Source organism: Lithobates pipiens, unplaced genomic scaffold (assembly GCF_037356315.1).
Source record: "Lithobates pipiens isolate NorthernLeopardFrog02 unplaced genomic scaffold, aLitPip1_a1.2 Scaffold_27, whole genome shotgun sequence".
In the NCBI taxonomy this organism is placed as follows: Eukaryota; Metazoa; Chordata; class Amphibia; order Anura; family Ranidae; genus Lithobates; species Lithobates pipiens.
Genome location: NW_027507788.1, coordinates 95,721,029 through 95,793,117, shown reverse-complemented (window position 1 = coordinate 95,793,117; position 72,089 = coordinate 95,721,029). Strand labels below are relative to the sequence as shown.

The window sequence follows — 72,089 nt, the reverse complement described above, 5'->3', positions numbered from 1 at the left end:
TAAACATATATATATATATATATATATATATATATGGAAATGACAGTTGCTAATGTTTAACCGTTCACTTGCTGATGTATATACAGCTGTACAACATGATCACAGCAAATTATACAGAAGTAATGGAACAACTACATTTGACTTGTTTTTCATGGGGATTATGGGAGGAATATCATGTTAACACCTAACAATGAACATATTTAACCCATTTCTGATAAGAATATGCATATAATTATTTTTATACAGGTGATTATGGACAGGATATTGTAGTTAAACATACCTAGGAACATATTTAACCTATTTCTGATGTGTAGATATGATATTCTGCCCATAATCCCCATGTAGAACAATATTTATACCCATATTCCTATGTAATACATTTGACCTGTTTCTCATAGGAATATGGGTATAGTTATTGTTTTTTAGGGGGCTTATGGGTGAAATATTATGTTTACACCTAACAATGAACATATTTAACCTATTTCTGATAAGAATACGCACATCTTTTTTTTTTCTTCTTTTCTTATGTCATGGTTAAATATACAGTATTTAGGAAAATAGTTATACCCATATTCTTATCAGAAATTGGTTGTTTTTCTACAAGGAGATTATGGGGAGAATATTATGATTACACAATTTTTAATTTGTCCCTCATTACAATTGAATGAATTTTTTTTACCAGGATGGAAAATATGAAGGGTTGATGTTTATTAGGTAGAGGTGCTTTTAGAAATGTCTGGGTCTTTTGAAAACAAAAGGAGTTTTATGGGAACCTATACAAAAAAAAATGTTAATTTATTTTTTTTGCTAGAAAGTTTCTTAGAAGAACCCTCCGGTTGGGTTCACATTGTTGTGAATTGGATGTGGAATTCCCCATCTAATTCACATAGCAGAAGACTGTGACTGACTCACTATGGGGCCAGTTCACATATCTCCGGAGCGGCTCCGGTGCGAATTGCACTGAGGTCCTGTGCGTCCTCTGGTCCATTTCAGGTCTGAATTCAGCCAAAAACTTGAGCTGAAATTGGACCTGAAGCGGTGAATAGGGGACGCACCGGACCCCTGCTGTGAGCCGCTATGGTGTGCAGTGTGAACCCAGCCTCAAACATTATATATTTTAGAAATTAAATTGTCAGGTGTTAAAATTTGTTATATCAGATGGTATTTTTGCACAGCAGTTATTCAAACACAATTTTTTGGGAACAAAAATACTTTTTTTTAATTTTAATTAAGAAAACACAATATATAACCATATTTGTGATAAAATATAAAGGATAATGTTACACAGAGTAAATAGATACCAAACATGTCATGCTTTAAAATTGCACATGCCGGTACAACGGCAACAGACAGCGTAAATGTTATTAGCCATAGGGAGTGCTTTAAAAGACTTTACAGGTTACCAGTTTAAATTTACACAAGAGGTCCAGTGCTAGAATTACTGTCCGTGATCCGACATTCGTAGTGATACCTCAGATGTGTAAGTTGATCGTTGCTTGCGTGCGAGCCCACGACTCTTGCATTTGCAATTGCGCATGAGCATGTGGGATGGGGGTGCTTCAACCACTTGACCACTGGGCACTTAAACCCCCTTAACCACTTAAGGACCGCCGCATGGCAGTGTACGTCGGCGCAATGGCACCGACAGGCACAAGCACGTACATGTACATGCTTGCCTTCCAGTGGGTGGGGGTCCGATCGGACCCCCTCCCGCTGGATGCAGTGGTCCCTTTTGCTTCAGGAGCGATCCGGGATGAGGGGATGGCCGTTGGTTTCTGGCCATCCCCCTCTCGATCGCTCCTGGCGAATGAGAAGCTTCCCCCGCTGTGTATTGTAAACACAGGCAGGGAGGAAGTGATGTCATTCTTCTCGGGGCGGTCTTTTTGACCGGACTGCGAGGAGAACACAGAAAGTAAGTGCACCAAACACTACACTGACATGTAGGTACACATAGGCACACAAATCCCCCCCCGATCACCCCCCTCCCAGTCACAGTGTCACTGATTGCAGTGATCATTTATTTACTGATCACTGCATTTAGTGTCAGCAAAAACTGTCAGGGCAGTTAGTGTTAGGTCCAGGGTAGCCCCCTACCCCCCAATAAAGGTTTAACCCCCTGATTGCCCCTAGAGTTAACCCTTTCACCCCCTTTTGCCAGTGTCACTAAGCGATCATTTTTCTGATCGCTGCATTAGTGTCACTGGTGCCGCTAAGTAGCTAGTTATTTTTTTAGGTTCACCGCCAGGTTTTTATAGCGCTAGGTACCCCGATATACTACCCAATGATGGTTTTAACCCCCTGATTGCTCCTAGTTAACCCTTTCGCCAGCGATCACCATATAAGTGCCACTGGTGACGCTGGTTAGCCAGTTAGTTATTTAGGTTCCCTGTCAGGTTTTTATATAGCGCCAGGGACACCCATATACTACCTAATAAAGATTTTAACCCCCTGATTGCCCTAGTTAACCCTTTCACCAGTGATCACCGTATAAGTGTTACGGGTGGTTCTGGTTAGTTAGTTTGCTTTTTATAGCATCAGGGCACCCACCATTTATTACCCAATAAAGGTTTAACCCCCTGATCACCCGGCGGGTGATATCAATTAGGTTTTAGGGTCAGGGTCTGCTTCGCCCCAGGGAGCACTAGGTTAGTGCCAGTACCACTAACACCCACACGCAAAGCATACACCTCCCGTAGTGGTATAGAATCTGAACAGATCGATATCTGATCTGATCAGATTTATACTAGCGTCCCCAGCAGTTTAGGGTTCCAAAAAAACGCATTGTTAGCGGGATCAGCCCAGATACCTGCTGGCACCTGCGTTTTGCCCCTCCGCCCAGCCCACCCAAGTGCAGTATCGATCGATCACTGTCACTTACAAAACACTAAACGCATAACTGCAGCATTAGCGATCGCAGGGATCAGGCCTGACTCTGCGAACAGTTTTTTTGGTAGCGTTTTATATTTAAATCCTGAAGGCAGTGATTGGTTTTCGGGGTCCCATACGTGGCTAGGCTCCCAAAAAGTCCCCCACATGTGGTATCCCTGTACTCGGGAGAAGTAGCAGAATTTATTTTGGGGTGTAATTTGACTTATGCCCATAGCATGTGTGAGCAATATATCATTTAGTGGCAACTTTGTGCAAAAAAAAAAAAAAATTGTAATACTCCTGCAACTTGTGGCAAAATATTAAATATTTCAATGGACTCAACATGCCTCTCAGTAAATAGCTTGGGGTGTCTACTTTCCAAAATGGGGTCATTTGAGGGGGTTTTGTGCTATTTTGACATTTTATGGCCTTCGAAACTGTGATAGGTAGTGAGGAGTGAAATCAAAAATTTGCACCCTTAGAAATCCTGAAGGCAGTGATTGGTTTTCGGGGTCCCGTACGCGGCTAGACTCCCAAAATGTGGTATCCCCGTACTCAGGAGAAGCAGCAGAATATATTTTGGGGTGCAATTCCACATATAACTATGGCATGTGTGAGCAATATATCATTTAGTGACAACTTTTTGTAAACTTTTTTTTTTTTTGTTTCATTATTCAATCACTTGGGGAAAAAAAATAAAAAATATTCAATGGGCTCAACATGCCCCTCAGCAATTTCCTTGGGGTGTCTACTTTCCAAAATGGGGTCATTTGGGGGGGGGGGGTTGTACTGCCCTGCCATTTTAGCACCTCAAGAAATGAGACAGGCAGTCATAAATGAAAAGATGTGTAAATTCCAGAAAATGTACTCTAGTTTGTAGATGCTATAACTTTTGCGCAAACCAATAAATATATGCTTATTGACATTTTTTTTTACTAAAGACATGTGGCTGAATAAATTTTGCCCTAAATGTATGACTAAAATTGAGTTTATTCGATTTTTCTTATAACAAAAAGTAGAAAATATCTTTTTTTCTCGAAATTTTTGGTCTTTTTCCATTTATATCGCAAAAAATAAAAATCGCAGAGGCAATCAAATACCATCAAAATAAAGCTCTATTTGTGGGAAGAAAAGGACGCAAATTTTGTTTGGGTACAACATTGCATGACCGCGCAATTACCAGTTAAATCAGTGCAGTGTGAAATTGTAAAAAGACCTCTGGTCCTTAGGCTGACAATTGGTCCGGGGCTGAAGTGGTTAATAACCAGACCAATTTTCAGCTTTCGGTGCTCTCACATTTTTAATAACAATTAGTCATGCAACACTGTACCTATATGAAATGATTGTCCTTTTTTTTAACACAAATAAAGAGCTTTCTTTTGGTGGTATTTAATCACCGCTGTGTTGTTTTTTTTGTGCTATAAAAGAAAAAAGGCTGAAAAGTCTCATTACTTGAGACCCTAGAAAAGTACAAATTCCCCCCAAATTACCCCTTTTTAGAAAGAAGACAATCCAATGCATTTAGTAAGAGGCATGATGAGTTTTTTGAAGTTGTTATTTTTTCCCCCAATTCTTTGCAAAATCAAGATTTTTTTTTCTTATTTTTTTTTATTTTTATTTTTCTTCACAAAATTGTCATATTATCAGGTTATTTCTCACACACTGCATATGCATACCACACATTACACCCCAAAACACATTCTGCTATTACTCCTGAGTACGGCGATACCACATGTGTGAGACTTTTACACAGCGTGGCCACATTCAGAGCACCAACACGCAGGGAGCACCATCAGGCGTTCTGGAGCACCCAGGACAATTCTGACAATTCTATTATTTGCTAGAAAATTAGATAGAACCCCAAACATTATATATGTTTTTTTTTTTTAGCAAAGACCCTAGAGAATACAATGGTGGTCATTGCAACTTTTTATCTCGCACGGTATTTGCACATTTAAAAAAAACCCACTAATGTTTTTGCATAATGTGAAAGTTGAAGTTACGCTGAGTAAATAGATACCTAACATGTCACCCTTCAAAATTGCACACACTTGTGGAATGGAGCCAAACGTCGCTACTTAAAAATCCCCATAGGTGACGCTTAATTTTTTTTTTTGCGTTACAGAGGAGGTCTAGAGCCAAAATTATTGCTCTCACTCTAACGTTCGCAGCGATACCTCACGTGTGGTTTGAACACCTTTTTCATATGTGGGCGGGACTTACGTATGCTTTTGCTTCTGCATGCGAGCACATTGGGACAGGGGCACCTTAAAATTATTATTTTTATTTTTTTATTGTTCATTTTACTTTATTTTAGTTTGACCCTTTTTTCCCAGAAAATATTTTTTTTAATCACGTTTATTCCTATTACAAGGAATGTAAACATCCCTTGTAATAGGAATATGGCATGACAGGTCCTTTTTACAGTGAGATATGGGGTCAATAAGACCCCATTAAAGTCTATGGGACTCGAACCTTCAAAATCAAAAGTACTAATTTTAAAGGCTAATATGCAAAATATGCAACAGACAACACCAGCAATAAAGTGGGTGTTGTGTGCCTCCAGCACAGTATACACCTGAAGATACCCCTTAACTCCTACAGATGCCTGAGAAAAGAACACACTGTCCCTGCCTATCTTGCTCTTTCCCTGCACGCCGGAACACACTACACAAGGCCGCCACGCTGGCAGCCTTATATAGTGTGTAGGGTGTATTAAACCCCCTGAGCTATAATTGGTCACAGGCATCCTGCCTGTGGCCAATTATGGCTCTCCTTGCTGCCAGCGCGGTGATTGGCCAAGCATGCGGGGTCACAGTGCATGCTTGGCAAATCATGAGCCAGCAATGTACTGCGATGGCGTAGTGCATTGTGGGCCGTTCGTGCCACACGAATTTGGTGTGAACGGTCCACAAGGTTCTGAATTGGCCGACCAGACAAATGTCTGATGTTTAGGGATGAGCTTCGTGTTTGAGTCGAACATACGTTCGACTCGAACATCGGCTGTTCGCCCGTTCAGCGAATTCTGAACGTTATGGGCCGTTCGCGCCAAATTCGTGTGGCGCTCACGGCCCACAATGCACTGCATTATAATAGAGCTTGCAGTCAGTAGTGTTAGGAGCTTGTGCGTGCTGTCTGCGTGCTCTGTACCCAGTACACACCGCTATATCCACCTACATAGCTCTTCTCTATTTGAGCCCACTTGCCATCTGCAGGAGTTATTGGAAGTTGTGTGTGCCTCCAGCACAGCACAGTATACATCTGTATATACCCCTTTATCTCTGGTGTTCTATAATAAAGGCATCTGCAGGAGTTAGTGGGTGTTTTGTGCCTCCAGCACAATATACACCTGTATCTACCCTTCATTGCTGTTCTCTAATAGAGCCATCTGCAGGGCTTAGTGGGTGTTGTGTGACTCCATTACAGTATACCCCTTTATCTCTGGTGTTCTATAATAAAGACATCTGCAGGAGTTAGTGGGTGTTGTGTGCCTCCAGCACAATATACACTACCCAACTGCTGTTTTACCCAACTACCTTCAGGCCATTACCATGTCTGGAAGGCCAGCAAGGAGAGGCAGACAGGCGCGAGCCGATAAAAGAGGGCAAGCAGGCTCTGTGTCTAGAGACAACAGTGCTGGTCGTGGACGCAGTGCATTGTCATCAGCACGTGGCCATGGGACACGCTTGTCCTTCTTTTTGGCAGCTGGACATGTGGAACCTGGGAACGGTCTGGGCACTCTGGAACAGGTGGAACCGCAACATGCCAATGACTTGGTAGCGTGGATGACCAAGCCCTCTTCATCCTCCTCATCCTCTCTCACCCAGTCTCAGGGTACTAGCAAAGCAGCTGCCAACGCATCGTCTTCCCTCGTCTCAATGTCATCATCAGTGACTCCTTCCCTAGACCCACCACGTCCTCCTGAGGAGTCTCCTGAACTCTTTGAGCTCAGTGTTGGGTACATGCTCCAGGAGGATGCCCAGTGTTTTGTAGGCTCTGATGATGACACTCAGCTAGAGGAAGGCAGTAGCGTGAATGCAGAGAGAGGGGATGCTCCAGAAGGACAGCAATCTGGCAGTCATGTTCCACAAGCTGCAGCATATTGCCAGGTTTGCTACAGCGATGAAGAGGGAGGGGATGATGAGGGCACTGACTCCACGTGGGTGCCTGGTAGGAGAGAGGAGGAGGAGGCACATGTCCAACGAGGCAGGATGCCCTCTGGGGGCCAGCTTAGGGGCAGCACACCGACTGAATCACACCGCAGAGCTCCGCCTGTGCAGGGCGCTGCCTCTGCGCGTTATTCTAAAAGTTCTTTGGTGTGGGCCTTTTTTGAGACGAGTGCATCAGATCGCACCGCTGCTATTTGCAACATATGTCTCAAGCGTATCTCGCGTGGCCAATACATCAGCCGCTTGGGCACCACATGCTTGACCAGACATATGTTGACCTGCCATGCAGCTCGTTGGCAAGCGTACCTCAAAGACCCACACCAAAGAACAAAGCGGACCTCTCCTTGCTCCTCATCAGCTGGCATCTCCAACCCCACTAGACCTTCAGTCCTCTCTGAAACCTGCTCCGAGAGGAATGAAGGTGTAGAATTAGGTGTGTCACAGCCAAGTGCTTCCGGGCACTCTGCTAGCAGTACACCCACGTCCGATTATAGCAGGCAAATGTCCCTGCCCCAGCTGCTGGACCGGCGAAAGAAGTTCACTCCCAGCCATCCACATGCCCAGCGGTTGAATGCTAGCTTGGCTAAATTGCTAGCACTTCAACTGCTGCCTTTTCAGTTGGTAGACTCGGCCCCCTTCCATGAGTTTGTACAATGTGCGGTTCCTCAGTGGCAGGTCCCCAAACGCCACTTTTTCTCACGGAAGGCGATTCCGGCTCTCTACCGGCATGTGGAAGGCAATGTCCTTGCCTCGCTGGACAGGGCGGTCAGCGGTAAGGTGCATATTACCGCTGACTCATGGTCCAGCAGGCATGGACAGGGACGTTACCTGTCTTTCACGGCCCATTGGGTCACTCTTCTGGCAGCTGGGAAGGATGCAGGACAAGGTGCAGTAGTGTTGGAGGTTGTTCCGCCACCACGCCTCCAAAATGCTACTATTGGTTGTGACACACCTCTCTCCTCCACCCCCTCCTCTTCTTCTTCCTCCATGGCCTCTTCCAGTGCTCTGTCCTCAGAACCAGCGGTGCTCTGTAGGCGTTCCAGGGGCAAGTACGCAGGCAAAACGATGCCATGCCGTGCTTGCACTGGTTTGTTTGGGGGACAGGAGCCACACTGGGGCGGATGTTTTGTCAGCTCTGCAGGGGCAGGCCGAGAGGTGGTTGACGCCACGCCAGCTTAAGCCAGGAATGGTGGTTTGCGACAATGGCACCAACCTCCTCTCCGCCCTCCGACAGGGACAACTGACCCATGTGCCCTGTGTAGCTCACGTCCTTAACCTGGTGGTGCAGCGGTTCTTGGGCAGGTACCCCAGCTTACAGGATGTCCTGAAGCAGGCCAGGAAAGTCTGTGTGCATTTCCGCCGATCATTTAATGCCTGTGCTCGGCTGGCTGAGCTCCAAAAGGAGTTGAACCTGCCCAAGAACCGCCTTATATGTGACATGCCCACCAGGTGGAACTCAACGTTGGCCATGCTGCAGCGGCTGCACACGCAGCAGAGGGCCATCAATGAGTACCTGTGTGACTACGGCACCAGGACAGGGTCAGGGGAGCTCGGTTTTTTCTCACCACGCCAGTGGGGCATGATCAGGGATGCATGCACTGTCCTGTCACCGTTTGAGGAGGCCACAAGGATGGTGAGCAGTGACAGTGCATGCATCAGTGACACTGTACCTCTTGTCCACCTCTTGGAGCATACGCTGCGTGGAATAATGGACAGGGCACTTGAGGCAGAACAGAGGCAGGAAGAGCTCTCAAGGCCCCCTTTATCCAGACAGTGTTCCTGCTGTGCCACCCATCACACAGGAAGAGAATGAGGAGGAGGGAGAGGAGGAGGAGGATGATTGTGTCAGCATGGAGGTGGAGGCTGGCACTCAGCATCAGCAGCAGCAGTCTTATAGGGATGATTTACAGTCCCAAGAAACACATGGACTTGTACGTGGCTGGGAGGAGGTAGCTGCGGACCCAGAGGTCTCCGGACCGAATGCCTCAGCTAACCTACGCTGCATGGCCTCCCTGATCCTGCAAAGCCTGAGGAAGGATCCTCGTATTCTTCGGATCAAGAAGAGGGACCATTACTGGCTGGCCACTCTCCTTGATCCACGGTACAAGGGTAAGGTTGCCGACCTTATCTTGCCATCGAAGAGGGAGCAGAGGATGAGACATCTCCGGGAGGCCTTGCAGAAAGGTCTGTGCAACGCGTTCCCAGAGACTGGGAGGTTACAAACTCCTGGTCCTGGACAACGTGTTGCTGAGGCATCGGTCAGAAGGAGCGGTGGAGAAGGTGGCCGTCTGACTGATGCTTTCAGACAATTTTTTAGTCCGCAGCCCCAAGGTATGATCGGTTCCAGCAACCATCGCCAGCGTCTGATTTACATGGTGCAGGAATACCTAGGGGCAAGGTCAGACTTGGACACCTTTCCCACCGAAAATCCTCTGGCTTACTGGGTCTTGAGGATGGATCACTGGCCAGAGCTTGCACAGTATGCAATTGAGCTACTGGCCTGTCCTGCATCCAGCGTTCTTTCGGAACGCACCTTCAGTGCTGCTGGTGGCTTTGTTACCGAACACAGGGTGCGCCTGTCCACCGAATCAGTTGATCGACTGACCTTCATCAAGATGAATCAGTCTTGGATCACCCACAACTACCAAGCACCTAAAGCTGATGTAACCGAATTATTTTTTTTTAAATATCACATCCCTTCAAGACTGCCTATGCTGATGCTGAGTGACTGTCCTGTTATGTTGATTGTCTATCCTCTTCCTCCTCCGCTGATATGTTGGAAGAACATTTCTGGTTCTGGGTGATGCCATCAGCCCAATTTTTCTGCCCCTGTTTAACAGGGGCGTTTAATTACAATTTTTGATGCAATGCTTTGCAGCAGGGCTAATTCCTGCAATAAAACTAGAGTATATGGGAGAGGTTGCACCAGCACCAGTGCCTAAGGCCCAATTTTTCTGCCCCTGTTTAAATGGGACATGTAATTACAATTCTTGATATAATATTTCACAGGAGGGCCCGTTCCTGTGCCCACCCAGAGTAACTGTGAGGACTTATAGTGTTGTGGCACCAGCACCACAACCACCAAAGGTCAATTTTTCTACCACTGTTCAACAATGGCATGCAATTACAATTCTTGATAAAATCGTTCATAGCAGGGCGCTCCAGCGCCCACCAAGAGTCACTTTGAGGGCTTACAATGTTGTGGCAAAACCAACACCTTGTTCTGCCATTTCTGCAGAGCATATAGGGCAGGCCCCTACTTTCAAACATCCAACTTACAAACATCTCCTCCTTGCAAACGGAAGGAGACAACAGCAAGTGAGATGAAAAAAGATGGACGACAAAACAAATTATACAGGGGTGATAACCCTTCCCTATGTTTTCCAAAAAGCTTAAAAATATTTTTTTTGACTAGAGCTACACTTTAAAAATGTACCGGTTGAAAATTACAAACAGGTTGGAATTGCTAATGGGTGCACTGCGGTCAGGGGTTGTCTCTGAGCCAGCCTGTCGGCTTGAGGCCTATTTACACATTTTGGGAGGTACCGCAGTGCAGTATTGTTTCCGCAGATGGTGATGAAAGTTCCTGCAAAGACCAACGCTAAGTAGATTATTAACAGATATTTTGATGTTGATATTAATTTGAATATACAATTGTTTCAATAAATGAGGCTGCTACGGCATGTTTTACTCCAATCTTGGTGTGGTCTCAATTAATATAGTTAAGATTAAGAGGTTGGGGTAAGCAAGTGGTTTAGTAGAGGTACATCTGTTATACAATAGTCATGTATTGGATGGAAGTGGTGATTTAGTTATTACAACACAACTACATCTCTGGTTTAAAGGCTACACCCACCCGAAACAGATTGGTAAATGCTGAACCACCCACATACATTTTATCTCATGAAGATAAAGCCATGACATCACCCCTCCTGATGCTTTATGCCCCAATCTCAAATATCCAGCATGAGCTCCTTGAGATAGTCATGAGCGGATGAGCCTGGAAACTCTCATATAGAAGTTTTTGCCCTGAGATTCTCCTGCAGAAGCAGATAATTTTCAGAAATGTGTTCACAAATATATATATATATATATATATATACACACTAAACATTTTGTACTGCATCTAACTGCCCCATGGAGCTTGTATTGGTTGCTTCCTTTGCTGCTCTTTTTGCAGAACTACTGCTGTGAATAGGCTGTAATGCTTGTGCTACACAAATATCTTTCTCACTGCACAACCACCAACGACAATTTGACTCGCTGGACAATTGTTAGGGGTCCCTCAAAAGATGCAGAACTGGAGATTGGCTTGCAAGTGCCTTAAACCATTGCAAGTTCTTGTGACCCATTTAGACAATGAAAATATACAATTACAGAGTGTAGAAATGAGTATAATATTCCATGCTAAGTCAATGTAATGATGGCTTCTGCCCACCCTAAACAAATCCCACAGGTGTGGGATAAGTAAGTATGTAGTAGGGAAAGAAGGCTGTTTACTGTGGAAGGCTGTGGTTGCGGAATATTCCTAAGGGTCAATTCTTACGTATACACAGAAATTGCTCCTGAGATTCTGATTACTTTATTCAAGCTGAACAGATCAGGAGTAGGTTTATTGAAAAAGGGATACAACCCTGAACATCTGGATCAGGTAATTAACGAAGGATGTCTGTCTCCAACCAAAAGTGAAAAATACATGATACAAAGCATGAATCGGGATTCATTAGCACCTTTCATGAACAGTATAAGGATGTAGAGCAGCCGTCATTAAATGGCGGCCCGCGGTCCGAGTACAGACTGAACGGCGCTTCGGCCCAGACCGCCATGCCGCCAGTGTAGTAAACTACAGAAATCACTGGTTTGCTGGGACCGTGGGTTTCCCCAGCAACCAGTGACGCTGCGCGCATGCGCCCGCCCCCTGCTCCTGGCCGCGTCTCTCAGAGCTGAAGAGACACTCACGCTCACGGGCAGTAGGGGTGTGACGTCACGTGCGCGCCCCGCCCCCCTGCTGCCCGCAGTTCTCGATTCCCAGGTCCTGGATCTCATTGCGAGGCAGTTTCAGTTGTGCCCACCCTCCTGTAGTTAAGGTATGTGGGCACATTAGTGATCTATAAATAAGAATGTTTTTATTGTGCACACTGTTGGGCATATTTTAAGGGGCACACTGGTATACTGTTGGGCATATTTTAAGGGGCACACTGGTATATTTTTAATATGCACAATGCTGGGCTTTTTTTTGTGAGGGGCACGCTGATGGGTATATTTTTTATGTGCACACTGATGGGCATGTTTTGTTAAGGTGCCCCTTAACAAAATATGCCCATCAGTGTGCACATTAAAAATATACCCATCAGCGTGGCCCTTAAAATAAAATGTGCCCATCAGAGTGCCCTTTAACATAAAATTTTCCCATCAGCGTCTCCCTTAACATAAAATAAAGGTCACGCTGATGGGCACCTTTTATGTTAAGGGGTACTCCGATGGACACATTTTATTTTACGGGGCACGCTGATGGGCATATTTTTAATGTGCACATCAATGGGCATATTTTGTTAAGGGGCACGCTGATGGGTATATTTTTAATGTGCACATCAATGGGTATATTATGTTAAGGGGCATGCTGATGGGTACAACAAAATGTGCCCTACAAAATATGCCCATCAATATGCACATTAAAAATATACCCATCAGCATGCCCCTTAAAATAAAATTTGTCCATCAGACTGCCTCCTAACATAATAGGTGCCCATCAGTGTGACCCTTATTTCATGTTAAGGGGCACGCTGATGGGCAGATTTTATTTTAAGAGCAACACTGATGGGTACATTTTATATTAAAAGGGGCACTTTGATGGGCAAATTTTAAGCTAAGGGGCACATTTTGTTGTGTCCATCAGAGTGCCCCTTAATATAAAATGTGCCCATCAGCATGACACTTATTTTATGTTAAGGGAAATCCTTATGTGCACATTTTATGTTAAGGGGCACTGTGGTGGGGACACCTGATGTAAAGGGGCACTGTGGTGGGGACACCCGATGTAAAGGGGCACTGTGGTGGGGACACCCGATGTAAAGGGGCACTGTGGTGGGGACACCCGATGTAAAGGGGCACTGTGGTGGGGACACCCGATGTAAAGGGGCACTGTGGTGGGGACACCCGATGTAAAGGGGCACTGTGGTGGGGACACCCGATGTAAAGGGGCACTGTGGTGGGGACACCCGATGTAAAGGGGCACTGTGTTGGGGACACCCGATGTAAAGGGGCACTCTGGTGGGGGCACGCTGATGGGCATATTTTATTTTAAAAGCAAAACTGATGGGTACATTTTATATTAAAGGGGCACTCTGATGGGCAAATTTTAAGTTAAGAGGCACATTTTGTTGTGTCCATCAGAGTGCCCCTTAATATAAAATGTGCCCATCAGCGTGACCCTGATTGTATGTTAAGGGACACACTGATGTGCACATTTTATGTTAAGGGGGACTCTGATGGGGACATCTGACAAGAATGTCTGATGTAAAGGGGCACTGTGATGGGGACACCCAATGTAAAGGGGCACTGTGATGGGGACACCCAATGTAAAGGGGCACTGTGATGGGGACACCCGATGTAAAGGGGCACTGTGATGGGGACACCCAATTTAAAGGGGCAATGTGATGGAGACACCTGATGTAAAGGGGCACTGTGATGGGGACACCTGATGTAAAGGGGCACTGTGATGGGGACACCAGATTTAAAGAAGCACTGTGATGGGGACACCTGATGTAAAGGGGCACTGTGATGGGCACACCTGACGTAAAGGGGAACTGTGATGGGGACACCTGACATAAAGGGGCACTGTGATGGGGACAATTGATGTAAAAGGGCACTGTGAAGAACACACCTAATTTAAAGTGCACTATGATGGGCACACCTGATCTGGTGGGAACACCTGATGTAAGGAGGCACACTTATGGTGACACCTAATGTAAGGGGACACCTTTATATAATGGGGCACTCTGATGGTGACAAATTATATAAGGGGCACACTGATGGGAAACACCAGCTGTAAGGGGGCTTTCAGAAACCTGATGTAAGTACTCTGCCTTTGGCAACTGATTTTTGGGGGTAGTCTTATGGGGCACCCAATGTAATGCATTACTTTAATAGGGGCAACTGATGTAAGGGGGAAAACGAATGGGGACATTTACATTTACAGAATATTAACAAAGTGTGTGGAGGAAACCGTAGCAAAAGCGACAGAGCATGGCTTGTGCCAAGAAAAGGAAGGTAGACACTGAAAACCGAGTCTTCAAAGATGAATGGACAGACCAATATATGTTCATTCTTCCTGTGGGAAATTTAAAACCAGTTTGTCTCATTTGTTGCAAAACCGTTGTGTTAATAAAAAGTAGCAATGTGAAGCGTCACTACGAAACAAAACCCAGTTCGTTTGCGCAAACATATCCACAGCATTCCGAGGTGAGGGCACGTAAAATAACAGAACTGAAAGCCCAGTATGACAGATCTACCAAAGTCCTCTCACATTCATTTACAGCCCGGCAGCGTGCAAATCAATGTTCACTTAAAGTAGCATGGATTTTGGGGCAACACAAAAGACCATTTACCAATGGTACATTTGTAAAGGAGTGTTTGAATGCTGTTGCTGAAACTTTACTTGAGGGTAAACAAAAAGATGAGCTGTGGGGAAAAATCAACCAGATCCCACTGTCAGCATTAACAGCAACAAAAAAAGACTGAAATATTAACAGAGGATGTATTGGGACAACTTGATGCAGCGATTCAGAGTGCAGTATGCATTTCTTTAGCCATTGATGAATCAACGGATATAACTGATAATGCCCAGCTTTTGGTGTATGTAAGATTTTTTCACAAAGAAACAAAAGAACTTTGTGAGGACCTGTTAAGCCGCGTACACACGGGCGGACTGTCTGGCCAACTTAGTCCGTCGAAACACATTTCAGCGGACAGTCCGCTCGTGTGTGGGCTTCAGCTGACTTTTTCAGCGTGCAGTCTGGCGGACTAAGTATTTCAGAATTTCCGTAATATTGTCCGTCAGACTTTGGTTTCAGCGGACAATCCGCTCGTGTAGGCTAGTTCGACGGACTAAGTATGGCGCATGCTCAGAAAGGATTTACACGGCGAAAGGTTGCATTGCTGTGTATTGGACTTCCTATTTCTAGTCCCGTCGTACGTGCTGTACACATCATCGCGCAAACTTTCGATGGACTGTTTTGCATCCATGTGTGGTCAAGTCCGTTCATTCGAAAGTAGGACGGACTGTGCGTTGGATTGTCTGACGGACTAAGTTGGCCATACAGTCTGCCCGTGTGTACGCGGCTTTAGGCGTAACACCACTTGAGACACACACAAGAGGACAAGACATATATGAGGCCATTAAGGAGATTCTGAAAAAGAGGAAGATAGATCTGAAAAAAGTGGTCTCGGTTACCACAGATGGTGCCCCTGCCATGGTAGGAAAGGAGAGAGGAGGTGTGGCACGACTGAAAGAGGACCACCCTGACCTTATTTCTTACCACTGCATTATTCACCAGACTGTCCTGTGTGCCATTCTATCGGACAAGTTTGCAGAAATCATGGACACAATGATGAAACTCATCAACTTCCTCAGGGTATCCTCATCCCATCAACATCGTTTACTAAGAGAGTTTCTTAAAGAAGTGGAGGCAAATGCAAATGACCTTTTACTTCACAATAAATGTTAGATGGCTAAGTAAAGGCAATGTATTGGAAAGCTTTTGGTCCATTCGAACTGAAGTAGCAGCTTTCTTAGTGCAACTCAAAAGTCAGAAAGCAAGACAGTTTTCACAGTTTTTACAAGATGAGAGCACAATGGATAATATCGCTTTCCTAGTGGACATAACATCACACCTTAACTAACTCAATTTAAAGCTCCAGGGCAAGAACAATTCCATCTGTGATTTGATGACCGCTGTCCGCTCCTTCCAGAGAAAACTGGATTTGTTCAAGGAAGATCTGCAAGAAGAGTGCTTGCGTTTCACAAAGGTGAAAGAACAGATTCAAGGAAAGAGAGATGTTTCTCCTTTTGTTGACTTCATAAATAAACTCATTGGAAACTTCAGTAAAAGGTTTGATAGCTTCAATCTTGGACATCAGATCCTCCTGTTCATTCACAATCCATTCCTCATTAAGGATGTCAGAGTGTTTTCAAAGGAGGTGATGCAGACCTTCAAGTGGGCACATGAGGGATCTCTACAGACAGAAATGATTGACCTGCAAACAAATGTCGCACTAAAGGCCCGTACACACGGTCTGACTTTTTGACAACAAACATGCAAATTAGCTGTTTTGGAGCAACATCCGACTGTGTGTACGCTCCATCGGACAAACTTTTTCGGTTTTCATCGGACTTTTGTTGGCTGTGCGAACGGACAAACTTTCTGGCAACAAAAGTCCGATGGAGCAAAGTCCGACCCTGTGTACGCAAAAGCATCGGGCTTTTGTACAAGGTACAAACACGCATGCTCAGAACCAATGCAAAAGATCAGACTACAATACAGAAGTTCACCAAAGGTGGCGCTGGAGTCATTGAACCTCCTCTTTTGAAGCGGCGTCAGTACGTTGTGACGTCATTACGTTCGTGTTTGTTGTCAAAAAGTCCGACCGTGTGTATGCAATACAAACTTGTGGACCACGCCCTTTGTACAAAAGTCCACGGAAAAGTTTGTACAAAGTCCGACCGTGTGTATGAGGCTTAAGAGAGCACTTTGGAGGAACTGATCCGGCTAACTTCTGGCTACAGACTGTGCCTGAGACTGATTTCCCTTGTCTAATCAAGGTAGCACTACACACCTTGACCATGTTTGGATCTACGTACAGCTGTGAGTCAGCTTTCTCTACTATGAACATTATTAAAACAAAGCATCGTTCCAGGCTCACCAATGAGCATCTACATATGTACATGAGAATGGCAGTAACTCAATTTAAGCCAAGATTCAAACTACTGGCAGGACAATCAAAAGCCCATTTTTCTCACTAGACAGGAAAGGTTTTTGGGTGGTAAAAAATTGAAATAAAACTGAGAATAATTTGTGCACTTTTTCAAACTGACACCTTTTAGTTGTTTAAGTCAGAAGGTGCTTATTTCTTTTACTTGAAAAATGGATGTGCTTTTTATGTTTTATTAAAGAGTTATTGATTTGTTTCCATATTGTTTTTGTTAAAAATAGTGGTTTGTTTTCCATACAAAGAAAAGAGCAAATGTAAAGCTATCCTAGTTCCAACTGTCCACATGTTTAATATAGTAACTTAAACTGGACAATAAATATTGTTGAAATGCTAAGGAAATTGTACATTTCTCATGTTTTTGATAGATCTACAGTTACTACAATATTTCTGAGTCATAGCACAGACTTGAGGTTCGGACCTCGGCCCAAAGAAAATTTTGGCGACCGGACCTCCTTGAATTTTAATTCATTACCCCTGATGTAGAGGCTAGTTTTAAAAAAACATTGGGGTATTCTTATGCTTGATCGTGCATTGAAGGGAGTTATTCCAGATATCCCTCCTTTTATTTATAAAAGAACTCCATCGTTTGGAGATAGGGTGATAAAAAAAGTATTGAATCCCCCTTCTCGTCCTCAGATGTTTTGGGACCAAGCCGGTTTCTTTGCATGTCGGCAATGCAAATCGTGCCGGCAGGTCCACACTAACCTGAGAGGCCTGAATCGTTTTAGATCAACAGCTAATGGGAGAGAATTTGAGATTAAAGAGTTTATCTCTTGTATGTCGACCCACGTGGTGTATGCGTTGGAGTGCCCATGTTGGCTGATGTACATTGGCAGAACTAAAAGAACACTCACTAAGAGGGTTTCTGCACATATCTACAATATCACGATAGGCTTTAAGGACCACAGTGTGTCCCTCCATTTTAGACAAAAGCATGGTAGGGACCAGAGTGGCCTGAAATTTTGGGGGATCGATAAGATCCATCCCTCATGGAGGGGTAGCAATATAGGAGAGCTCTCGAAATGAGAAACTGAGTGGATATTTTTAACTAATACTTTAAGCCCAAATGGGATGAATATAGACCTTGATTTAAATTGTTTCATTAGTGATTAATACATTTTTTCATTACGATTTGGAATTTGGTTGAATCACCTGCGATCCGTATATTCCCTATGGATTGTGAGGATGCGATTCACATTCATTTTTCATTATGAAAAATAGAGGCTTTTAGATCAATTTTGTTATTGATTTAATTATAGGATTATAGTGTGCGAATCGCTGGTTGATTCACTTATCTCCTTTGCATATTGAGGTGAAGTGCCTGAGATCCTCTGGGTTTGATTTGATGAGGAGTTTGTGAATTGCATTCTCTTGTATTTCAGTTTATACCCTTATGATTAAGGGAAATATAGTTGGTTATGCAGAGACTTTGGTTTTGATTTAATCATCATTATGGAGGATGCACATGGCATGTGGATTTGTCCGGTAGATGGATATCCTGTGGATCAGATTGCCCTTTACCTTTAATGTTAACGAAAATATAGCTGGTTTCTGACTTATTATGGTATGAGTTGGCATACAGCAGACAAATTGCATGTGGATATATATGCTTATTATAATTTTTTTTTTTTATATTTCTCATGCTGAGGGTTCTTTTTTCCTATGAAATATAGATATTGTGTATACTATTTACTTAAATGAAGAGTATGCAAATCCTTTTAAGATTCTTTTATTTTTGATAGCACGGATATGCAGAAGTAACATAATAATTATGATTTTATAACTGTGTGTTTTTGATGGAGACAGTATATAAGAGTGTCCTTATTAGGGTGTTTTTAGCTGATATATATAGATATGGGGTAAGCGATTATAATGATTTGTAACCCTTCATATGTATATGTTGAAATGTGTATAATGACACAGTTCTATTCTGAAACAGATAGAAGATGTATTTTGTGTGCCTTGGTTACAAATGATTTATTATGTTTTATGTGTATGTCTGCATTGATGTATGGTTACCAAGGTCATTATATTTTGGTGACTGAATCACTGCGGAATATAAACACTCTCCTCTTACTGTATGCTGGTATTAGGCAATACATACGGCATGAACGCAGCCTCTGGGATCAGGAGCTGTGGCTAAGGGGGCTGGAGTCAGGCGGTGTAATGGGAGCAATCCCCTATGCCGCGCAGTTTCTATTTAATGGATGAGCTGTTCTGCATAGACACATAGCTCGCTGAAGAAGACGTGATTACGAAACGCGTATGGGCTTGTCTATGCAGCTGTCCAGTATCCGAGCATCAGCGGTGGTTATCCCAGGTCTCATCGTCCTCTGACTTCAGTGAGAGAGCAGTGAGCAATTAGTTATGTGTTTACAATCTAAGCAGATTTTATAGCGTGTGGAGTTTGAGTTTTAAAATAAACAGGTTTACACTATGGATTTTTTCCCTGTTTATTTCTTTTGATTATGGGGATAAACTGAGTGTCAAGTGGAATCCTGGTGTGAGCAAAGTTCTGGGTGGACATACCTCTAACGGGCGGATGATTTCAGTGTAGGAGCAACCCTCACTGAAACCTTTACAACGCCTACGATTAACCCCTTAGGGGTAAGTGCATAAGCAATGGGGGGATGACACAGAGCATGAGGTTTTCTTTTACATGCATGGTGTGATGTGTGTTCTCTATGAGGATTCTCCTATCAACCTAAGGGCTTTTGGATCACTACACTCCTGTTTATGAACTTTTCATCCTTCAGATTGCACTTAAGTTTAGTGTATATGTGTTTTATGATACACACTTATTTCTAAAGGGCTGTTAATGCACGAGTACTGTGCATAACGTGATTTGAGACTGTATTTGTGCATATTTTTATTTGATCCTTGATTTATAACAGCTCTTTGTGTGTATAAAGTATATGTCCTTTTTGTGCGCTGGGATCAGTATTACAATTCTATTGTGCTACTGATAATTAGTTTTCTTTGTTTACAGAGTGTTGTTAAAATCAAGAGGGGATGCTACACCATGGTAAACATGACCTTGTCCCAACTGCAACTGGGGTTTTACTTTGCCAGCTTTTTGTTGGCCTGTGCCAACTGTTTTGAAATGTGTCGCAGCCATCAACTTAAACTTATTTTTTTCTTAACCACTTTCCGACCGGTGCACGCCGATGTATGTTGGCAGAATGGCACGGGCGGGCATATTGGTGTACAGGTACGTCCATTTTTAAATGCCACCCTGCCATCGGGTGCGCACCGCTGCCGGCGTGCTCGCTTGCCAGTCGGGAATACCCCCGATCGTCTCACGGGGCGGCTGAACGGGGAGATGCCGTTGTAAACAGCATCTCCCCGTTCTGCCTAGCAACAAGTGACGCTCATCTCTGCTCCATGTGATTGGAGCAGAGATCAGTGTTCACTAACACAAAGCGCAGCCCCCCACAGTTAGTAACACGCCCCTAGGAACACTTAACCCCTACACTGCCACCCCCTGGCTAAACCCTTCACTGCCAGTGTCATTTACACAGGAATCAATGCATTTGTATAGCATTGACTGCTGTATAAATGACAATGGTCTCAAAAATGTGTCAAAAATGTCCGATGTGTCCGCCATAATGTCGCAGTCACGATAAAAATTGCTGATTGCCGCCATTACTAGTAAAAAAAAAAAAAAATTATTAATAAAAATGCCATAAAACTATCCCCTATTTTGTATACGCTATAACTTTTGCGCAAACCAATCAATATACACTTATTGCGATTTTTTTTGTTTTACCAAAAATATGTAGAAGAAGAATATGTATCGGCCTAAACTGAGGGAAAAAAAAAGTTTTTTTTAGATATTTTTGGGGCATATTTATTATAACAAAAAGTAAAAAATATGCGTTTTTTTTCAAAATTGTCGCTCTATTTTTGTTTATATCACAAAAAATAAAAACCGCAGAGGTGATCACATACCACCAAAAGAAAGCTCTATTTGTGGGGAAAAAAAGGACATCAATTTTGTTTGGGAGCCACGTCGCATGACCGCGCAATTGTCAGTTAAAGCGACGCAGTGCCGAATCGCAAAAAGTGGTCTAGTCTTAAAGTGGTTGTAAACTCAATTTTTTAACTTTTACCTACAGGAAAGCCTATAATAAGGCTTACCTGTAGGTTAAAAAAATATCTCCTAAACCTGTACGGTTTAGGAGATATTCCCCTCGGTATGCGCCGCTGACTGCAGCGGCGCATGCGCACAAGGGGATTCTCGGCCTGAAAATCCGGCAGTGGCCGACCGGCCGGAATGAAATCTCCCGCGCGCATGCGCCACTCACAGCGCCGGAGGGACGATACCCGGAAGAAACGCAGAGGGAGCATGTCAGCTCCCTCGGCGTGGATCGGGCCAGATGTCGGGGCCTCGTTCGAAGGTAAGTATTTCATAATGAGCTAGTATGCGGTGCATACTAGCTCATTATGCCTTTTGCTTTGCAGGTTTAAAAAATAAAATAAAAAAATTTGCGGGTTTACTACCGCTTTAAGCCAGCAAAATGGTCCGGTCTGAAAGTGGTTAAAATAGTACATTTTCTCAGTTTAATCATTTAATATGTTTTCTATCTCAATTGTGAATAAAATATGGGAATATGAGATTTTCAAATCATTACATTCTGTTTCCATGTAGATTTTGTACAGGGTCCCATTTTTTTATTTTGAAATGTGGTTGTATATTCCTTTTGGTACAATGTTGACTACCAGACATGGAAAAGCAATTATTGGGTATACTGCACTACAGTTACAGTAATAAACCAGCTGCAGAGCATAGTGCATTGCTAATGTTCAGCTTAGGGATTGCTTTACTAAAACTGGAAAGTGAAAAATATGGTGTAGCTCTGCATAAAAACCAATCAGCTTCCAGGATTTTTTGATTTTTTTTGTCAAAGCTTATTTGAACAGGCTGACGTTAGAAGCCGATTGGCTACAAATGCAAAGCTGCACCCAATTTTGCACTTCCCAGTTTTAGTAAATCAACCCCTATATAGAGTCAATGTTCTTGAGTGAACAAAGGCGTCTCAGTGCAGCTGGCTCAGGGTAATTTGTTATTGGCACTATGTTTATTTTAAAAACAGAAGCGCACACATTGTGTTGGCAATACAGCGATTGCCATCTACATCTCTTTACCCACAGATTACAAGTGGAGGGAGGAGTACAGGTGAGGTGAGGACAGGAGCTATAAATGGAATATGTAAACAACCTACGAAAGAATTGTTGGAACCGTGCAGCGTGGCAGGGGGCAGAACAGAAGCAGACGGTGCTAGCAAATAAAAGGTTCACCCACCTGTGTCTGATGAACTGCCAGTGCTATTGTGCTTTGCATTTCAAAAGTGTACCAAAGAGCATGCATATAAATAGACAATAATGTTGATATGACAAACACACCTCCAAGGCTCCCAACTGTTCCTCATATGGAGCAATTGTCTTCATATGGATCCAAACCCCTATGTCCCTTGTTCCTGCTCAGTTTTCCCTCATTTTGGTCTTATTAAACTTCGATAAAATGTATTATTTAACTATTAAAATGTTGCACTACACCAAACCTGTCTTCTGACCTCTTAATGATTGCACTGGATATCTTAAAAACCAGGATTAATACTCAAAGCGATCTTCAGGCTGGTAACGTGACTCACAGCTGGTCTCCAGGGCTACTGCAGGAGGGGTTGAGCAGCCATGTGACCTCCCCTGCTGACATCAGATCTCGGCCCCTCCTGTTATGATTCATGTGACCGGCCTAAAGATAGCTCTAAAAAGTTATTTACATGCCTCATTTTTATAAAAGACTTATACAGTGTGGCATGCCTATCTATGATAGAGGGGCTGCCAGTGATTACTTTTAGGTTAACAACCACTTTACCAGTCCAGATAACTGGAGACATAGTAGGAGTGCATCATGTGTCTACATACTGAGTGCATACATGTATTTAAAAATGTGGGATATAATTAGCTCCTCTACATAGGAGGAGGATCTGCAGATGGTTCAATGAGGACAAAAGGGAAAGATGTCTTTTGTTTATATTTTTTGTCCTACCATTTTTTGAGACATAATTAAAATTATTGAACAAGAAAAAAACAGACATCCCAAGTCTCCCGCGATGTGCGGGAGCCTCACACATTGTGGCTGTGGCTCCCGCACACCCATGAGTGCCCCATGATATCCCGGCTGCCAGCCTCAGCCGCAACAAGAAGAACAGCCGCGGCCACAGTCAAAGATTAATAGATGCCGATGAAACCAATTCCACTTCCTACTTTCTCCCCTCTCTGTGTATGATCAGCGCTCTCTTATTGGGGACTCACTCCTATCGAGTACACCCCCGAGGAGGAGCCTGCTCCTAGGCTCACATTTTGATTGGGTGGGACTCAGAAGAGGTGTGGCTGGCCTCAGAGGTGGTCACACCCAGCCCACCTTCTCTGGTGCCAGGAAAGAGCAACACAGAGAGAGGTAAGTGTGCTCTGACAGCAACTTTATCTGACTGTACTAAGAACACATCTTACACCATAGATTATATCGCAGTACAGGTCATATACCCTGACAACAGGAGAGTGTTCTATGTCATAAGGAAAGAGGGGAGCTACAGGGATGAATACGATGGTGGGGATGAGGATGATGGGTAATTATGGTGAGAAGGGAAGGATAGAGGCTGCTTGAGGCATGAGGATGAAGATGGATCATGTGTAAATACAGGAAAGAGCGCATAGAGAATACAAAGATGAGGATGATGGGTTACAAAGCAGGGAGGGATGGGGATGATTATGGAGAGTGAAGTCGGGGATGAACATGGTTATGGAGAAAGATGAGAATGATGGAGTTACCTATTGTGGTGAGAGATGAGGATCATTCTGAAGAGGGATGAAGATTATGGGGACGATTATAAGAGGAATGAGGAAGATCAATAAGGATGACTATGGAGATTGAAGTGGATGATGAGGTTACAATGTGGAGAGGAATGAGGACAGATATTTATTAAGTATTCAGGGATGAGGAAGACTTGGATACAGTGTGAAATAGAATGAGGATGATACTGGAGATGGAAGTTAGGGATGAAGATGGTCGTGGTGGTTAGTGTTCATTTAATATCTCTCAGAAGAAGTAAACTTTTGAGAGCGCCACCTCCCTGAAATGAGTTTTTGCAGGTTGAGATGTCTGAAAATACATAACAAACTTCAGCATAACAGCAAAAGTAAAAGGGCTGATGGGCAGGCCCAGACTGGCTATAGGACACACAGGGCATTTGCCTGGTGGACTTGAACCGCCAGTCCCCATGCACATCTCCTATCTATCCCATCTGTTTTTGCGATCCAGTGTCTGCATTGCAGCTGGCATCTCACCACTGGCTGCTTGTCACATTAACCCACTAATCAGACTGAAGCCTTCTACTCCTCCCTGGCTCTATTTTCCTGTACACAGGAGGAGGAGCCGGGAAAGAGGAACACCATTCTGCTTTTGGTACGCTGATCAGAGGTCTACAGCAGGTTTAACAGATATTTGCATAAGATTAGGGACACAGTGACCAGGAAGGGGGTGGAGGGGGGCAGGTAACAAGGGTGAAAGAGGATAAGTTCTAAAGGGGGGCTTTGGAAGGAGAGAAAACATGTGCTGGAGGGGGAATGGATATGAAATACCCCCTCCCCACCTTCTAGCACGTGTCTGCTCCCTCCCAAAGCACACTCCGGTATGTATCTGACTCCCCCAGCACAAGTCGGCTCCCCTCCCAAAGCACCCCCAATATGTATCTAAACCCCCCCCCCATACGTCCTCTACCCTCCCATAGCAACTCCCCAGGACATCTCTGAAGCCTGGGTTTTATTTAACCATGCACCTTAAGACACTTCCTCTTTAAAGCTTGACTGCACCCAGTTTTTGCGGCAGTGCGCATAGCACTGCAAGTAAGTTGGTAGGTCTGCCTATATCCTAACATAAGCTAGCTAATGTGACTGAGAGCTCCAAAGGGTGAGAACCACAACATAAAATGTGCAATCCTGTTGCATATATCATGCACCTGGCTCTCACCCATGGATTTCTGTCTTCCGCAAACCATGTGGGCCTCTAGGGAGTGATACTGAGCAAGCAGAACTTTTTGAGTCCTTCTGAACCAGCCCTCCCTTCGGCTTTACCACGGAACATAATGCCAGCTCTCAGTGGTAGCTAGCTGCCTGTAAAACCCGGCAGAAAAAGACAGAAAATAGAATCTGGCTACACACATCCCATAACAGATTATGTTTTCTACTTCCATATCGGGAATGGGCCGCTCAGTTTAAAAAGCCCAGGCCTATTATTTGTCACTGTCTGGGCCTTTTGATGTGCATACAAGTGTTTGAGACATTTAGTTCAAATATCAGCAGAGATATATTAGTACACACACGCCATACTGATGATACGTTGGAGACATAAGGCATATGTTTGTTTCAGTATTGGGTGGCCTACATTGGTAGCTCACATGTCTAAATGATGGGAAGAGTAGAGTAAAAAGAAAAGGTAAGAGAGGGGATTTGACAGAGGATGGGGGAGGGTAGCAAAAGAGTTATAATTTAGGGGGAGCGGGAAGTTTGGGGGAGGGGGAAGGGAAAGTCAGCTGGAGGAATGTTTGGCAATAAGTACTTTTGGTTGCTCTAAGGCCGCGTACACACGGGCGGACTGTATGGCCTACTTAGTCCGTCGAAACACATTTCAGCGGACAGTCCGCTCGTGTGTGGGCTTCAGCGGACTTTTTCAGCGTGCAGTCTGGCGTACTAAGTATTTCGGAATTTCCGTAATTCTGTCCGTCATACTTTGGTTTCAGCGGACAATCCGCTCGTGAGTAGGCTAGTTCGACGGACAAAGAATGGCGCATGCTCAGAAAGGATTTACACGGCGGAAGGTTGCATTGCTGTGTATTGGACTTCCTATTTCTAGTCCCGTCGTACGTGCTGTACACGTCATCGCGCAAGCTTTCAACGGACTGTTTGTGCATCCGTGTGTGGTCAAGTCCGTTCATTCGAAAGTATGACGGACTGTCCGTCGGATTGTATGACGGACTAAGTAGGCCATACAATCCGCCCGTGTGTACGCAGCTTAGGGTAGACCGTTATAGGTCCAAAAGGCTGTGATCAAAGTTCATCAGGAAGAATCTAATGCCCCGTACACACGAGCGGACTTATGTCCGACAGACTTCCGAAGGAGTTCTGCCGGAGTTCCGACAGAGTTCTGACGGACTTTTCGAATGAGCGGACTTGGCCACACACAATCACACCAAACTCCGACGGATTCGAACGTGATGACGTACGACTGGACTCGAATAAGGAAGTTCATAGCCAGTAGCCAATAGCTGCCCTAGCGTCGGTTTTAGTCCGTCGGAATAGCATACACACGAGCAAATTTTTCGGTAGGAACTGGGTCCGGCGGAGTTCCGTCGGAAAAATTTGAAGCATGTTCCATTTTCTAAAGTCTGTCAGACTTTTGCGAATCAAAAGTCCGTTGCAGCCCACACACGATCAAAAAGTCTGACGGAATCATTCCGTCGGACTTTGGATGTTGAAAAGTCCGCTCGTGTGTACGGGGCTTTAGGTTCACAGAGTCAATGAAATTTGGGCATAGCCTTTTGGAGACACATTGTTAACTTATTGTTGATTATAGTCCAATGGACTCTGGCCACGCCTTTGCTATGACTTGTTTTGCAGGGCAAATTGAATTTTGGAGATCCCTCTAAGGTTTGCGATTGAATAGAGCTTCTCATAGGTTCATTGTAAGGGCTTTTTGGAAAAGGGTATGTAGAAGCTGGTAAACCTACCGCCAAAAGAATTGAGCCACTAGGTAAGTCCACCAGGTATGCAGAAAGGAGCCAATATCAGGGAAGCTACAGAAACACTGTGAAGAAGAATCTATGGAGATATGCTCATGTACCACCATAGCAATTGGGAGAACATGATTTTGTGGTGGGTGTCTTTGGCTTTTTTACAGTATCTTTCAGATGATTCTTGTGTAAAATTGGCTATTAATGCCACCAGAGCCCAGCATTTGATTTGTGGTTGTAGTGTAGCTCTACTTGAATGAGGAAAAATTATTTTGCTCCATCACAAAGCATCACGGCTACTGTACACGCACAACCCCGTCTGGCTGTCTTTGCAGTTTAAAGTCCCATACACACTATAAGATTTTCAGCTGACTTTTTCCTTCAGAATTACCAAAACCATATAATATGAGGTCAAACCTTAGGAGTTTCAATTTGTATGCAATCAGGCAGGCCCTTGCCCTACATGGTTTTGGTAAATCTGAAGACAAAAATCAGCAGAAAATCTGATAGTGTGTAAGGGGCTTAAGGGGAACAGTTGGGCGATGATAAAACATGGCTCAACCATCTATTTTTATGGTCCTCCAACTGCAAGTCTAAACTAAAGCCGGGTATACACTAGTAAAATGTTGAACGAAAGTTTGTGTGAAATTTTTTTAGGAAAATCCAGATGAAAATTCTAAGTACATTAAAATGTAGTCCAAAAGTAGTTCAAGATTTCCTCTGCATTTAACATTCAATTTCGGCATGAATGGATTTTACCAACAAATAAACTGTTAGAAATTCATACAATAGAGAAACATTTTCCATCCCGCTCCTTCAAATCTTCTGGCCACTGTGGTCAAAAAGAAACCTCGATTTGACCCCTCTAATGATTAGAAAAATAAACAAGCATTCTTAAAGTGGTTGTAAACCCTTACAAACCACTTTGACCTACAGGTAAGCCTAGATTAAGGCTTACCTGTAGGTCCAAGCAATATCTCCTAAACCTATATGGTTTAGGAGATATTTGCCCGAAAACGGGCACCGCTGACCACGGCGCATGCGCCGTAGACAGCGGCGCGCAGGCGCACTGAACGCGGCAGTTCCAAGAATGGAGCTGCCGCATTTGTCGACTCCCGTGCGCATGCGCGGGAGTGACGTCATCGCGGCTTCGCCGAATGACAGCAGCGGAGCTGCGAGACGCCACCAGCAAGATGGATGCGGCGGACTACAGGGGACAGCGGCGACTTCGCTGGCTCCTGTGTCAGGTAAGTGACACATAATGGGCTACTATGCGATGCATAGTAGTCCATTATGCTTTACCTTTGCAGGGAAAAAAAGAGGAAGTAAACTCATCAGGGTTTACTTCCTCTTTAAAACAAAAATTTTTTAACATAATTCTACTAGTCTATACCCAGTTTAAGGCTAAAAGGCAACTTTAAAGAAACCCTCATACCACTGTGCAAAATATAAATCAGACCTGTAAAATCCTTCCCAGACCCTTTTAATCATATGAAGCACTGTCCTCGTAGGGTTTGCCGAGTGCTGACTTCTAAGGCCTCTTTCTGATTACCTGCAGCAAGTTGTCACGATTCCCACATAATTTCTGAAGGTTCCCATGCTAGGGGTTTCTTGCTTGTTTCACCCCTACTCTCAAATGCTCGTTACTCAAAGACCAGTCCAGGGCATTTGTGTTTTTGTATTTTATTCAGAACTTGGATGGGAGAAATGATTAATGGGATACTCCAACTATAATTATTCACGATAGGTAAGGAGAACTCTCACTTGACCTTGCTGGATTACTTGAAGAACCAGTCACACTGTTCTTAACTATACAGCCAGTATGGAAGGGTTAAGTCTTCTTGCTCTCACTAGCAGCAGAATTAGTGCACTATCTTATCTTCAGGACACTCTCTACCACTCTACTTTCTAGCTGAAGGGGGCGGCCCCCACTCGACGCCCTAAAGACACAGATCTGTACTCAAAGTAGGCAGAATCAGATCCTTCCTAGTGTCTCCCTTCCAGTCAGCTCTGCAGGACCTCTGGGTTCAGCTTCACTCTCTCTAGGCCCCTGGATCGATCACCCAGGACTGCAATACCACCTCCACAGAGTTCTGTTCCCCGGCTTAACTAACTCTGAGCACATGTACTCTGGCTTTTATACAGTATCCCAGCATGCAATGCAGCACTTTTCCTCTGCCAATTGCTAGGGCTGTAACAAAGCCTGTACACTCACTTGCCAGGTCCCCTCCCACTCTCCAATATGCCTCCCTACTGCACCAGTGGGGGACAGTCAGAACAAGCTGAGCTGCACCTGAGTACAATGAGCAGACCTAACCAATAGATCCTGCTCTCTGGTAGGCAGAGAGCACGCTAAGTTTTACCTGACCATTTTCCTGGTAAGCCGAAAGATCAAAAACTATACTCTCTTCTAGCACCTACCTAGGAGGGAGCTACACATACAGGGAGCTACAGGATAATTTTGGCTGGGTATATATCCCTATTTCACCACTTTATATACTCTGTAGCTGGGATCGCTAACCTTTCTAAACAAAGGGCCAATTTACTGTTCTACAGACTTTAGTGCCCCATCATTGGTGTTAGTGGGAGCTTCCTGAAGAAGCATCTAGCATAACTGTAGTGGCAATGATGCATGTGCCATATCCATAAAAGCATAGTATGGTCCTGAGTGGTGACGTAATTTCCAGTTCCAATAATTGGAACAGCGGAGTGATTACATGCTGATTGTATTGGTGCCAAGAGACTGGGAAGCAGGAAATGTGAGTGTATAAATGTTAGCTTTTTAATGTCTGAGTACTTTTTATTTAAAAAGTTCTACACATAGTGTAGCATTTATTCTTTTGGGGTTTATGGCTATTCTATGAGATAAAGTAGCAGTACTTCGGGGGGAAAATATATTGTCAGATCTGCCAGGAGATTCCAACCATCACTCCGGTTTCCTGACCGTTAGTCTTGTTATACCAGCATCAGGTGGAGGGACGGTTGAGATCCTGCAGCCAGTATTAAGCTGTTTGCACCATTTATTGTAGTCCCCTAACAAGGAACCACCAGCAAATAACTTGGGGTTAGAATAGGCCGAAGATAGGAACCAGGTGGGAGAAAGGACAATCCTAAATGGTCTAAGTCAATGGACCAAGACAGAAGTACACGGGGGTCAACTAGAGGTGGCGTCAGGAACAGGCAGGGTCGGCAACAAGATCAGCATAAATCCAAGGGGTAATCCAAGAAGCAGAGTCAGGAACAAGCAAAGCCAGCAACCAGAAAAACAGGCACCTATAGTAGGGCAAAGAAAGTAAGGGGAAGCAATGATTTATAGGTCATTAAATCATGTGACTGCATACAGTTGGACACTGGGTGGGGTCAGGGTCCAAGATCAAGGAGCAGAGCATAACAAGGTCTCTACACAGAAGGAAGTTCCCTAGTGGCTCAGGCAGTAGGAAACCATCCACTACCACCAGGTCCCAGGATCAAATCCTGGACACGGTGTGACATTTGTGATGATTATTATCACACCATCCACCAGCTGGAATGTGGATGTAAACCCTGGAATTAAATGACCTATTAAAAAGCAGGTTATAAGTGGCTGGTGATCAAAATTTTATGGGGGGCGCAAACAAGGTAAAAAATTCTGAAAAAAAACCATCAATTGCAGCCTCACTGTGCCCATCAATTGTTACCACTGTCCCATATCAAATGCTGCCAGTGTGCCCCCCGCTGGCCTGCTGTCTGCACTTACTTGGCTCGGTGGGATAGTTCCTCGATGTCTTCTTCCGTCTTCTGCTATGATTGGACGTCTGGCGTCCAATCAGGTGGCGGGTAACAGATCCGAGCACCTGATTGGTGGAGAGGCGGTTTAGTGTTAGGAAAGCAAATATTCATTTGCTTTTCTAACACACTGCTGAGTGACCTGAGAGGGCCCAGAATGGCGCTTGCAGGTCACCTTTTTTGACACCTATTAGAGCCTAGGGCTCTAATCAGGTGCCTCAAAACCACCCCACTGTAACCTCCACTGTAATTCAGGCGCCCTGCACCAGAACAGGGGCCTAACACATAAATAAGGGGTGGTAGTGGCGGCCATAGATTCATGCAATGCATGAATCTATTGGTGCTAAAGGGGAGGCAGGAGCGAGGGAGCAGCACCCATGCGCCTTTATGGATGCACCACCACTGGGGCTCTGTATGGGGGCTGCAGGAGCAGAAGATTGCTTCTGTTTTATCATATCCAGAACATAGCTTCCCACAGGACTCATCCCCCTGCTCCTGCAGACCCCCCACTCTGTATTGTTCAATTATATAGTTTTGATGAGATCGCTATTTATTTCTGCCTCTAGATCATCACTAATGTTCAGGTAGACCCTTTGTTGTATCAACTGCTAAGATAAAACCAATATAGAATATTGGAATGATTATTAATTAGGATAAGCAGAATGATAGGATTGCAATGAGAGTAAGGAAGAGTAAATCACAGGCATACTAAGCAGGAAGCACAGCCTGCATATGTAATGTAGCCAATGATATTCATTTAGATATGTAAAATTAAAAGCATTTAAATGTCCATAGATTCTGTGTAACATCAATAAATTAAGTGTAAATAGCAGGAATTAAAAATAATTTGTTGTATGGAATATCTTACAGCTTCCCTAAATAACACGCTTGACAAACATAACAAGGTATGGGATCTTTGGGATAAGATGGAGGCTTCCGCCTTATGAGGGTGGAGGGGGAGGGGGCGCGGGGTCGGTGGGTCGTAGGGGCGTCCTTTGCTTTACTTTTCTTTCTTTTACTTCCCTTTTCATTTCTTTCTTCTTCTTTATCTACTCTACACCTTTTCTCTCCCATTCTAGGGCTGTTCGCACGATTCTTCGTGTTCTTGTTCACCTTTCCTATTTTCCTTCTTTCTCTTTAAGCTCCCTTCCTTTTTCTTTTTTGGTCACAGAAAGGTGTGTTAACTTGACCGGTAGCAGGCTGCAGGAATCTAACTCTCCCGGTAACTGAGTGTCATTGTACTGTAATGCATGAGTTGATGCAATGTTGTATTCTTTGCCTTTGCTTACTGTGGTCTGAGACCGCTTACTTTTATTGCCTGTGCCTTATTATTCCTTTTTTGATTTCTTAGTTTCACTTGAAATTTCAATAAAATGTTAGTTTTCAAAAAAAAAAAAAAAAATTTGTTTTTTATATTATCTTTTTGCATGAAAAAATAATGGCAAGAACTAGGAAACAAAGAAGAAATGTCCACCGGTTCCAGCCAGCAGTGCCATGGAGGAAGAATTATACAGACGATTGATGAAAAGATTAACTTTCCATGCAGTACTCGCCTTCGGGAAGGTGGTTTTGGGCTCTCATAAGGCCCTTCAACAAAATCTGGCCGTTAAAAATGATGATTAAAAATACTGCAATGTGATCCCAAGGAAATTACTACAGAGCGTAAGATACTGCAAAGATTCAGGAACAACCTCTATATCACTAGGCTGTATGGAACATTCCAGACAGATGTAAGTCTTTATCTTCCGATGTCTTTATCCTATTCCTGTACTGTGCCCCCTACTGCTCCAGACCCTCTAAAATAATTATTGAAATTACGACTTTATTGGGAGTCAAAACATATGGAAGGATAAGCCCCCCCCCTCACCCAATGGAGGTCTTTGGGCCAAACTGTGAGAGGCAGAGGGGAGCGCCACTTGTATCCCACACCAGCTTTTTCTGAGGGCTACGGCCATAGTCAGGGAAGCAGTATAGGTAAGAGCAGAACTCTAGAGTGCCTCATACAATAGGGTGACCAGACATCCCAGTCCCTGGATTGAGGACTCTGTCCCTGGATCAAGTCTGTCCCCGGTTTTGTCCCCGGATTGTATTTGAACAGGGGCTGGGGCAATTTCAAAGACAGTTAGTGCAGAATAAAAAAAAAAAAAATCACACCTCCGCTCTATCGCTCCTACTAGCTTAGGGGAGTGTATTTTTTCCATTATCCATGCCCCTTTCTTATTATCATGTGCTGGTCGGAGCGGAGGGAATATTTCTTCAGTTTCAGGTGCATGCCCATCCAGCTCCGCTCACATGTTCTGCCTTAGCTGAAGACCCAGCCATCCGCCTGCCTGCTTACCTCCTTGCCTTCCCTGGCAGAGTGATCTTCCTCCCCACCCAGTAGTACAGAGGGCCCGAAGAGTAAGACTTGACAGGCTGTGAGGTGGGCAGCGAGTGGCGAGATGGGCAGAGAGTCGCTGATTGCCGCCATTGCTAGTAAAAAAAAAATATGTCCCCGGATTTCATTTTAAAAATCTGGTCACCTTATCATACAAGGCTGGAGGTCGGTGGAGTAATCTGTACAGAGTAGAGGTTTCCTTTTGGAATCTGTTTATTGAGAGGCTGCCATTGCTGACCTACTTCTGAAATTGCTAGTTGCCTGGCTATATATCTAATTCAAAAACTCTTGCTGGAGAGTTAACTCAAATAGTGAAATATGAATGAACAAAAATGTATAAAAATTTATAGGAAGACCACAGCTGCTGCACAAAGGTGCTACAACCTTAAAACAATGAAAAATATATAAAACAGTGCTAGCGGCCTATATCAAGCAATATATATCCTAATAAACAGTGCCTTATTGTATCAATGTTTAGAGAAAACAAAAAACATAAAATCTAAAATTGCTCAGATGCTTCAGTGAAAAGTGCAACGGTGCTCCAAAACGTTTGAAGCTGAGGATCCAATAATTTTGGTGAGTAGGGACACCAAAGGGGGAACCACTTCACTGATTCAAAGTCTGCGATCAAAAAGGCATTGATTAAATGATCAGGGGATATGCTGGATGGTTGCTCAGTAAAATCTTGCAGGGAGACATTTTAAGACAGGAAGGATATACAGCACTCCATAGATGGGGAAACAGAGAGAAGACTCATAATAAAGATGTCCATGATGACGCCCTGGAGGAGTGGCAAAATGTGTTGACGTATTTACGGTTCGTGTTAAACCATTGATGCGAATTTCCATCTCCGTAGAACACACGCCATTCAGCGACGAACTCGGGTGATTTTCTTACCGATGCCTGTTTTTGCCAAAAATCCTGTAAGTTGCGCATTGAATGCACTTGCTAAGCCTGGCTGCCTCTGGCCTCAAACACTGAAGTCACTGAGCCAGAACCAGCCTGCAGCTAGAAGGATTGGAGAAGGCAGGCCTCCTCATCTACATGAGACTTCCAGAATGGTGACCAAAGTAATGAAGTGACTGGATCATCCTAACAGCCAGAAAAGACCAGTATTGTGATCAGGATAGTCCAGCCATGGCGGCCTATGGATTTTCTCTTCTCTTGAGGGAAGATTCCACATTGCACGGTCTGCCGGTGTGTGCGCCTTCCTATATTCCTCCACAAAGGGAAATCTTACTTGTCTCTAACGTAACCTTTATCTCTTATTTTCCCACAGAATCATTTGTTCCTTGCCATGGAATTCCTGAGTGGCGGAGATCTTGGGAAACTGATAAGGACTCACTTGAAGTCAACACCATAAGATAAGTCCAATGATAGGATTGTGATGGAGTCGGGGGTGGCTGACCACTGAAAACAGTCAGTGACACAGCCAGGCCCCTCCCACTGAGCCCTGTCCATCCACACCCTTATGTACTATAGGGGGAAGTCTATTCATCTTTACCTGTTATTGGTCTGTGATGATTTTGATTGCTAATTCATATTTTTCTCTCTCTTTCAGACGTCCATAGGTTAGTATTGAATTAGCTGACTAACAATCACCCCTTGGCTTCTGGTATTTCTTGATGAATCAGGAAGACTTATCAGTTGTGTTGCCTTCTGTAAAGTCTCCTTCCATCTGCTGCAGAAGTCTCCCTGCTCCTGTCATATTCTGCTTAAAGTACAATTTATACAAAATCCAGCAAGAGGAGTGAGACCTCATCATGATGAATATAGCAGGTGGGCAGAGCTGGACAACCCAGAACAGAGATCTTCCTGTAGTCAGATATAAAAGAAGCCAATATACACTTACCAATCTTCATTCTTCTTTGTATAGATGTATATTTGTATCTTTTCTCTCTTTAATATAATGTGGGATATGCAGAGCTAACAGTTCACTTCTTTTCTTCACAGAGATCTCAAACTAGAGAAAATTGTATTGGACAGCGAGGGTCACATAAGGATTGCAGACTTCGGCTTGTCACAGAGCAGTGTCTATAAGTACAAAAAGATACGTGGATTTGTGGGTACAAAATTTTAGATGGCCCCAGAGGTAAGATTCCTGATATGCTTATATTATACTGAACTGTAATGTTTATTATGGGATATAGTGAAGACAAAGGGGCTCGCCTTTCATTTAAGTGATTATAAACCCATTTAGAAATTTCCAAAAAAAACAAAAACAAACCTGTAAGACAAAGGCATAATGAGCTAGTATGCATAGCATACTAGCTCATGCATTATTTACCTGAGAACGAAGCCCCCACAGCAGTCCTCATTCATCGCTCCAGTGGTCGACATCTCCCCGGGGGGTTACTCCCAGTTATCGCAGCTCCAGCGCTGTGATTGGCCGGGGCCACGATGACATCACTCCCACCAGTAATGGCACAGTACAATTGAAACAATGGCACATGCTGTTGCTTCAGTGCCAATGATGGCACATGCAAATACAGGGATATCTCCTAAACTGTGCAGGTTTAGGAGATATCCAGTGTAGCTACAGGTAAGCCCAATTATAGGCTTGCCTGTAGTATAAAGTGGTTGTAAAGGGTTAACAACCACTTTAACTTCAAAATGCGGCTTTATTGAGCATAAGAGACAAGTTAATGACAGCATCGCCTGGCGCAACAGGCGCCACAAACACAAAAAAGTGCATTTCACATACAAGGGTTGGAAACATACAGGCAGTTGCAAAAGTAATTCATGAGACACAAGGCAGCGAGATAACTGTACAATAAAGGTTGGCATGAAGGAGAGAGATATAGACCCTGCGGGAAATCCGCTGACGCAGCAAAGGAGGAGCACCTAGTCCTCGACGCTACAAGTGGATGGGTCTTCCAACCACCCATCCCAAATTTTATTAAATTTATAGGGGCAACCTCTGTGAGAGTATAGCATTTTCTTATGGGGGAGAGTAACATTGATCGCTCTTATCCATTGTTGTATAGTAGGGGGGTTACCCCTCAACCATGTTCTGGCTATCTGCATTCTGGCCTGAAATAAGGTTTCTTGTAGAAAGATGTTAAGGTATTTATCGCTATCAGATAGAGAGAGGAGCCCCAGAAGGCATTGTCTAGGGCATAACGACAGCGGGGAGCCCATGCGATCATGGAGGAACTGGACAACTTGTGCCCAGTATCCCTGTATGATCGGGCATGCCCAAATTAGATGGTAGAAGGAGGCGTCCAAGGAAGTACAGCGGGGGCAGCGGGGATCATAATCAGGCCTGTACTTGGCTATACGATGGGGTGTGAGGTAGGACCTGTGTAGGACATATAGGTGGGTGAGGCGGTCCGAGAGCCTAGGCGACACCATTTTATGGTTCGCCAAAGCCTCGTCCCAATCCTCAGCCGACACTGCTCCAAGATCACCCTCCCACCGAGAACGGACCTGAGAGGCGACAGTCAAGGCAGTGGGAGTCAGCAGGTAGGTATACAGCCGTGAAATCAACTGTGCGTGTTCCAGACCCAATACTATATCAACCAAAACCGGAGTTCCAAGTCTCGGGACGTGATTGGCGAATTGGGTGTGGAGCGCGTGTCGGAGTTGGAGATAGCGGAATAACATATAATTGGGGAGATCAAATTCGTCTTTAAGGGCCTGGAACAATTTAACCATCCCATTGGACACCACCTGAGAGAGATAAATGACCCCCCTACTTGCCCACAGCCCAGAACCCGGGATGAGGGCAAGTTCTGGCATATCAGGATTATCCCATAGGGGAGTGTGAGAGTGGGGGGAGGGGGCCTGACTCAGCTGTGTTGCGAGGTGCCAGACCTTGCGGTGGTGCAAAAGCATAGAGTGCCCGTGTCCTGAAGTGAGGGGAAGAGGGGGGCCGCAAAATAAGAGTTGAAAAGGGTGGGTCAGCGGGCCAGGGACCTGCGAACATACCAGGGCGGTGTATCGGGACCTGTCAGTGTGATGAAAGTGAAAAAAGTGGGAGAGCTGTGATGCAAGGTAATAAAGGAACAGGTCCGGAAGGGCAGTCCCGCCAGAGTCTGGGGGGCATTTCAAAACCCGCCATGGCAGTTTGTGTCGGGACGAGCCCCAGACGAACGTGTTAAGGATCGATTCTAGAGATTTAAATATACGAGGGGGGATGCGTAGTGGTGCCTGCCAGAAAACGTATAAAAGCTTGGGGAGGAGTATCATCTTAACTAAATTTATTCGGCCCATCACCCCCAGGGGAAGACGGGACCACACCTGCGTTTTGGATTTTAGGGTATCAAATAGGGGCTCAACATTAAGGACGAGGAAATCTGAGAGGGACCTGGAGACGTGCACTCCAAGATATTTGATGGTGCTTGCCCTAGCAAGCGGGAAAGCCGCCTGCTCGGCGGTGGGAGGCCCCAGGTCAAGTGGCAAAATTTGGGATTTGGTCCAATTGATCTGGAGCCCAGAAAAGGCTCCAAAGGCCGTGATGGTTCGCAGTGCAGCCTGCAATGAGGGGCCAGCGTCCGCTAAATAAAGGAGCATATCGTCCGCGTACAGACTGACCACCTCATGCAGACCGCCACAGCGAAGACCACGGATGTCAGGGTGAATCCTGAGGGCCGTGGCCAGGGGCTCCACCGCCAGAGCATATAGGAGCGGCGAGATGGGGCAGCCCTGACGAGTCCCCCTGGAGAGCGAGAAGGGAGGGGAGATCCTGCCGTTTACCAGAATACGTGCCATGGGAGCATAATAAAGTAGTTGGAGCCATTTAATAAAATTGGGACCTATACCAAATCTGCGCAGGCATTCCCACAAGTAACCCCACTCGACAGTGTCAAACGCCTTGGCGGCGTCCAGGCTGACAACCACCCTTGAGCCAATGTCAGAGTGTTGGGCTTGTATATTCATGTGAAGCCTCCGAAGATTAAATGCTGTGTTTCTCTGGGGCATGAACCCGGTCTGATCGGGGTGTATCAAGGAGTGAATAACTTTATTCAGGCGTAGGGCAAGAATTTTGGCCAGGATCTTAACGTCTAGTTGGAGCAGGGAAATGGGTCGGTAAGACTCGGGAAGCAGCGGGTCCTTGCCTGGTTTGGGGATAAGGACTATTAGGGCCTCGCCCATGGACCTAGGAAGGGTGGCGGAGTCGAATATGTGTGAATATAGTTTAGTCAATTGGGGGATCAGAGTCTCGCCAAACTGGGTATAGAACTCCAGGGGTAGGCCGTCAGACCCCGGGGCCTTGGAGGTAGGAAGCGATGACATGGCCTCTGCCACACAGTCGGATGTGATGGGCGCTTCAAGTTGTAATCTCTGCTCAGGCGTGAGGGTCGGGAAGGGAACATTGTCGAGGAGCGCTTCGAGCTCAACCTGGGTGTACTGAGCAGTGGAGGAGTACAGGTCCGAATAAAAAGACCCAAACTCCTCCGCCACCAAGTCGGGATCAGTAATAATTCTCCCACCGGCGTCCCTAAGGGACACCACCACCGGGGGCCTATGATCCAGATGGGCCATATATGCGAGTAATTTGCCGGCGCGCTCCCCGAATTCAAACAGGCGCTGTTTAGCGTAGAAGATGCCCTTCCTGGCCTTTTCATGATGGAGGTGGTCTGTAACCCTAGTTTGTAGCTTCAACAGGGAGGCATTAGCCTCCGACGGGTCAGCCCGAAAGGCCCGCTCAAGTGCATGCAGACTGTCCTCCGCTTGTTCGAGTAGACGCTTGGAGGAAGCCTTATGTCTGGAGATGCGTGAGGAGAGAATCATACGGGCATGCACCTTAAAGGCCTCCCAGACGGAGCCGTACGAGGCGGAGCCCTCGTTGGTGTGGAAAAAAAGGTCCCATTCACGCTGGACAGAATCCAGGTCCGGCAGAACGGTTAGCCAGAAAGGATTAAGTTTCCAGCCACAGGGTCCAGGAGGACCCGGCAGACGCAGCCGGACCCAGTAAGGGGAGTGATCGGAGAGCACCCGGGCCCCAAACCCCGCGTCCAGGAGATGGGGAAGGAGGGGGGGCGAGATGAGGATCAGGTCTATGCGGGACATGGCTGAACGGGATGGAGTAAAGCAGGAGTAGTGTGCTAGTGAAGGATGTCTGTGTCTCCATGTGTCCGTGAGGGCGAACTCCCCCAGGAACCTCCCAAACCTAGTAACAACCGGGGACGGAGGTGACGAGGCCAGCGAGCTCAGCCTATCAAGCAGGGGATTTATAACCATATTGAAATCACCCGCCCAAACAGCGGGCACCAGGGGGTGCTGGGCCATAAATGTGACACCCTGCTGCAACGCAGCAAAGGTGAATGGTGGGGGAATGTAAAAAGCAAGGATAAGGAGTTCCAAGCCACCAATAGTGGCATGGAGAAATAGGAAGCGGCCCTGAGGGTCCGATTGCAAGCTATGTAGCTGAAACTGAGCTGTTTTTGCAATCAGAACCGCCACACCCCTAGAATTCGAGGTGTGGGGGGCCTGATAGAGCCAGCCCACCCAAGGTTTCTTAAGGCATAACTGTGTTTGGCCTACCAGGTGAGTTTCAACCAGGATCGTAACCTCCGCCCGCTGTGACTTAACATGAGACAAAACCGCAGCCCGCTTAGCCCGGTCACCCAAACCCCTCACATTCCATGTCAAGATCTTAAGGGAGGCCATGTGGCATGCAATAAGTGTATAGTCCCGCAGATTTTCCCACCTCCAATAGCAGTTGTAAACACATTAAGAGTCCCAAAAAGAAATGCACAGCGGATAATATAGCATAAGTCCCCTTGCAGCAAAAAGAAAAATACTGTAAAATGCACATAACAAGAAAAAGGTAACAAAAGTACTGCTTTAACGCTGGACCGGCTAAGCAGGTTCAACTCTCCTGCCACCTCCGAAGGCGGGGGGGTGGAGGCCGGCCAGGGAAACATAGGCTTATGAGCAGCTGTAGCGAGCTGCAGAAACAGCAATGTCACAGAGTGAGCCTCGGTGGGGGGGCGAACAAACTGCAGAGCACACATCAGTTTCTGAGGAAGTTCAAATCCGTACCAAACAGGACGGGTCAGCAAGGGCCGCCCGAGACTAAGTGGCATAAATGCGGGCATGTGGTGCAGGATGTGAGCACGCCGTGCCAAGGTCCGGGGACGGCAGATGATCCGCAAGGGGACCAAGGAGAGAAGGGGAGATGGCATGGGGGGGGGGCGAAGAAGACTCACATGTCCAGAACTGCGCTTTGTCCGTAGGCCGGGTAGGTGGTGTCCATCACGGGAACCGGACCTTAGGGATCTGGGCGGCCGGCTTCTCCGCGGCGCTCCAGCCAAGCAAAAACGGCCTGTGGGTCCTCAAAGAAATGTGACCTGCCATCTCTGGTCACTCGGAGGCGAGCAGGGAAGAGCATCGCGTAGGGCAAGTGGAGTACACGTAGCTGGCGCTTCGCCTCAGCAAACTTAGCTCTCTTCTTCTGTACCTCCGAGGAGAAGTCCGGGTACACCGCGACTGTTACGTTGTCAATCGGTATGTTGCCTCGCTCCCGCGTAAGCCTCAGGATGGTGTCGCGGTCGCGAAAATTAAGGAACTTGGTGATGAGGGTTCTCGACGGGGCCCCCGCCGGGGGCGGCTTTGCAGCAAGGCGATGGGCGCGTTCCACCACGAAGGTCGTGGAGAACGCCTAGCGGCCATAGGTGGTGACCAGTAAGTTCTCCAAGAATGTGGGGGGGTCAGCTCCTTCACTACGCTCAGGTAGACCCACAAACCGGAGGTTACACCTCCGGAGATGGTTCTCCATATCGTCTTGCTTGGAGAGGATGGAGGTCAGCTGGAATTGCATCTGTTCAGTGGCAACTTGAAGGGGGTGCAGGCCGTCCTCCACATGGCCGACCCAGCGCTCGGCCTCCGTTACCCGCTCCCGGAGTCTGTGGATATCCTGCCGGATTAAGGATATGTCCACCTTCACCTCTTCGATCCTGGAGGTGAGGGTCGATTGGCAGAGCGCTATGGCCTCGAGCACGCGGGCAGTGTCATTGGCAGGCTGTGTGCTGCACTCGGAGGGCTGAGCGGCGCCATCTTCCTCGGCAGGGTCGCGGTCCTCCCGACGGTATTTGTCAAGCTTGGAAGCCGTACCGGAGCGTTTAGGGGGAGACATCCCAAGCAGGGGAGTCCCAGGGTCCGGCAGCGCGAGGATTTCCAAAAGAAAAGGCCCAAAGGATCAGTAAAAGGATATGTCTCGAGCGGAGCTCCTACACCGCACGTCCTATTCCATGTAGCTCCAGACCACGCCCCCTTAACAACCACTTTAAATGGAGAATTCCTCCACTGGGGCCCTGAATGCTTTCAGTGGGTCTCCAGGCCAGAATTATATCCAACAAAAGGGGGGAAGTTCTGAGAATTGCAGCAGTGTTGGAGCTTCTTTGTGGAGGACATTGAGGCCTGGTGCAAATGGAAGGATCTGTCCAGCCCCATTTCACAGATACAAATGGGATAAAAGTTTCAGGCTCACCTACTGTACTCCTTCTCTATGCCATAGTGAGAGCTTGTGAGTAGGGATGGCCGTACGGTTCGCCCGGCGGTCATTTTGCGGCGAATTTCGGCTGTTCGCCACCCGCCCGATCAGCGGGCTTTTGCCGCCGTTCGTCCAGTGAACTTCCGTGTTTACTGTGTAAAAGAACTTTGACCTATTATGACACATCCATCATGGGGTACAGGACAGCCAATTGAGACATTACAGCACATGGCCACTTGGACATTCCCCCTAACTTATAAATAGACCCGATCCGGCGGCCATTTTACATTCTCTTCAGTCACTATAGGGAGAGTTTGCTGTGTGGAGCAGGGAGAGACTGCAGTGACCCAAATCGCTAGCTATTTGGTCCACAAAAGTTCTTTTCAGGACTGGTATAGGTGTTAGGTGTAGTTCAGGATATAGGTTTGAGGCACTGCTGTGCTACTGATTTTTGCAGCAGCCTGTCTTTTGTCAGTGTAGAGAGAGGGACAGGACGCTGTGTGCTGCAGGGACAGTCAGTTTAATCATTAGCTGTTACTATTAGGTCCACAAAAGTGCTATTCAAGTTATTGTTGCAGCAGCCTGTGTTTTGTCAGTTTAAATAGGGACAGGCAGGAAGCTGTGTGTGGCAGTGACGGACAGTCAGTTTAATCAGTAGCTGTTACTATTAGGTCCACAAAGGTTCTTTTCAGGACTTGTATGGTAATAGGCTTGTACACGTATAATATTCTTTCTTCCAAATATAGAAAGAATATTATACTTGACTGCTGCCCTTCTGCTGCAGTAGTCCTTTATGAGTATAGGGACTGAGGTACAGTCTGCTAATCATTCACAACCTACTAGTTCCACAAAGGTCCTTATAAGGACTGGTAAGGTATAGGGTACTACAGTACATAGGGTTGAGTGAGGTACAGTCTGCTATTCTGTAAGGACTGGTATAGGTCCACAATACATAGGGTTGAGGTGCACTACTGCTGACTGCTGCCCTTCTGCCCTGTGCTATGCTCAATATGAGGGGCTCCCACCATCCCTGTGTTGTGCTGACTTCCTCCTGGGGCTGCTTATTATGAGGGACTACCACCATCCCTGTGCTATGCTGACATCCTCCTGGGGCTGCTTATTATGAGGGGCTCCCACCATCCCTGTGCTATGCTGACATCCTCCTGGGGCTGCTTATTATGAGGGGCTCCCACCATCCCTGTGTTATGCTCATTATGAGGGGCTCCCACCATCCCTGTGCTATGCTGACTTCCTCCTGGGGCTGCTTACGGTGCTGGTGTCAGTGCTGTATATTACGGTGCTGGTGTGAGTGCTTTATGTCACGCTGCTGATGTCAGTGCTCTCTATCACGGTGCTGGTGTCAGTGCTGTATATCACGGTGCTGGTGTCAGTGCTTTAAGTCATGCTGCTGCTGATGTCAGTGCTCTCTATCACGGTGCTGGTGTCAGATCACTCTATCACGGTGCAGGTGTCATTGCTGTATGTCACGCTGCTGATGTCAGTGCTGTATATCACGGTGCTGGTGTCAGTGCTTTATGTCACGCTGCTGATGTCAGTGCTCTCTATCATGGTGCTGGTGTCAGATCACTCTATCACGGTGCAGGTGTCATTGCTGTATGTCACACTGCTGATGTCAGTGCTCTGTATCACGGTGCAGGTGTCATTGCTGTATGTCACGCTACTGGTGATCATCTCCTGCACCCTCTTCTTTGCCTACCCTGACCTTCCCTCTCCTCCATTGCCTTCATGCGCTCCACAGTCCTGAATTGTCACAATTTCACATATAAAAAAAAGAATGCTTGTAGTTGTCGATCCCAGATTCACCTCATACATGTGTTATGTCATTGGCCATGTGGTGGGACTATGTTTGCACAGCTAGTAATTATTTTGTGGCTGCAAATTTGACCTGTAGGTTTGCAAAGTTCGCCTCCCATTGAAGTCAATGGGGCCCGCCACGAACTTTACGGTTTGCGAACTATCGGCCGCGTTCGCGGTCCGCGTTCGCGAAACATCCCGTCGGAAGTTCGTCCATCACTACTTGTGAGCATCGAGCTATTGTGGTCCGTATACCTTTCTCTGTCCCCTTTAATATGAACAATTTAAGTGTACCCCAAGGAAAAATGGTCTTATTTTAGTTTTGGATAGAATGGGGAAGGGACCCTCTCTGTTTTTTATTGGTGTCCTCATTAAGGAAGTCACACTCTTTATGTGTAAAGGTGACTGTTGTTCATGAGAGAGAAAAACAAGGGATATGCAAAATGTTACATCTGTCCCCAGAACAGTAAACAGAACAGTAACAGTAAAGTTTTCCAATGGTGACACAACTCTAAAAGAAGAATTATTTTCACTTTGGGAAATATCATTTGACTTCACTTCCTGTCCCAGAGACTCCAGAGGAAGTTAAATTTCCCCAACAGCACACAGACAGCAGAAATAAATGGGCAAGGGTCTCAACCCTTCCATACTCTATTCAAGACTTAACAAAAAGTTCTGAATATCCGTAAACTTTAATGTGGTAATAAACCCACAAACCAAAAACTCCTCTGTCAGTGATAAATGGTTTGTAACATCTCTCTAACTGCTACATCTACAGAATAGCTTGTTATTTTGAAAAACAGTAGACTTAGGCCGCGTACACACGGGCGGATTGTCTGCCCAACTAAGTTCGTCAGACAATCCGACAGACAGTCCGTCCAAATTTTGAATGAACGGACTTGACCACACACGATGAACAGACAGTCCGCTGAAAACTTGCGTGATGACGTGTACAGCACGTACGACGGGACTAGAAAAACGACGTCCAATACACTGCAATGCAACCTTCGGCCGTGTAAATCCTTTCTGAGCATGCGCCATACTTAGTCCGTCCAACTTGCCTACACACGAGCGGACTGTCCGCTGAAACCAAAATTACGGAAATTCCGAAAGACAAAGTCCGTCAGACTGTCCGCTGAAAAAGTCAGCTGAAGCCCACACACGAGCGGATTGTCCGCTGAAACACGGTTCAGCGGACTAAGTTGGGCAGACAATCCGCCCTTGTGTACGCGGCCTAACTGGCAGGATCACCAGGTGAAAAAGGAAAGAAAGCCTAATACAGTAAACGAATGCAGCTGACGCATCTAATGATTGGTAAGCTGCAATATAATAAATGTTTGCTCTTGGGTTTAATACCACTTAAAGACCCACCTCCAATGTTCACAAGCTCCACCTTTACTTGATGTATTTAAAGCACAATTTTAGGACTTCATACATCGCATATGTCAGCATGTCCTCTGCCTGTTCTAGGAATGTTTCATCCTTTTTCTTATGTTTCTACAGGTCATTGAAGATTTGTCATACACCACCACAGTGGACTATTTTTCTTTGGGATTGATAGTGTATGAGATGGCGCTGGGCAAGCATCCATTGCATAAGTATATACAGTAAGGAGGAAAGGATGTGTGGAAGAAGATCCCCATCATGACCCCTCATTATCCAAAATATATTGACTCTACTTACCATAACTAAGAGATTAGGGCGATCATACGCAGAACTTTGCCTCCTCTTTGCACACAAAACTCTTTTCAGGTTATATAGACCATGTTAGGTGTTCAGAACACACAATTGTACATTCTTCCTGGCACACATTTATGTGGCTCATAGCAAAACTTTTAGCACACTGACTGCTTAGTGGAAGGATCTGCCTTTACTTATAGTCCCCCCTGAGCAGTCTCAGTGTTGTCATTAGGAAAGCAGCAGCCCTTCTGTGCCTTTAGCAGTGGAGGGGTCTTAGACATTACACCACCAAAACTGAAAATCCTATTACAGAGGATGGGTAAGGAAAGCAGCAGCCCTTAGGTTCCCTGACAATCACATTGCAGAGGTTGTTTATGACTAGAGTTTATGCTTTATATGGTTCCTTTGAAAATCCAACTGCGCTTACAGAAAATTTGGGCTATTTCACACATAGTGTGGTGACTGGTGTTTTTCTGCATTGAAAGAACGCCAGTCACAGCTCACACTGCAATGCAGCTTGGAGCTGAGCTGCAGTTATCTGCAATAAAATGCACACATGCTGAATTTTATTGCAGCATTCTGAGCTGGATCCCATGTCACCACAGCACACACCTCACTGCTGTAAAATGATATGAATGAAGTGTCACTTTGTGCACTTCAATTAAAGTTTGTACAAAAAAAGACAGCTGTGTAATGCACTGAAATGCACACCATACTGCCCCCTACTGATTGCTCACTGCAGCCGGGGTGGATGGCTACCGGACACTGAACTGCTCTGCTTTCTGTTAGTGTGGGAATGGGCCTTTCAATTTCTGGAGACAATCCATAGCCCTTGTACACACGGTCTGACATTCCGACGGAAAATGTCCGATTAGACCGCGTTGTCGGATAATCCGACCATGTGTGGGCTCCATCGGACTGTTTCCGTCGCAATATCCGACCGACAAAGTTTTAGAGCTGGGCTATAAAATTTTCCCACAACATGATCCGATCGGACATTGTCCGATCGTTTGTAGAGAATTCCAAACGGACAAAGTGCCATGCATGCTCAGATCAAATTCCTAGACCAAAGCTATTGGCTACCAGCCTGGACATAGTCCCATCGTAACTAAATAACATCATCACATTACGAACGATCAGATTTTCCGACAACTGTGTCCGACCGTGTGTACGCAACACCAGTTTTGGACAAAATCCGATGGATTTTGTTGTCGAAATGTCCGACCGTGTGTACAAGGGCTTACACAGACAGCATATAGAATTTCCATGGGGCCACCTGTAACTATATCACAAAGCTGTGTGGTTTGTTGCCATTTTGTCATTGCGCAGTTCATCCCAGTCATGTTGTCCAGTGAAGGGCAGCCATGACAGCTTGGCTAACCTTGTACCATTACAGAAAAATCTGACTTCCTCCTCCCTTGGTTAGGAATTCCGAGCTTTTAAATTTCAAAGGGAAGAAAAAGGTCATCTTGACAGCGAAAGCAGAACCAGGCCTGTTGTAAAACTGTCACCCTCTCCATTCAGAGTATCAGCAGGCATCGGTCGTAAATACCTGAAGGCACATTTGATGAATAAGTATGAAATTACAGCATGTTTCATAACCTCCAAAGTAATAATAGCACAGCCATAATATGGACATATTTAGTTTCCTCATATAATTTGTAACATTTCAAGTCCAGACACATGTCAGGTCATATGGGAAGCTACTAGTACTCCTTATTCCTCCTGCGTGGACTAAACATTATAGACATGGCATGTTTATATTTGTTTTGAGGGAAATCTCACGCTGAATAATATGGATATTTGCAGTCTATAAAAAGTAGAAATGCAGAGATATGAATATGTATCACAAAGCGTACCTGGAACGTGGTCATAAGTGTAGACACCTCCAAGCAACCAACCCCTAAACAAGATGACCAGACGATTGGTTGACAAGACAATGGTCAGTTCTCCTTTTACCATCCAAGCAAGAACATCTGCCAAGTTTGAGAACCAATTACCTTTGCTCATCAATTGAACTCTGATCAAACCTCGGACATTAATTGCAAGTATTCTTCCTTCCCAATTCTACCTTATTTCTTTGTGGCTGTATATTGTCTTTATCTTTTGAAACATCTTTTTTCTGTAAATGTTTTACTACCATATCAACGTTGACCTTTTCATAATAAACCCTTATGTTGAAGTGTTAACATTGTCTCTAAAACTCTTAATGCAAGCTATAAACGAACCTGCCTCTTAAAGGGCGCTACTGTTGTAGAGTAAGGCTTCTAAGCAGAGCTGTCTGTGGTGGCGGTGTGTGTTGCAAATGCTTATTCTAAAATTACAATTGGTATTGCTAAAATTACAAGTCTCCCCCAGCTCGGTCTTTTAAAACAGGGGTGTTGGCAGTTAAAGGGTTAATTGTGTAATTAGCCCAGTGGCAATCGCTCTCAGGCTGCTCGCACCTAGATTGTGGTCCCACAAGCTGGAAAATCTTTGTGCTGAGAGTGGCATTGTTACGCAAGTGACAACGTTGTGTGAGGTTGGCCGGTCCTTCGTCGCAAGTTAGCAAGGAGGACAGGGATCTGACACCCGCATTCATCACACTGCCATTTCTGGAAGAACAAATCATGTCAGTTTCATTTTTTTCCATTCTTCATAACAATTCATTGTGAACTCTATTGTGTTTTAAAACAAAAAAATATATATATTTTTTTTTCTTTAAAACCTCTTGTGAAGTAAAATGGCAGAAATAATCCAATAGTGACATAGTGGCAGGTTTACAGGCAAAAGTAAGGAAGCTGACATTTTTCACTGTCAGAATCACTGATTACAGTGGGGAGTTCTATTGGTCACATATTGCTATTGTTCTTTCAGTGTTTCTTATCCTATCTCTTTCTTCTATACAGCTCTTATATGGAGACCAGGAAGAACGGGCACACCTGGTATGTGACATCAGACAGAATCCATTTTTCAAGACAATTGACTGGGCCGAGGTGGAGAAAAGAAAGTCACCCCGAGCATTTTCACCAGAACCAGTAAGTATATGAATATTGGAGGGGTCCATGTACATTGGGGGAGGGGAGATTTTCAGCAGAATCTAAGATGTGTTTTTTGTACAGAATTCTCCCATTTGTGATCACTGCACAATCACGTGGTCTGGGGACTTAACTGAATGAATTCTGTTTATTATTGGTGATAATTATTGTGTATACGTCAGACGCAATGCTTAGACCTGCTTTATTTAACCACTTCCCGACCAGCGCACGACGATGTACATCGACAGGATGGCACGGGCAGGCATATTGGCGTACAGGTACGTCCAATATTCGATGCCGCCCTGCCATCGGGAGCGCGCTCCCGCGCTGGTCGGGACCCCCGTAAATCCGGTCGCGGGACCCGCGGACTCGATCGCCGCGGGCATCCCCGCGATCGTCTCACGGAGCGGCCGAATGGAGGAAATGCTGTATAAACAACATTTCTCCATTCTGCCTAGCAACTAGTGACGCTGATCTCTGCTCCATGTGATTGGAGCAGAGATCAGTGTACACTAAATGAAAGCCCAACCCCCCCACAGTTAGTAACACACCCCTAGGAACACTTAACCCCTACACTGCCACCCACTGGTTAACCCTTTCACTGCCAGTGTCATTTACACAGGAATCATTGCATTTATATAGCAGTGATTACTGTATAAATGACAATGATCCCAAAAATTTGTCAAAAATGTCCGATGGGTCCCCCACAATGTCGCAGTCACAATAAAAATCGCAGATCGCTGCCATTACTAATAAAAAAAAAAATTATAAGAAATTATTAATAAAAATGCTATAAAACTATCCCTATTTTGTAAACGCTATAACTTTTGCGCAAACCAATCAATAATCGCTTATTGCGATTTTTTTTACCAAAAATATGTAGAAGAATACGTATCGGCCTAAACTGAGGGAAAAAAAATGTTTTTTTATATATTTTTGGGGGATATTTATTATAACAAAAAGTAAAAAATAATGCGTTTTTTTCAAAATTGTCGCTCTATTTTTGTTTATAGCGCAAAAAATAAAAACCGCAGGGGTGATCAAATACCACCAAAAGAAAGCTCTATTTGTGGGAAAAAAAGGACGTCAATTTTGTTTGGGAGCCACGTCGCACGACCGCGCAATTGTCAGTTAAAGCGACGCAGTGCCGAATCGCAAAAAGTGGTCTGGTCTTTGACCAGCAAAATGGTCCGGTCTGCAAGTGGTTAACTTGGTGATCCTGCCAGTAACACATTTCCTGTCCTGGGATGACAACACTGACTTACTGTATTCTATGGAGAAGAAGTGTTGTCATCCTAGCCTGATTAGAACTATAAGCACCTACACCTCTCATTTTCACTGTTGCATATAGCGGTATTGCTTTGTAGTTCACAGAAGCTGAGAAGGCTGATAACATTATGGGTATTTTTCTATGCCTGAAGATGTATTTAGCCTAAAAAAAAAAAAAATTACTGCAGCCTCCACCTCTTAAGAATTATCTGGAATAGATGTTCTTGGGATTAGATATACATCAAATCAGTGTTAATGCAGTGCTTCTTCTGACCACTAGAGGGAGCTGGGGTTGAAGGTTTTCCCCTTGGGGTAATCTGCTGCACATTGGGGGTTGGGTTCACCAAGCTTTGTCACCATTTTCTGTATCAATCAGAAACACTAACTAATGTATTTTTCCCTTTCCAGATTCTCAACCAACAGGTATATTTTAAAACAGATATGGAGAAATGTATGGCCTGTGAATACCGAGGCATTCCGATAAAGAAGGAGGACCAGAACAAATCTTAAGACTTTTACTATATCTGTGAAAGACTGAAGCAGAAGCGAACATCATCTCCCCACAACGGAAAAATTTATTTCACACAGTAGTAAAGTCATAACAAAAAAACAATGTCCACCTGCAAGGTGATGCCATAATGTGCTAGTATCCATCGTATCGCACATTATGAAATACTTACTATAAAACCAAGCCCTCCAGAGGCACGTTGTCACTGCTAACAGGACTTCAATCTTCACCCGATTTTCCTTCCAGGTTCACAGACTCTGGCCATTTGAATGCCTAGCCACAATGAAGTCAGTCCCACGTATGCGCATGGAAGTCATGGCCTTGACACAGAGCTCTAGAGGGACACCATAAGTATGCGTTTCTTTCAAAGCACATGTGGTGGTAACATCACCAGCTGCAGCAACATCGAATATCTCCTAACCATTTCACTGTATCTATAGGTAAGCCTTAAAGTTGGCTTTTTCAGTTTTACCTCAACCCTACAATACTACCACTTTACTCCACTGATACACCCCTTGGCCTAAATGCTAAACAAAAATTTACGGTCTTATGTGTGAACCTTAGAAATCCCAAACTGATGATTCAGGGACAATCCGATCGCCTTAGGGGGTCAGGAAGGAATTTTTTCCCCTTTGGTGACCATCTGACCAAGGGGGGTTTTGCCTTCTTCTGAATCATCGTAAAGTTTAGGGGTCTGAAAATGCATCATCTCTGAGGAGTCCCTGACCGATCTCCAATAGATAGACAGACAGCTCAGGTTTGCACTATGCACAGAGCTCAGGGTTCAGCCTCTTGTCAGCTCTGACTTCACCTGCACCACCCATAGAGCTTTACCATGTCCCAGTAGATGATAAATAGATAGATAAGATAAAAAAAGCTACATAGCAAAGCCCTGGTGGCCTAATGGATAAGGCACTAGCCTCCTCAGCTTGTGGGTTCAAGTCCCACCAGGGGTTATACCTTGTTTGTCTCTTATACCAAGATGAAGAATAAACCCATTAAGAAGGAAGAGATCTACATATCTGTGCTGCATGTCTCAAGACCTAGAAGTTCCTTTTCCTGATGCCTTAACAATATATGTGCGCAATCACTATCTGACGCTGGGGCAGACTTCATGGATCACTTGGTCTTTTTCTGACATCACTCTTTTATGTTTCTTCCCAGTAAACTCTCCCCTCCCCCTCCCTCCCATATAATGGAACTTATATTGCAGAAGAGGCTTCGCTTCTTACCTGCTTAACCATTGGCATTAGTAGGGACAATAATTGCCCCAGCATGAGTGATCAATTGCTTCAATAATAACCCCCAACATTGGTGTCAGTGCCTGCAATTGGAGGAAGTTTGAATTACCTGTAATTTCCATATCTAAAGCACCCTATAAAATTCTGCACAAATTCCCATCCAGTGCTGATGGAGAGGGGCAAACAAGGATGCTGTGTATGCACCCAACATCCTCCTTATCAACCAATGATATAAACAACAATAATTGGTTGTTAGGATGCCGGCACCTGGAAGGTCGTAATGGTAGCAAAGAAAAAGAATAAGCTATTGCGTTGACTAGAATCCAACCGTCATTGAGCGGGGCACATAAAAGGGCCGGGAGAGTGTTAGGGAACACCAGGTAAAATTGATGCAGCTTATCTCAAATTAGGCCTTGAGATCCTCATGCACATATAAAAAACACAAGAGAGCGCCTCCATACAAGTGTAGTGCATTATTAAAAAAACACTCACACGGACAATTAAAATGCACTCACTAGATAAAAGGAGATCAAGGCCTGCCATAGACCTCCATAGGATCACAGTGAGGCTGAAGAACTCAGCAGGTATGTGGCTGGTTAAAGCAGAGGTCTTGAAGGAAGTGCAGATGTCAGACTTCAGAGAGAGATGTTGCTGCATAAATACTATTGCACTGTTCAGACATTTTTGTAGCACTGTTCTTCCTCACCTGACAGTAATGGGGCGCCACAGCAGCTCCATACACATGGCCGATAATGGTGCCAGCACACCCATTGGCTGGGATGCGCTGCAGTCCGCCTCCTGATACCTCCTCAAGCAGTAGCTGACTCAAGTTGTCTGCTACATCCCTCCATCTCCCAGTCATCATATGAAGTGGCCAATAGAAAAACTCAGATTTCACACTGAGAAATTTCAGAAATACAGCAAATACCTAGAAAATGACCCCTCCCCCCCACTTCCCCCTGACCCTTCCCAACAGAAAGACCGAGCTGGAGAACCCCACCTGAGTGGCAATCAGCTCCTCCAACCACCTAAAGATCCTTACCACATCCCTGGGATTGTGAGAAAACATACCACCAGAAGAGGGCAATACCTGCTGTATGTGGCATAGAGGCAGAATAGGACACCACTTGCTTTATGTGGCATAGAGGCTGAAGAGGGTACAACTTACTGTATGTAGCATAGCCTACCAGAATGAAGTTCAGCTTCACCATCGACCATGCATAAGCATCTAGATATTCCATTTGGGCCAAGCTGTAGGTGGTAAACCTAATCTCATTCCTGGATTCCTTTTTAACCACTTCAGGCCCAGAAGATTTTACCCCCTTCCTGACCAGAGCATTTTTTACAATTTGGCACTGTGTCGCTTTAACTGACAATTGCACGGTCATGAGACATTCAACCAAGACACATTTGTTGATGTCCTTTCCCCCCCCCCCCACAAATATAGCCTTCTTTTGGTGGTATTTGATCACCCCTGCAGTTTTTATTTTTTGTGCGATAAAGAAAAAAATACAGAGAATCTTAAAAAAATTTTTTTTGACTTTCTGCTATAATAAATACGCCCCCTCCCCCCCAAAAAAAAATTTTTTTTATATATTTTTATTTATTAGGGCTGTTACTGATTAAAATTTTTGTGTTGGCGTAATCGCTTTTTTTTTTTAAATCGATCAACTAATTTTGATTAATTATAACGCACATACAGATCCAACTACTTTTAGCTGACCTCCTTGCATTGCAACTCTGCATTAGTCAGTGGTAAATGTGATATACACTATATAAAATCACTCCACACTAGTTTCCACAATCCATGACTTAACTTCACAGTTCACACAAATATGTTTTAAATTCAAACTGTAGCACTGACGTAAGTAATTTTTTTTTTCCACAGTAGCGCGACAATCCCTCCACCTCCGGTCTAACTAATCACTCTAACCTCATGGCATGGACCCCTGTGCTAACAGGTTGTCATGCAAGCGGGTATCAAAAGGGTTAACACGGACCATAAACTTCTCTCACGTCTCCTTAGATCTCAGCAAGGATGCCGGGTCATGGATAGAAAGAAAAGATCTAAGTGCTCACCAATTAAGAATAAGATTACATTTTTGTGTTCAAACACAAACTACTCACATAAAGATGATAAAAACACAGCATGTAAAGCAGGCAATCCTTTTAGTTCCATAGGGCAGCAGCGGGTGACGTCATGCATAGCTCCCCCCTCTATAGAAGGATGGGATTGAAGATTGAAAATCTTTGCAAATGCACCAGATCCATTACAATTAGGGAGACGGCCACCAAACTATTTACTAGGTGGTACTATACACCTACTAAGCTACACAGAATTTTTCCTACAGTAACCCAACAATGCTTTAGAGGTTGTAACTTACTTGGTACATTCCCCCACATATTCTGGGAATGTGATAAAGTCTCACAAATATGGAATCAGTTAAGTAATTTTGCAACATCAATATCAGGTTCTCACCTAAATCTCACAATTCATAACTGTCTATTATTCAGTAAAATCAAAGGACTGTCTATACCTATATATGAGACTGTTTCACACCATATGTGTAGCAATTCATTGGCTCATAGCCTATCACTGGAAATCTCCCTAAATTCCGATAAATCAATTAAAAAGAAAGAACTTGTTCCAGCAACCAGATGGAAAAAATCTTTGACTTAGTATAAATTTTATAATAAATAATGGGACTCTTGGTTCTCAAATGGAGATGTATTGTTCAGAAATGCAAACAATTGAATAGAGATGTTAGTTCAAATTTATATTTCTATATTTTTATTGATTTTTTCATCATATATATATATATATATATATATATATTTATTACACTATTGTACAGCCATTTATTTGTACAAAACCCTTGATAGACAAGTAGAAAATATATTGATACAATCTATTTTTCAAGAATTATATAACTGAATAACCTTTATATGTTTTACTGTAATTGAAACCTCTTATTGTACCACAATTTAACCTCAATAAAAAAAGTTTGTAAACAAAAAAAAGAGGAACTTCATTAACCTCTTCGCGCCCGCCCTATAGCCGAATTACGGCCGTAGAGCAGGCGCGTTCGTTTGGGCGGTCGTCCCTGGACGGCCTGATGTTTACTTCCGCGATGCGCGCCGCCGCGGGCGCGCATCGCGGAAGTTCTGTGTTCGCCGTGTCCCCCGGGGACAGGCAAACACAGATCGCTGTAAACGGCCAATCACAGCGGCCGTTTACAGCGTGATCGGCGTGTCCAATGGGAGATGATCTCATATGTAAACATATGAGATCATCTCGCAGCGCCGCTCTCCTTCCTCGCACAGACAGTGCGAGAGGGGAGAGATGAACGGCTGCAGCGGCAGCCGTTCTGATTCCGGAAAAAAAAAAAATTAAAAAAATGAAATAAAAAGTGCCATCCGCCCCCAGCAGTGCCATCCGCCCCCAGCAGTGCCATCCGCCCCCAGCAGTGCTATCTGCCCCAGTGCCATCCACCCCAGTGCTACCTGCCCCCAGTGCCATCCACCCCAGTGCTACCTGCCCCTAGTGCCATCCACCCCAGTGCTACCTGCCCCTAGTGCCATCCACCCCAGTGCTACCTGCCCCCAGTGCCATCCACCCCAGTGCTACCTGCCCCCAGTGCCATCCACCCCAGTGCTACCTGCCCCCAGTGCCATCCACCCCAGTGCCACCTGCCGTCAGTGCCACCTGCCCCCAGTGCCACCTGCCCCCAGTGCCACCTGCCGTCAGTGCCACCTGCCGTCAGTGCCACCTGCCGTCAGTGCCACGTGTCATCAGTGCCACATAGTGCCATCTGTCATCAGTGCCACGTATCAGTGCCATTTGTCATCAGTGCCACCTGTCAGTGTCACGTGCCATCTGTTGTCAGTGTCACGTGTCATCAATGCCACTTATCAGTGCCATCTGTCATCAGTGTCACGCGTCATCGGTGGCATGTATTAGTGCCATCTGTCATCGGTGGCACATATTAGTGCCACGTATTAGTGCCATCTGTCATCGGTGCCACGTTTCAGTGCCACGTGTCATCAGTGCCACGTATTAGTGCCACGTGTCATCAGTGCCACGTATAAGTGCCACGCGTCATCAGTGCCACATATTAGTGCCATCTGTCATCAGTGCCACATATTAGTGCCATCTGTCATCAGTGCCACCTGTCATCATTGCCACGTATCAGTGCCATCTGTCATCAGTGTCACGTGTCATTGTCCTGGTGCTTCAAAAGTGTAATAAATAGTCAACAAGTTAGATGTGTAACTTATGTTCCTAGAACACATGATGGCGCTACCTGCATGTTGGGCCTCTCTATGTGGCCAGGCTGTGAAAAAGTCCCACACATGTGGTATTGTAATACTCAGGAGGAGTAGCAGAATTTTTTGGGGGGTGTCATTTGTGGTATACACATGCCACGTGAGAGAAATAACCTATTACAATGACAATTTTGTGGAGAAAAAAAAAAAAAATGAAAAATCTTAATTTTGCAAAGAATTGTGGGAAAAAAATGACAACATCAAAAAGCTCACTATACCTCTTACTAAATACCTTGGAATGTCTACTTTCCAAAAAGGGGTCATTTGGGGGGTATTTGTACTTTCCTGACTTGTTCGGGTCACAAGAAGCGAGATAGGCCACCAGTACATCAGATGTGATCAATTTTGTGCGATTCGCACCACAGCTTGTAGACTCTCTAACTTTCACAAAGACCAAATAATATCCACTAATTTGGGTTATTTTTACCAAAGACATGTAGCAGTATAAATTGTGACCAAAATTTATGAAGAAAAATTAATAATTTGCATAATTCTGTCACAGAAACAAAGAAATATGCGTTTTTTTTCAAAATTTTCGGTCTTTTTTCATTTATAGCGCAAAAAATAAAAACCCCAGAGGTGATCAAATACCACCAAAAGAAAGCTCTATTTGTGGGAAAAAAAGGACAAAAAATTCATTTGGGTACAGTGTTGCATGACTGAGTAATTGTCATTCAAAGTGTGAGAGCACCGAAAGCTGAAAATTGGTCTGGGCAGGAAGGTGTTTAAGTGCCCTGTAAGCAAGTGGTTAAATAGTCAGCAATTTTAAAGACAATGAACACTTTGGTCGTATGTCGTTCTTGTTGGTGTATAGAGATCAGGAGTATATAATATGCATGAGTGTATAGGTCAGGGGTATATATAGAGGTCAGGTTTGGGGTGGGAAATGTAGGTTTGGGGGGCGGAGAATTGGAAAGTGGAATTAAATCCATTAATTTAACTGTTAGCAAAAAATGTTATCAAACAGTAGTTATTAAATACCACCAAAAGAAAGCTGTGTCTCAAAAAATTACAAAAATTACATTTGGGTACAGTGTTGCATGACTGCGCAATTGACATTCAAAGCGCTGAAAATTGGACTGGGTGGGAAGGGGGTGAAAGTGGAAGAGGTCATCTTAGCCTCTGTTTGATCTGCAGATGCCATGGTGATGACTCCAGTCAATTGAAGGCCTGATAGTCCAGATGAGAACACAAACAACTGTGACCAATCACAATGTGCCTTGGAAAGGTTCAATTGATGGGTTTGCTTTGGCTTTAAAGCGGAGGTCCACCCTAAAATGGACCTTCCGCTCATCGGAATCCTCCCCCCCTCCGGCGCCACAATTGGCACCTTTCAGGGGGGAGGGGGGTGCAGTTACCTGGATAATCCAGGTAACTGCACCCACTTCCGGGATAGCTCTCTGCGGAAAGGGGCATAGATAACGCCCCTTTCCGCAAGTGCCCGCCCCCTTCCGCAAGTGCCCCGCTGCCTGCTGGGAAACACACAGATCCCAGAGGCAGCGGGGACCATCCTTATTGCGCAGCGGAACTCGCGCATGCGCAGTAGGGAACCGGGAAATGAAGCCGAAAGGCTCCATTTCCTGATTCCCATACCCAAGATGGCGGCGGCAGCACCCGAGTGACGATCTAAAGATCCGCTTCGGGTGCCGACATTGCGGGCGCACTGGACAGGTAAGTGTCACTATTTTAAAAGTCAGCAGCTGCAGTATTTGTAGCTGCTGGCTTTTAAAAAAAAAAAAACGCGGAGTCCCGGCGGACTCCCGCTTTAAGTTAGACTTCCCTCCATAGAGCTCCCTATAATGATATGAATATTGCTTACTTCTACTCATACTTCCTGTTTTTGGCCTCGCAGATGCATCCTGGGAACTTCCTGTCACATGTTCCTGTTCAGGAAGTGGACCCAGAATTCTAGCAAGTAAAGGGAGATGGATTCATCTGCCCTTAGTAAAAATGTCTGCCATGAGAAAAATAAACAATTACCAATCATTACTACAGAGGCCTTGTTATATTATTGATGAATGTGATAGAGGAGGCTAGAACCCCCCCCCCCCCCCCCCCCAACGTGTCATGTATAGGTGGCCCCTGGGCCCGGAGCACCCAGCTGGATATGTGGGGGGCATTTATACCCCAATTCTTCCCTAACCCAAGGACCACAATAGTGTGCCAGTGAGAGTCAACATAAGTGCTTAATTTTAGCGGGTGCATTGGTTTGTCAATTGTGGAGGAGATGCACTGGGCAATAAGAAGGAGAAGAAGACTTTAACTACAACTTTTTCTCTCTTTTTACATATTGTGGAGTGGGACTTTCAATAATTTGGACTTTTCACACCCTTTCCTAGTCACATTCACATATTTTTTGGATTCACAAGCATTTATTGGATTAAGGAATGTGTACATGCTTGTTTGAATATTTTAGGATAGCACCGGATCATATTTTTGAATATTTGGTTGTTATAAGTGGGAAAAATAATGCCCATCATTGGTATCAGTGGGAGGAATAGTGCACCTGCCCCATGATTTCTTATCAGTAGGAGGAATAGTACCAGTGGCGGCCCATTCATAGGGGGCACATGGGTGCTGCCCCCCCAACCCCCCTTCAGGCAGTCACAAAAAGGGCCAGTATTAACAAAGTACAAAAAGGTCCTTAAGTGCAATGTGTTCGGATGCAGGACACAGTGCACTTATGGGAAGCACCACGTCTATGCAATCACAAGATTGCAGACGTGACACTTCATTTGCTGGCGTTTATCCCGCCTTGAGGCACTTTTCAAAGTGTCAAGTAGCTTCCGCCCGGCGCTCGTAGTATCTATTACTACAGTTTGATAGACATCTCAGTTTGATGTCACTTCCTGTTTTCTCTCTCCTATTGCACCTGGGAGAGAGGAAACAGGAAGTATGAGAGGAGCGGACCCCTCCATAGCTGCTGCCAGTGCCCACACAGTAGGAGAGGACACCACACAGCAAGGTAAGTACCGCTGTGCTGCTCCCACGGAGAATGGGGGGGTTGATGTGACAAAGGCTGGCTGCATTTGGTGGGACACAGGCTACATTTGGTGGGACACTGGCTGCATGTAAGGACGGACTCCGCTGGGGACAACTGAGGGCATCTGGTGGCAGGCAGCATGGCTAGTGATACACTCAGGGCTCCCACTGATTCTGCATTACGGTGAGTTGATTTCATTTGATATTACAATGTAAAAATAGAAATAATGCACTTCAATCATCCTGACACCGTAACAACCATGGTGCCGGGATGATTAAAGTGCTAACACCAGGTGTTTGGAATATCTGTATCTGCTGATTGTTAAACTTTCTAGAATACACATATTTCTATTGATGTGTAGGATCTGGGCCTGCTGTCCCTCTCTCCCCTCCATCCCTTGTTCATCTCAGACATTAACCACACCACCTAAGAGCCACGCACCCTATTTTGCTGAAACCACAGCCATTTTCACCAAGTGGGAGGGGTCAAAAAGGAAGGGCTGGGTCTGGCGCCCCCCCCCCCCCATCCTTAAACTTCACCAGCCACAACTGAATAGTACCCCTTCATTGGTGTCAGTGAGAGGAATAGTGTCTCTTCATTGGTGTCAGTGAGAGGAATTATACTCCATTTTTAATGTCAGTGGGAGGAATAGTGCCCTAAGGGCCGCACTTTGGAAACCACTGCTCTATAGTACTATATCCTTGGTCTTTGGAGTGCTGAATCTGATACATACCTTTTATTATGCATGCTATCGATTCTTTATTTTAAAAGAAGGAAATCAGTCCTTAACTATCTGGCAGGTGTCAACTCAAATCTTTTTTTGGTTGGGCAATACCAGCCCTGATGCTATTTGACACTTCCAGGTATCCCCTGCTGCACAATGTGGTTCCTCCCACTGTCCCTGTAGAACAGCGCATGGTAGATGAAACTTTGGTCAATACACTTGCAATTATCAGTAGCATTGGTCTCTCTTCTGATCTTCTTTAAAAAAAAAAAAAAAAGAATAAGTATTGTTTTAAACAGCAAGGAGACAGGGGCGCTATAACTAACGAAACCCTCATACATGTTACATAACAATTCCCGACCTAGTCAAACCATCAGCTTTGGGACTGTCCCTTACAATCAAGCTAGCGTGGTTTGGAGGAATAAAGAATAAATAATCTGTGTGAAGAAAGAGATTTGAGTCATTCTCTTGCTGCAATAACCTACATGTTGTGAAATTACTATTATTTTGAGCGTTTTCTTGCAGGCTTGCCTCAGGGCTGCTCCTTGTCAGAACACTGCAGAGGTGGAAAGGACTTCCTGTTTCTTTAAACTTAGTTCACATTGCGATTCCCAAGATTTCCTGGGGAAATTCACATACCTAAGAAACATGAATCAACACTTTATTAATTGTTCACAGCTCGTTGCATTGTAGATAGTTTTTTCCGTGGCAACTTGCCTGAACAGATGTTTACGCCTTAATTCTAAAGATCTGTGCTGTACACAAGCTTTAAAGTATAACTAAAAGCAAACAGTTTTGGATAACGCAGAGAGGAATTTGTTTGTACTGCTGCTTGTAACCCAGGCAGTAAGATACGCCTTCTCTATTTGACCTGGTGACCATTATCACTGAAAGTGACAGAAAATCCCAAATTTTTAGCTGTCCTTAGAACAGGGATAGAGGGGACATCTTCCAAAATGGACACTAGTTCTGGTGACAACCAGAGATTTCCTCTTTTTGAAGGGATTTCCTCTCACTTCCTGTTTTGGCTATGGGACAGGAAGTGTAGAAAAATCACCCAATGGGACACAGGTGGAAAAAAAAACTGACGGGGGTTATAACCCTCCCTTATTATTTATTTCTACTTTAACCCACTCTGCCGTGGGTTGTAGTTTCCTAAGCAAGAAAACACCATTGAATTATAGTTGAGCTCCAGGCAGGTATAAAACAAGACCAATGAATACAGCTATGTTGTGAATATGATATGTATTTTTAAATGCAACTAGTGTGAACACCTTAACTACTTCAGCCCCGGAAGGAATTTTCTTTCTTGGTGCCAACCAATGGCGGCATACTACTTGTACAGTACATTGCCATGTTGGCACCAGGAAAGTGTTCTGAAATTTTTGAAAAGATATAGCACAATATACCTGTTGACCCCACCAGAAATCTTGTGAGTGGTTGACTTTCTGTGCTCTGTCTGTACTGAAATTGTGGTTACAATAAATCCAGCTATATCTGTAGACTAAAAAATACCCCCCCCTATGTTATGGAGAAGAGGAAGTGGTCCTAGCACACTTCATAAAAGGTGACAGTTCTGCTCCCCAATAGACACAATACAGTGAGTTAGTGCTATGCCTTAGGTTGGAAAGTACAGTTACTGGCAGCATCACTGGGTGAAAAATAAAGGAAAAAAGCTAAGAAAACAAATGCTGTCACCATATTGAAAAACTGGTAATCTGCATTTATTTATATTTGTGTTCTTTGTTTAATGTAGAATAAGGAAACAACTGGCTGAGTCCAGCTTTGTCACTATTGGTTTATGAGAGTTAGAAGTTTTGGCATTACATCTCTTTCTCTCTCAAAGGCATGTGTGCTAGAGAGAGAGATTTCCATTCAAAAAAGCTACCTTGGCAGTTGGCACCCTTGTGAATTTCATGCAGTGTGGTTGCAGTGCATTTGATACATTTTACATGTGGTTACTATCCATCTCTATAGAAGTATCTTAAAATATAAAGAAAATAAATGTTTACACAATCATTAAAAATGCAGAACATATTCTTATTGTTAATTCTCGTTTTAGATGTACAAAATTCCCTCCTGTTCTGTTGCACATCCCGTCTCAAATGTCAGTGGGGTGTGGGAAGCCATTTCCTCTGTTTTATGTGTCACTTGCATATGATAAATACTCTGTTGAAAGGAATACATTTCCCAGCTTACATGAGAAAAAAGAACACTGAACAGTCTCTAGACTCCAATATACTTGTTAATATCACAAGTCCCAGCAAGAAGCAGGCAACATCTTATGGTAGCCTGAGAATCCCCCTGCATCGGGGCTTAAAACTTTGTAGCAGAACTATCTGCTGGAGTTAAAATAACACACCTGTACATCCCCCCACCCAGCTAAAGCAGACATTTTCTTTGAATTGCTTGCCTCTAATTAGTAAGATAAGAACCTTGCTCGATAAATGGCAACATGATCTCTTCCCATGGTTTGGTTGCTGTAACATTAGATGACTGTTATGCCCAAAATTTTACATCTCTTCCAAGTTTTTCCAAGTTGTATTATCCATCTTCTTTAAGCAGATCAACACTCTCTTCACCAAGTTTGTATGGGTTAGCAAGAGACCTGGATTACCCAGGAGTCTGCTTACTTTACCCAAGCAGTATGGTGGCCTAGCCCTACTGGACATTCAAAAATACTACCAGGCGACCCATCTCAGGAGTCTTCTCAACTGGTATTGACATGCTGACTTTAAACTCTGGTGAAAGATAGTAGTGGAATATTGGGTTGGGCCCCTTGATTTTATAGAGACCAACCCCTAAAGCTCAAAGCACATCTGACGATAGGTCCCACATATTCTTAATAACTACCTTATCTTTTTTTTTTTCTCTCAATAGTTTTTTTTATTGATTTTGTCAAATAATACAAAAGAATATGAAGAAAAAAAGAACAAAACAATAAGCACACATGTTTGTACATACAGATGTCTGCTTACTGCGTTAAAGTACAATAGTAATGTATGAGGCAGAAGGCTATGAGTTACTCACTTATAATTCCAGGTTTTTATGAACTTTTATATTTGTCTGTCTATATTTCCCATTTCTTGTCAAATTTTTCACATTGGAGAGAGTTAATTGCTAGTAGGCATTCAAGGGTGTAGTGTTGTTGGATTATTCTTGTTACATCAGTGATGTTGGTGGTGGGGGAATTTTTCCAGTTCCGGAGTACTAGATTACAAGCAACTAGGAGAATATGAGAGACAACAGACCTCATTGTTATGGAAATGTTTCTGTTCCTATGTGAAGTATTGCCAATGCAGGGTTAGGGGGGTTATTATGCCTGTGAGTGATGAAATCATTTGGAATACTTGGTTCCAGATGCCAATTAAGCTTAGGCATTCCCAGAATGTGTGTAGGAGTGACCCTTATGGCCACAATTTCGCCAACATAGGGGTGAAGTATTCGGAAAATATCTTGCAAGTCTACAGGGAGTATATTGCCATCTATTAATTACCCTGATTTCCTAGTGGCCTACACAGTGGGATGATTTTTGAATTGTTTCGGAAGGTCAGCTGCCATTGGTCATCCGTAAATGTGGTATCCATATCTAATTTCCATTTCTGTAATGCCACATTTTTCCTGAATGTTTGTTTGTCTTGAAGAAGGTTGTAAAACAATGATATACCTCTACGATTGGATTTTTTGAGTGTAAGGTATTGCCATGCTATGGACAGTAACTGTACTGTTGGGATGGGAGGAACGCTTAGAAAATGCGCAATGAGGATGCATGTGAAGAGCATATGGATTAGCAGATTGTATTCTTTCAATAAGCATTCTGACGATTTTGGTTTTGTGTCAGTTATTAGGTCTTGTATGGTTCGGATCCCATGGGCTGGGAACTGTTTTAATGATAGCATTGGTATTTTTGTCTCAGTTAAGCTTAGAGGAAATTGGTATTCTAATGCGAGACTATCTCTGTGTTGTTCATTGAGGAGGAATCTCCATGCCTGTAAGGATACCATGATAGTGGGAGGGAAATCTCGAGTGCCCCAGGGTTTTCAAATATTGCCCATGAGGTGAGCGGTGATAGACGTTGGAGCTAGGGCTCTCTCAATCTCTACCCATAGTGGAGTATTATTGACTGTGAACCAGTATTTGAGTAGATCTAGTCTGGCTGCCCACATGTAGTCGCAGATGTCCGCCAGTCCCGCCCCTCCTACCTGTTTGTGTGGGGTTAGGTAAGTTTGTGAGCATCTTGCCTTTTTATCTCCCCATATGTATTTCCATATAAGCCTCGACAGGGATTTGAGGTAATGTGAAGGAATGAGGATTGGAAGTGCCCTGAACATGTACGGAATTTGATGTAAGATTGACATTTTAAATGCTGCTAATATGCCTAGCCAGGATAACTCCTTTTTGGCTATGTCTTTAAACTGGGTTTCCAGTTTGGCAAGTAAGGGCTTGATGTTGGTGTTAGCTAATGACAGTAAGGAACTGGTCAGGGTTATACCTAAATATGGTATGCCATTTTCACTCCAAGTATAGGAAAGAGTCTGTTTTCGTTTATCACTGATAGTCTTTGGCACTCCTAGATTTAGGATTAAGGATTTGGTGAAGTTGACTTTGTAGTATGAAATCTCACCAAAGTTCCTCAGCAACTCATGTACTGGAGGGTAAGAGGTTAATGGGTTTGTTAGAAGGAGAATGACATTGTCTGCAAACAAGTTTATTACATGTGGGTTTGATCCAAACTGGAAACCTGCGATTGAGGTGTATGTTCTAATAGGGGGTACGATCATTGGGTTAAAGCTAGTCGGAAAGAGTGGACATCCCTGGGGGGTTCCATTAGATATGCAGAAAGGGTGGATAACATGCCTGTTGTGTATACCTGTGCAAAGGGGCAAGAGTATAAAGCTAGAACTGCATTCAGAACCAAATTTAGACAGTGCCATTGACATATAGGTCCAGTGGACTCTATCACACTCCTTCTATAGATAGCTGCAGAGAAGCACTTTTAGTTTTTTTCAACATGATGTTGAATATTTATAATTCTCCTGGTAGCGTCCAAAGTTTGTCTCCCCTTCACAAAGCCAATCTGGTCACGCTCAATAAGAGAAGATATATAATCTGCCAATCTTTTGGCTAGTAGTTTTACATACACTTTGATATCGGTATTTAATAGAGATATAGGTCTAAAGTCGCATGGTTTAATGGGGTGTTTTCCAAGTTTAGGCAGTGTGACTATATGTGCTTTCAGCATCTGTGGGGGAAATGTTGCCTTTGTTGCAGCCTTTGTAAAGATCGCTTGCATATATGGTGCAAGTGTATTGCTAAACAATTTAAAATACTGATTAGAGAACCCATCTGGGCTGGGCGATTTGCCGTTTCGGATGTTGTAAATGGGGAATTTAGTCTTTGAATTTTAGCATCTGAAAGGGATGGGAGGTTCAGTTCCTATTTGTATTAGTTTACCTGTTATGTATGCACTATGGGCATTCCAGAAGGTGAACGGGTCTTCTGCAGATGTGTCATTGTTCTGAAAGTAGTTTTGAAGATGCTGTAAAATCGTAGTGGAAATTTGGGGTTCCTGCAGTAACCTAACATTGCTGCGCCAGATGAGTGGGGAAGAGGAGACACCCAGTTAGTTATTAGACATTGAAATAGCAATGTGGTCAGACCGCGTGATGTCGCAAATCCGTGTGGACGTTAATTTTTGCAATATCCACTTGTATGTCAAAAATATGTTGATGCATGAGTATAAGCAGTGTCTGTGGGGAAAAAGTATAGTCCCTCTCATTTACGTGGAGGCATCTCCAAGCATCGAATAGTTCCACATTGTGAAGCACTTTGCTTCTTTTCTTGGATGATTCACCTCTGCTTGTTGGTGTCAGAGTAGGTTGTGTGTCCATAGTAGTAGTGTATACCATTGTCATGACTTTTCCGTGCGCTTTGAACATGGTGCATAAAGAATAGTAAAAGGAGCATATATAGAACAATAAGAATAGGATCTTTGAACTGATCCATGTGCAGATGTAACTGCTGTAAAGAATCTGGATGGAAAAATCAGGTGATTAAACTTGGAACACCTGGGTCCAGAGAGAGGTGGGATGTTTTATGCATCTTGCTCACAGGTTTCCACCAGTGTGTTTTTTATTTGAGAGTTGGCGTGATACCACCTGCCAGTCATTTTGAAGTGGCTGTGGATGCAAGATTGACGTACAGTATCTTGTAAAGCTTGGTCAGCGAGTATGCCCCATTGGCATGGGGGTGAAATTCCTTCTTCCAATGTTGAGATTAGGGTCGTAGACCCATTGTGAGTGATAGAGAGTTTTGCTTGATATTTCCACTTATGAAGTACCTTGTGGTTCCTTAGAGCTTTAGTTATTGTCGCCAGATTTCGGCGTTGCTGTAAGGTGTGTCTGCATAGGTCTGGAAGTAGTTTCAGCTCTGCATATTGTGGATGATTGTTTTCAGGTCTTCGGGATGCCATTAAAATCTATTCCTTCACATGGTAGTAGTTCACTCTTAGTGGCACATCTCTAGGGGTTTCTTCTGGAAGGAAGGAAGGAAGGCTTAGGGGCACTGTGTATTCTGTCCACTATGCGATCTTGTGCTGTTAAGGTGGGTAGTGGTACCAATGTGGGGAACAGTGCCTGAGTATATTGTAGTAGCTGGGTAGCAGGTACGGTTTCAGGGACCCCCCTAATCTTGATGTAGTTGCTTCCGGACCTGTATTCCAAATCTGCCACTTTGTTCTTCAGCTACGCTATCTCCTCATTTTGAGCATAATGGGCATACACTAATGTTTTTCAAAGAAGATGTATATTCTCCCATTTTTTGTTCTACATGGTCCACCCTCTTTCCTATGGCCTGGACTTCTCTTTGGCAGTTGATCCCTGCTGTCATATCAGCATGTAAGGAGGCCTTCAAGGATAGTAGCATTTCCTTTAACATGGTGTCTGGCACTGGCCTGTCTGACGTGGGAAATGCTGCAATGGGATCATTCATGTGGCACTGTATAGTAGTGTCTGTGCCCTTAGGCCCGCTTACCTCCATGGCTGGGTCTGTTAGCAGCCTGTCCGGGGAATTAATCCGTTGTTTCTGTTTAGCTGGGCTTCTAGTAGAAGGACTAGAGGTCCCAGAAGAGGATCCACTTTGTGTTGCGGCTTTGGTGGGTGGTTTTCCAGTCCCCTTGTATCTGTTAGGGGATTCCGCGGCTTTGTGGTCTGGCTGCTTCGTATGGGCGCTGCCACCATTTTGTTGTAGCCCACGCACCGTGAAGAAGCTTGACATTTTCTGAAGCTTCTGCTGGTTCTTTTCGGTGCCTCGGCATGCCCTGAAGGTTTAGCGGGCTTGTGATGGCTATTGTGGTTGCAGATGGAGCCGGTGGGCTCCGATGTATGTGGATTCTATATGGCGGCTGAGCGGAGCTCTTAGCTCATGCATCCATCTTGGAGCTTGGTCGCCACACCCCCTTATAACTACCTTATCTTCAGAAAACTCACCCTTATATCCCATTCTGGGAAACCAATGGTTCTCCCCAGGACTTTAACCACTTAAGGACCGCCGTATTGCCAATGTACGTCATCACAATGGCACAGGCAGGCACAAGCACGTACATGTACGTGCCTGCCTTCCAGCGGGTGGGGGGTCCGATCGGACCCCCTCCCGCTGGATACGGCGGTCCGTTTCCCTCCGGGAGCGATCCGTGATGAGGGGATGGCCGTTGGTTTCTGGCTACCCCCTCTCGATCGCTCCTGGCCAATGACGAACTTCCTCCCACTGTGTATTGTTTACACAGGAAGGAGGAAGTGATGTCATTCTCCTCGGGGCGGTCTTTTTGACCGGACTACGAGGAGAAGACTAAAAGTAAGTGTGCACCAACACTACACTGACATGTAGGCACACACAGGCACACAAACCCCCCCCCCGATCCCCCCCGATCGCCCCCGCCCCCCCTCCCCCCCAGTCACAGTGTCACTGATTGCATTGATCATTTCTTTACTGATCAATGCATTCAGTGTCAGTTGTAAAAGTAAAAACTGTCAGGGCAGTTAGTGTTAGGTCCAGGGTAGCCCCCTATCACCCCCCAATAAAGATTTAACCCCCTGATTGCCCCTAGAGTTAACCCTTTCACCCCCTTTTGCCAGTGTCACTAAGCGATAATTTTTCTGATCGCTGCATCAGTGTCGCTAGTGTCGCTAGGTAGCTAGTTATTTTTTTAGGTTCACCGCCAGGTTTTTATAGCGCTAGGTACCCCGATATACTACCCAATAATGGTTTTAACATCCTGATTGCCCCTAGTTAACCCTTTCACCCCCTTTTGCCACTGTCACTAAGCGATCATTTTTCTGATCGCTGCATCAGTGTCGCTACTGTCGCTAGGTAGCTAGTTATTTTTTTAGGTTCACCGCCAGGTTTTTATAGCGCTAGGTACCCCGATATACTACCCAATAATGGTTTTAACATCCTGATTGCCCCTAGTTAACCCTTTCACCCCCTTTTGCCACTGTCACTAAGCGATCATTTTTCTGATCGCTGCATTAGTGTTGCTACTGTCGCTAGGTAGCTAGTTATTTTTTTAGGTTCACCGCCAGGTTTTTATATCGCTAGGTACCCCGATATACTACCCAATAATGGTTTTAACATCCTGATTGCCCCTAGTTAACCCTTTCACCCCCTTTTGCCAGTGTCACTAAGCGATCATTTTTCTGATCGCTGCATCAGTGTCGCTACTGTCGCTAGGTAGCTAGTTATTTTTTTAGGTTCACTGCCAGGTTTTTATAGCGCTAGGTACCCCGATATACTACCCAATAATGGTTTTAACCCCCTGATTGCCCCTAGTTAACCCTTTCACCCCCTTTTGCCACTGTCACTAAGCGATCATTTTTCTGATCGCTGCATTAGTGTCGCTACTGTCGCTAGGTAGCTAGTTATTTTTTTAGGTTCACCACCAGGTTTTTATATCGCTAGGTACCCCGATATACTACCCAATAATGGTTTTAACATCCTGATTGCCCCTAGTTAACCCTTTCACCAGCGATCACAGTATAAGTGTCACTGGTGACGCTGGTTAGCCAGTTAGTTATTTAGGTTCCCCGTCAGGTTTTTATATAGCGCCAGGGACCCCCATATACTACCTAATAAAAATTTGAACCCCCTGATTGCCCCTAGTTAACCCTTTCACCACTGATCACCGTATAAGTGTTACGGGTGACTCTGGTTAGTTTGCTTTTTATAGCATCAGGGCACCCACCATTTATTACCCAATAAAGGTTTAACCCCCTGATCACCCGGCGGGTGATATCAATTAGGTTTTAGGGTCAGGGTCTGCGTCGCCCCAGGCAGCGCTAGGTTAGTGCCAGTACCGCTAACACCCACGCGCAAAGCATACACCTCCCGTAGTGGTATAGAATCTGAACAGATCAATATCTGATCTGATCAGATCTATACTAGCGTCCCCAGCAGTTCAGGGTTCCAAAAAAACGCATTGTTAGCGGGATCAGCCCAGATACCTGCTAGCACCTGCGTTTTGCCCCTCTGCCCAGCCCACCCAAGTGCAGTATCGATCGATCACTGTCACTTACAAAACACTAAACACATAACTGCAGCGATCGCAGAGTCAGGCCTGATCCCTGCGATCGCTAACAGTTTTTTTGGTAGCATTTTATATTTAAATCCGGAAGGCAGTGCTTGGTTTTCGGGGTCCCGTACGTGGCTAGGCTCCCAAAAAGTCCCCCACATGTGGTATCCCCGTACTCGGGAGAAGCAGCAGAATTTATTTTGGGGTGCAATTTGACTTATGCCCATAGCATGTGTGAGCAATATATCATTTAGTGACAACTTTGTGCAAAAAAAAAAAGTTTGTAATATTCCCGCAACTTTTGGCAAAATATAAAATATTCCATGGACTCAACATGCCTCTCAGTAAATAGCTTGGGGTGTCTACTTTCCAAAATGGGGTCATTTTGGGGGGTTTTGTGCTATTTTGGCATTTTATGGCCTTCGAAACTGTGATAGGTAGTGAGGAGTTAAATCAAAAATTTGCACCCTTAGAAATCCTGAAGGTGGTGATTGGTTTTCGGGGTGCCGTGCGCGACTAGACTCCCAAAAAGTCCCACACATGTGGTATCCCCATACTCGGGAGAAGTAGCGGAATATATTTTGGGGTGCAATTCCACATATAACCATGGCATGTGTGAGCAATATATCATTTAGTGACAACTTTTTGTAAAAAAAAATTTATTATTTTTTTTTTGTCATTATTCAATCCCTTAGGACAAAAAAAAAAAAATTCAATGGGCTCAACATACCCATCAGCAATTTCCTTGGGGTGTCTACTTTCCAAAATGGGGTCATTTGGGGGGGGTTTGTGCTGCCCTGCCATTTTAGCACCTCAAGAAATGAGATAGGCAGTCATAAATTAAAAGCTGTGTAAATTCCAGAAAATGTACTCTAGTTTGTAGACGCTATAACTTTTGCGCAAACCAAAACATATACGCTTATTGACATTTTTTTTACTAAAGACATGTGGCTGAATAAATTTTGCCCTCAATGTATGACTAAAATTTAGTTTATTCGATATTTCTTATAACAAAAAGAAGAAAATATCTTTTTTTTTCAAAATTTTCGCTCTTTTTCCATTTATATCGCAAAAAAAAAAAAATCGCAGAGGCAATCAAATACCATCAAAAGAAAGCTCTATTTGTGGGAAGAAAAGGACGCAAATTTCATTTGGGTGCAATATTGCATGACCGCGCAATTACCAGTTAAAGCAGCGCAGTGCGAAATTGGAAAAAGACCTCTGGTCCTTAAGGTGTTTATTGGTCCGGGGCTGAAGTGGTTAAGAAGGACATTTTCATACTCTCCTAGAATCCCACAGCTTCCATGTATCTAATTTTCTTGAGTCTGATAATTGGCCTTCGATACCTATATTGATGCCACCGGCAGGACCTTATGTCCTTGATTTTTGGAGAGCACTACAGATGAATCACTTACTGAGATCACTCCCCTCAGTTCTACTGACACTCTCTGGCCATACTCGAGACACTCTGCTCTAAACCTGGCCCCCTACGGCACTTATATAGTGCTATCAATTTATGTTCCGCTTTAAATGTTGTAAGGCGGGGCGCAGGCCCGCCTGAATTTGTAGGAAGAGCCTCACCTTTAAAGGCATGCCCCTGGTCCTCCTTTCATGTCGGAATTTCTTCTCGTGTTGAGGGGCGTGCCTTCGTGTTAGGGGCAGTCCTTTCAATCAGAGGCGAAGGTGTGGATCAGGCATTTCCTGTTTTGTTTTGGAGGCTTGTTCATGTCATTTCCGGTGTGACCGCTAACATTTCCGGTTCATTGAGGGAATGTGCAGCTGCTAAAGGGTTGAAGAAAAAGGGGGGGGGGGGGTGCATGTGTGTCTTATGCCATGCTCATACAGGTTGGGGAGGGAGATTCAGGCACCACCCTGGCTTGTTTCTCATGTCTGGTCGGGTACAAATATCAAATGTTTCACAGCAGTGTCACACAAGGCAATGGGATTACAGAAACTTTTGCTTACCACATGCACCTGTATTACCAGTGGCTTAGGGTAACTGCCATTCGCAGCAGTAAGTCATTGCAATTATTTAGAACGCAAAGACTGTAATCCAATGAGTGAATGCCAAAGATCGAATGTACGTCACAACGCAGTGATCAGTCACGCTGTGCATTTCATAATTTCACGCCCCCAGACTACTTAACAAAACTATTTGCTAAAAAGTGTAAACTAAACTCAGGAAACAAAAATTGAGAGATGTACCATGTTTTATAATAGGTAGGAGTAACAGTCAGTACCGCATGTGCATTTACTTATAGCGCAGATGTGATTTGGCCCCTTTTTTCTTTCAGGTGTTTTATGGGTACATGTCACTGAGGTATGGCGGGTAGGAGCATTTCAAGTTTTTATGGTTTTGCTCGGTCATGTCATTTTAACTGTTGCGTGTAATATTATGGAGATTGTGATGCCCCACAAAAAATAAATAAAAATAAAAATAAAAAAAAAGGGTTGTGGGTATATGTGCTCCAAAGTTCCAGTTGGAGGTCACATGAGGCTTGGAACTGTTAGCCCTTGTACACACGGTCGGAGAATCTGTCGGAATGAGTCTTATCGGACCGTGTCGTCAGATAATCCGACTGTGTGTGGTATGCATCGGACGGATTCCGTCCGAATCTCCGTCCGACCCAATTTTCCAACATGTTGGAAAGATTTCCCGACCAACTGGGCCGGACGGACCTAATCCAATCATGTGTACAGCATTTTCATCGGACCAAGTGCCACGCATGCTCACATTCAAATTCGGACACGGAAGCGCTCGTTCAGGTAAAACTACTGCTCGTAAGCGATATAGCACATTCGTCACGCTGCAATGTTAAAAATTCATTCATCAAGCGCATGATCTCTTGATCTTTAACAATGCTGCAAGAACAAACTTCTTTTGATGCTCATAGTCACACACACTTCTCCCGAACGGATTTCATTACTTTTTTTTAACCATTTCAGCAATACAATTTTAGTTTAAGTCACATCTACACAATGTTTTTTTTTTTTTTTGGATGTTTTTTTTTTGGGGGGGGGGGGGGGTTCCCTAAAAATCTCCTTTAAAGACACTGGTCATTTCTCCTTTTTTGAACTTTTTATTTTTGGGTGTAAACTTACAACAACAACATTATTGTATTTTTTAGATTTTATTTTTTAATCTACAGGAGGTTGTTTAGTGTTGGTACCCCTTGTTATTTATTTCACTTTGTATTTTGGAAATGTACCTGCCTGCTCACAAATAAACTCGACTTTTTGAAGGAAAACACATTACACAAGTATTTCATCAAACAAAAATAAAATTTATTTTTTTTGATTGAAAATAAAACTAGGAACGCAGCACTGGAGAAACGTATTAACTTTGGTGCAGCCTTTGGCCCCCAGGGCAGACATGAATAAATGATATCAAACAAAATTGTTGGCCTGAGGAGTACATATCTCAGGGCGAGAAGTCTGCTCCTGAAGTCCTCGAGAGCAGGAAATTCAGATGCCCAGGATGGTGATCTTGAAGAGGCTGCATCTTCTGGCACACCAGACTCATCCCAGGCCATCACTCTCTGGTCTTCCTTTGGGACTTCC

At 44.6% G+C, this 72,089-nt stretch overlaps 1 protein-coding gene across 1 annotated transcript; it reads left to right on the top strand.

Moving 5' to 3' along the window:
• Positions 1 to 32,974: 32,974 nt before the first annotated feature.
• Positions 32,975 to 53,780, top strand: LOC143934010 (uncharacterized). Its single transcript, XM_077457236.1, has 4 exons — positions 32,975 to 35,052; positions 44,719 to 44,822; positions 47,784 to 47,912; positions 49,590 to 53,780. Exons 1-4 carry the CDS (start codon positions 35,041 to 35,043, stop codon positions 49,663 to 49,665), a joined length of 321 nt encoding a protein of 106 aa, XP_077313362.1. The 5' UTR covers positions 32,975 to 35,040; the 3' UTR covers positions 49,666 to 53,780.
• Positions 53,781 to 72,089: the final 18,309 nt, after the last annotated feature.

Excerpts from the sequence above, each read along its gene's own strand:
- LOC143934010 (XM_077457236.1), top strand. Across the intron at positions 44,823-47,783 it reads CCATTGCATAAGTATATACA|CTCTTATATGGAGACCAGGA; the intron begins GTAAGGAGGAAA and ends TCTTCTATACAG. Across the intron at positions 47,913-49,589 it reads GAGCATTTTCACCAGAACCA|ATTCTCAACCAACAGGTATA; the intron begins GTAAGTATATGA and ends TTCCCTTTCCAG.